At 38.3% G+C, this 72,089-nt stretch overlaps 2 protein-coding genes across 13 annotated transcripts in view; one reads left to right on the forward strand and one right to left on the reverse strand.

Moving 5' to 3' along the window:
• The first annotated feature begins 9,865 nt into the window (after positions 1-9,865).
• PAXIP1 (PAX interacting protein 1) lies at positions 9,866-41,252 on the forward strand. Of its 6 annotated transcripts, none has more exons than XR_005557321.1 (22): positions 9,866-10,120; positions 12,773-12,907; positions 13,743-13,786; positions 15,420-15,483; positions 15,567-15,680; positions 16,914-17,549; positions 18,504-19,179; positions 20,425-20,519; positions 20,817-20,912; positions 22,495-22,632; positions 23,985-24,106; positions 24,580-24,764; positions 25,653-25,696; positions 27,398-27,465; positions 27,845-27,947; positions 28,201-28,369; positions 29,794-29,894; positions 32,386-32,520; positions 32,602-32,677; positions 35,713-35,880; positions 36,633-36,734; positions 38,593-38,656. XR_005557321.1 is itself a non-coding variant. In XM_039348633.1 (21 exons), exons 1-21 carry the CDS (start codon positions 10,028-10,030, stop codon positions 40,342-40,344), a joined length of 3,159 nt encoding a protein of 1,052 aa, XP_039204567.1. In that variant the 5' UTR covers positions 9,874-10,027; the 3' UTR covers positions 40,345-41,252. The 6 variants fall into 6 exon arrangements, 2 of the variants coding, with proteins under 2 accessions (XP_039204567.1, XP_039204566.1); XR_005557320.1 differs by lacking the exon at positions 36,633-36,734 and adding an exon at positions 40,329-41,252 and having other exon boundaries at positions 9,867-10,120; positions 38,593-38,653; XR_005557323.1 differs by lacking the exons at positions 9,866-10,120; positions 36,633-36,734 and adding exons at positions 10,211-10,462; positions 40,329-41,252 and having other exon boundaries at positions 38,593-38,653.
• Positions 41,253-63,702: 22,450 nt separating this feature from the next.
• DPP6 (dipeptidyl peptidase like 6) overlaps positions 63,703-72,089 on the reverse strand; it is a 570,597-nt gene continuing 562,210 nt past the window's right edge. For 6 of the 7 annotated variants that reach the window (XM_039348637.1, XM_039348639.1, XM_039348635.1 and 3 more), the window contains exons 20-26: positions 71,583-71,777; positions 71,250-71,304; positions 69,983-70,094; positions 68,483-68,544; positions 66,947-67,019; positions 66,720-66,793; positions 63,703-65,963 (exon numbers count right to left, since the gene is read on the reverse strand). In XM_039348637.1, the coding sequence (XP_039204571.1) occupies positions 65,817-65,963; positions 66,720-66,793; positions 66,947-67,019; positions 68,483-68,544; positions 69,983-70,094; positions 71,250-71,304; positions 71,583-71,777 (718 nt within the window). In that variant the 3' untranslated portion in view covers positions 63,703-65,816. Of the gene's footprint in view, positions 65,964-66,719; positions 66,794-66,946; positions 67,020-68,482; positions 68,545-69,982; positions 70,095-71,249; positions 71,305-71,582; positions 71,778-72,089 lie in introns of those variants that run through there. The other variant, XR_005557324.1, reaches the window with a different exon arrangement.

A 72,089-nucleotide genomic window follows, 5' to 3' on the forward strand; every position in this document is an offset into this window, starting at 1 on the left:
TCATTGTAACTGAGTCCACCCACCTTGCTGCTGGTTGTCCTCTTCTTCTTTCCATCCATCTTTCCCAACATTAGAGCCTTTTCCAGAAAGCTGAGTCTTCACAAAGAATCATAAGGCTGGGAGGGACCTCAGAGATCTTCTGGTCCAACTTTCTGCTCAAATGGTTGTCAAGTTTATTTTTGAAAATCTCCAATGATGGAAAACGCATAACCTCAGGAGACAAACTATTTTACTGATTAATAGTTCTCACTGTGATAATGATGAGCAAGTGACACATAATGAGTCAAAAGTAGGACAATTTGAGCCTTATTATTTATACTTTGACTTTGGACTGATTTGTTTGACAATCCATTGGTTTGGTTTCTTGGCTGTCTACATTATTCTCAAGTGTCTTCTCCCACTCCAAAGTTCAAAAGTGTCAATTCCCATCCTACCCGGCTTCTTAAAATCTAATTTCCACTTCTGTAGTATATCAGAATTGCAGAATTCTGATCTTTTCAGGTATTTGCTGATCTTATGGTATTTGAAGATCTTTTCCAAGGCCTTCATGGCTGTTCTACCAAGTCCGCAGTGCATTTCATAACTTATTCATTTTCCTCACCATGTATACAGTATGTATACATCCGAACTAGACTATGTTGTTTCTCTGGGTCATATATGTGTATGAATCATCATCATTGTTAGATTATTATGATTATGATTATTATGATTGTCATGTTTATGCAGTGTTTATTGGAAATGGTTGTCCTTTGAGAGCTGTATGCAACGAAATCCCATTTTAATGTATGCTGATTAATGTACATTTAAAGTGACAATAAAGTTATTAAGTAATTATTTTATTCTATATTATTCTATTTTTGTTCCTTTACAGGTGATGGTTGATCAAACAGAGCACGTTCCTTTTTATTGTTACATGTTTTGAGAGTTTGCATGAACAGAGACGGAGAAGGAAGGATAAAAGTATTTTTTAAAAGATGGATTTTCATAATTTTCCTACATTGGTATTAATGTATTTGCAGAATTATGCCTGAATTGAGTTCTGACTGCCTCACATCCCCAGGACTTTTGATTAATTCCTGATTCAAACATTCTACTGAAATACAAATAGATTGCCCTTGACTTATAACAGCACAGAAATAACCTGTCCTCACACTTAACGACTATTACAACCACCCTCAAAGTCACATGATCAAAATACAGGCATTTGGCTTTTTTTTTTCCTAAGGAAAAGAGGAAAAAAATGGCGGACTGCGTTGTTTGGCGACCCCCGTGAAATGGTCGTTCGACCCCAAATGGGGTCGCGACCCACAGGTTGAGAACCGCTGGTTTAAAGGGAGTTAAGGGTTAAGTATGAATTTGGTTACTGTATAATTTGTTAAATTTAATTAGATTTTGTTTAATATGTTTGTAATAACCCTGTACTCGGCTCTGGGAAGTGGGGGGGATAGGGGGGTGCGGGGGGTTGGGGGTTAAAAAATTTTTTTTTGTTAATTGTTAATAAAACTTTTTCAATGAAAAAAAAAATACGGCATCTGCTTACAACAATTGCAGCATCACAGGGTCATGTGACCTCTCTGTGTGACCTTCTCAGCTGGCTTCCAACCAGCAAACTTACTGGGGAAAGTTGGATTTGCTTAACAGCTGCCTGATTCATTGAACAAATGCAGTGATTCGCTTAGCAACCATGGCAAAAAAGTCATAAAATGGGTGCAAATCACTTTGCAACCACTTTGCTTAGCAACAGAAATTCTGGCCCAACTGTGGTCATAAGATGAGAATTACCTGTACTCCAGGTCTTTTTTTTTTTCATTCAGCTGTTTTTCACATTCAAATTCACGATGGGAAACTTTCTACTTGCAAAGCTGCTTTTCCCAGAATTTTAAAAAAGCAATTTATAATCAGGAGCAAGCATATGAAGAATCAATATATTTATTGCAGATTAATCTACATATTTGGCCAGGCTTGGCCACACAGGGCACGAAGGGAAAAAATAAATTCAAAGTAATAAATTCACCTTTACATTTTTCTTTCTTCTTTGTATGAGGAATATCCTGGAGTTACCTTTCTGAAAAGTCAGCTTGGTGGTTTCCCATAGGAGCTGGAAACAGACTGAAATTTCTAAATATACTTGCGCAATGTGTAATAAGTGGCCCTCAGCAGTGAAATGATGTTGATGGTACCATCTGTGGCTGAGATTATTTATTATGAACACAGATCAAGTCAAAGGTTATGCTCACCAGACCAAAACAAACAACTGAAATCTAAAATCTAGTTAAGCCACAAAGGGAAATGATGAATAACAAATAATCTGTCAAATATAGCAGGCTGTATGGTGATTTACTGTAGTGGACAGTAGTCCTTGACCATTGAAAGTTACGGTAGCACTGAAAAAAAGTGATTTATGGCTATTTTCCCACAAAACTGTTGCAGCATCCCCATGTCATTTGATCAGAATTTAGACATTTACCAATTGGTTCATAATTATGATGACAGTGGCAGTGTCCCAAGGGGTCATGTGATATCTTTGTGACCTTCTGACAAGCAAACTCAATGGGGAAGCCAGATTCACTTAACAACTGGGTTACTAAGCAACTGCAGTGATTCACTTAACAACTGTAGCAAGAAAGGCCGTAAAATGGGGCCAAATTCACTTAACACAGTGGTTCCCAACCCTTTCTATACCTCTGCACCCCTAGAACGCTTCTGATATATTCTCGCACCCCTTACAAAAGTTTGAAATAATGGCAGCAAATTAAGCATATACACTATAATTTTGAAAACCCAAATTTTAGCAACCCCCCCCCCTGGAATATCGTCTCGCACCCCTGGTTGGGAACCCATGACTTAACAATTGTCTCACTTAGCAACAGAAATTTTGGAGTCAATTGCAATCATAACTGATAGCATAGGGCAGTGATGGCGAACCTTTGAGAGACCGAGTGCCCAAACTGCAACCCAAAACCCACTGATGCATCTTCGGATGCCGGCTGGGTGTGGCCCATTGGCTGGGTGTGGCCCATTGGCTGGGTGTGGCTACAGTGGTAACGGCAGACTGGGTGGGACTAAAAAGTTCAGTCAATCAATTCCAACTTTGCAAGATCTTTTTTTCCCCCGCGAGAAGTTGAAATTGACTGATTGATTGGACCTTTTTTTTTTTTTTTGCACACGGTGGCAGAGGCCTAAAGCGAAAAGGTTTTATAAAACCCAGCTGAAGGCCTAGGACTGGGGCAATGGTGCGTGTGCCCACAGAGAGGGCTCTGAGTGCTGCCTCTGGCACCCATGCCATAAGTTCGCCACCACGGGCATAGGGTATCAGTTATCTTCACTTTGGGTGGAAAGGAATTGGAGATTCTGGGGAAGAGATCTGGAAGTTAGAAGGAAAAATGATCCTTGGAAGGTTTTAAAAGCAATAAGCAATTCTTACATACCACTTTATTTTGAAATGTGAATCTGAAAAGATTAAAACGGATGCATGACTTGCACTTGCCTGCTTATTATGTTTTCTGATTTTAACTTTTGGTTTCAGTTGCTTTAGTTGGGCTTTAATTGGTTTTTAAAAGGGTTATAGGTGTTTATTGACCTTTGTATTTTATATAGCAACTATGCTGCCTGGATGATTAATTGTAATTATGTGAATTGCCCAGAGTCAGGAATATGAAATGGGTAGCTTTACAAATTGAATGATTGAATGAATGACTGAATGACTGACATTAGCAGCAGATGCTATAATGGAAAAGATCTTAGAACACATACGGATTTTTATAATGGCCAATGTTCCTCTGTTATTTTACTTGGGACACAAGCAAAAACCTTAATTAATCATTTGGTAGTAGTCTTCTTGATTCATTTTTTAATCTTACAAAATAATATTCTGAACATGTTTTAAAAGAGTATTTACTCCCATTTTTTTCTGTGTTACGAGAGAAAAGAACGCATTTATCCTCTAATCATCTCATGAATTTATTTAATTTAATTAAATTTATTTAAATTTAAACTTAAATAAATTAAATTTATTTAAATTTAATTGAAAATTTGAACACATTTAAAAAGAAATCTCTCCACAGAAGAGTAAATAAAGATTACACATTTAAAAAACAACCTGAAATTCATGTTCTCTTTATTTAAAATAAATTCCTCTTTGAAATGAATACAGTAATGTAAATCTGAGTTTTATTTGTGGGTTTTTCTTCTCTCTTTTTTGGCTCATTAAATACCCATGCTGAGGATATTTCCTTCTGAGTTCTTTATTATAATTGGCCAAGCAGTGAAGTGATTGACATCTTATTAATAGAATTTTACCTTGCTGCATACTGACATGTAGACGTTTCTCCATGATTTGAACAAGTGCTGTGCCTTGACCTAGCATAGTTAGCATTTGATATTTTAAAGATGGATGTCAGCTTGATGGAATTTTAAATATCAGATGGATGTTTTCTCCTGTTTTTCCCTCTGATGTGTAAATATTGGAAGACTAAAGGGTTTATTATGGCTTTAGCATTATCACAATCAAGCAGAAACATATGAAAACTTTTTGGATACAAGGAAAATTGAAATAACTCTATTATGTCTAAGGGAAATAAGAGCTAAATTAGAGTTAGTGAGTGAGTGCTTTGGATTTCAGAGCTGTGTACTTTACCTGACAATACCTGTAGTGAGGGTAGTGGGATCTGAGTCTTCTGGTAAGCACAAGTTCCTATTTACAGGTAGTTCTCGGCTTACAGCAGTTCATTTAGTGACCGTTCAAAGTTACAATGGCACTGACTTATGACTGTTTTTCACAGTTATGACTGTTCCTGAAGTCATGTGATCACCATTGGTAGTCTTCCCAGAAGTCAATGGGGGATGCCAGATTCACTTAATGAATAAATGACTCACTTAACAACTGCAGTGATTTGCTTAACAACTGTGGCAAAAAAGGTTGTAAAATGGGGCAAAACTCACTTAACAACTGTCTTACTTACTTCCTTAGAAATTTGGACTTGTAAGTCGAGGCCTATGTGTATCTGAATCGTGTGAGATTATAATTCTGTTTTAGCCATACAGGTAATTCTCGAGTCACAACACTAAAAAAAATAAAATACATTCAAGCCACTTGGGAGAATAAAAGATCAACCACAATGGTGTACAAAAGACTGAAACTGGACACCCTTATGTGAGGGGACAGTTTGGATACCAATGCAATCTGAAACTTTCCTTGGTGCTATAAAATGGCTCTTTAGGGTTTTTGTAGTAACCTGACTAGATTTTTACCGTTTATGAGTGGATAACAAGATGACTAATAAAGATTCCATATTCCTCAGACAAGTAATATATTTGCTTCTGGGTACAGTTCAAAGTGCTGGTTGTCTCTTTTAAAACTCTCCATGGCCTGCGGCCAGGCTATTTGAAGGACCGTCTCTTCATGGTTACATCTACCGGACCCACCAGAACAGGGAAGCAAGGGAATATTATGGGTCTCCTTTCCTAAGGAGGTACATCTGGGTGGGATACAAAAGAAAGACCTTCTCCATTGGGCTCCCTCCCTCTGGAATACCCGCCCTGCAGAGATTAGGCTGGCCTCCACTTTGACATTCTTCAGCAAGGCCCTGAAGACCAACTCACTAGATGCACAACCTGTGCCTTGCAAATACTTCCAGTGCAAGGCCACAAGTTGTGCATAGAAACTCAGCAGGGATGCATAAATGGGTGGTTCGCTATAGTGAAGTTATGCAAATAATCCTTTGCACATCCATAAATGGATTTTTTTTTTAACCTGCACGTGGGGTTTAGTGTACTCGTTCTTTTTTTTTTTTATCATTTTTTAAATATTTATTTCAATATTGAATTTCCTGCCAATCTATCTTGAAAAACAATCTATCAGAACTCAGGAAATGCAAACTGGGAACTTTCCATTATTTCACTGTTTTGTTTTTAACCTTTTTTTTTATTGAAAATTTTTTAAAAGTTTTACAAATAAACAACCAAAAACAAATCAACCCTCACCCAATCCCTCCCAAACCCACCCCTCCCTCCCCCCTCCCCGAACTTCCCAGAACTGAATATAGGCTTATTTAAAATTTTAAAAAATCTAAACAAATTTTTACAACTTATAAAATAATTAATAATAAGATATATGTGACATAAGCATTAAAAAGAAAAATACTTAAAAAAGAAAGAAAAAAGAGAGGAAAGAGAGAGAGAAAGAAAAAGAAAAAGAAAGATAAAAAAATAAAAGAAAAAAAGAAGGGAGAAAGCAAAAGACGGGAAAAGAAAAAAAACAATCTATACAAGTTATGAAAAAGCTAAATGATATTTTTCCATATCCAAATTATATTGTATAAAATTTATCCATTTTTCCCATACATCAAAAAATTTCTCTTGAGATTGCTCCTTTAAGAAAGCCGAAATCTTTGCCATTTCCGCCAAGTAAGAAACTTTATAAAACCACTCTTGTAAAGTAGGCAAAGATTCCTTCTTCCAATATTGTCCTACTAACAGCCTTGAGGCTGTAATCAAATCTAACATCAAATTTAACTTCCTTAGCATCACAATCAATAACAATACCTAATAAAAATAATTGCGGGGTAAATTTTACCCTCCTTCTAAAGATTCTTTGAATATTCCACCATATCTTAATCCAAAAAGCTTTTATATTTTTACACGACCACCAAATATGATAATAAGTAGCGTCCAAACAACCACATCTCCAACATTTAGGCTGTAGATCAGGGTACATAATAGACATTTTTTGTGGGTCAAGGTGCCATCTATAAAACATTTTATAAAAATTCTCTCTTAAGTTCTGCGCTTGTGTAAATTTAACATTCCTCACCCAGATAAGTTCCCAAGTATCCAATGGGATTGGTTCACCAATATTTTGTGCCCATTTAATCATACAATCTTTGATTAATTCAGATTCTGAGTCCATTTCCACTAAAACCCCATAAACCCTCTTAATATGAGTTTCACTGTTTTAAGCTATAAGCTATGTGCAATTAATTATAGGCAGTCCTCAACTTGCGATCATAATGAAGCCTGCCCATTATAGTCGTAAGTCATGACAATTGTAAAGCAGGTTATCCATAAAACAGATTTGTAATCTCTTTTGCCACAATTATTAAGCGAACCCGTCAGTTATAAAGTCATAAAGCAGACACCATGGTTGTTAAACCAACCCGTTGTTCGGCATTTTTGCTGAAAACTGAAACAAAAAAAAAACCATTGTAAATTGCAGTCACATCATTGTGGATGCTGTAAAAGGCTGCAAATGGAGCTGATTGCCAAGCACCTGAAATATGGTAATGTAACAACGGGGCAGTCATTAAAACTTTAGAATTGAGCATATTGGAGGGGCGGTCTGTCATAACTTTGAACAGTCACTAAGTAATCAGTTGTAAATTGAGGACTACCTACCTATAGTAAACTAATTTGCTGCAGGCCTAATGAGTTCAATTTCTGATAGGAGTCCTATGCACAGAACAGAATAACATCTGGCTATCTACTTCTGACAAATCCCAAATAGGATGAAACTAGGCCCATAGTGCCTCCTGCTGGTCAATGACATTGAATTTACCCGTGTGAATGTGATACACAACACATGAATAATCTGGAGATGAATGTAAAGAGGTTGGCAAACTCAGGGAACAAGAATGGCTTGGATTTCTGGAAAGATCTTTATTGCTAAGTAGAGTAACGTCACTTGAAAGCCCTCTAAACTAATTTTGCACTACTTATCTTAATTAAATCTAGACCTTGAGTTCTTTTCAGTGCCCTTCACATATTTTTCCCATTCCCAGGTTCAAGGATGTCTTTTGGGAAGGCTTTGGTTCCGCCCTTAAATGTCTTGCAGCCTTCTCTGTGTTCCCAAGTTCTGTTTGACATTTTGTCCCACATTTTGACATTTTCTGTTCGACATTCTGTTATCAATGTTTGCAGCCATTTACTAAATAAATACATAATAAATGTTTGCAGAGAACTCTGAAAGCTATATATCCCAGCAAAAAGCCTTGCCTGCAGGCAGTCCTCTAGTTATGATCATAATGAACTGACTGTCCATTACAGGGAGAAGTCAGAAGGGCTGCTAAATGAACAGTCTCACTTAATGACCCTCCCATCCCTGCTTTCCCAATGCACTAATTAAACAAACATTGTTTGTTAATGAATGATTGTTAAGTGGATCATGGGATATCTCAGGTGTGGGGAGACCCTGGGAAGCCTAGTGCAGGCACAAGCCCACCTTTCTTGGGCCTCCACTCTCTGACACAGCCCATGCTCCACTTCCCACCCCATGGGATCCCCACAGTAATTTAGCTATTGCTAGCCATAGCTCTGCCAGTGTTAGCCAGAAAAAATAAATTCTCATGGTTTCCTTTTTTCTTGCTAAAGCTAGCCTAAGGTCTGCCAGGCCAAGATTGTTTTTCACTCAGCAATGGAGCAGCTTGTCCCTCATTCTCTATCCTTTTCTCCTGAGCTCCAGAGACTTTTGAAAAGTAAGTGAGTGGTCAGTGATGGGGGCAGGGAAGAGTGTGTGGAACAAGGAGGAAACAATCCCAGTGCCTGGGGGGACTTGATGGAACAGGATGGGAGGAGAGGAATAGAGGGTGGGGGGGGGGGAACTGTCTTGTCTCTGCAGTTGATAATCAGGTCTTAAATGACCACAGGGGTCCTGCAGCAGAGCTAACTGTGGAACTAGATCATAAATACCTTTTGTAATTTAGAATGGTTGTCAGTTGAGGACTTCCTGCAATTTGAAAATAGAAAGGATACAAATGGGGTTCCTAATAATCAATATATGCAGACTACAGTACAAATAATCTCAATTTAGGGCCAGAATTAGGAGCAGATTCCTGGCCATAAGGTGTTATCATTATAAACTGAGGCACCCAGGGGATCAGACTCAATTATATAATTTTTGCGATGGCCACTAAGCAATTATTAAGTGCAAATCCATTATTGCGAATGGGCATTATTGTCAGAAACTAGCAGAAAGCCACAAATCATGGTTATGTGGCTGCAGGATGCTACAACTGATCATAAAAATGAGCCAATTGCCAATTGCTGAAAAAGAGACCTGGAGTCTCTCTCTCTCTCTCTCTCTGGTGTGTGTGTGTGTGTGTGTGTGTGTGTGTGTGTGTGTGTGTGTGTACAATGCGCACGTGGGCGTGTGGCATATTTTATAATGGCCAGAAGTGCTTTACAGCCATTAAGGATCCATTCTGGGGTCCTTCAGAATTTCAAAGAGCCATTAAATGACCATTAAATCGAGTATTTGGATTCAGCATCTTGCTGGCAAAAATTACTTTCTTGGAACTGGAAAGTCAAGTAGGAGCAGATTTGGGGATGATTAAATTGCAGAGCCCACTCACAATGACCATCTTCAATCCTAATTATACAAATTAGGAAAAATGCATGAAGGTTTTATTCCCACTCCATCCTTTTTAATAGACTTCCAGTTATATTATAATTCTCCAGGAAGGATCGCATTAAGTCTTCACTGCACTCAATATTTTATTTCGGTTTCTTTTAAAACTTTTGATTCATGCCCGTGATTTAAGATTGCAAAAAAGTATCAATAACTCTCCGCCGGCGGGAGAAAAATGGTAGGCGGAGCTAAAAACAGACGGCGAGGTAACAGTAGGCGGAGCCTGCAACTTGGCATTCCTACCGCTTGTTTGTTAGTAGGCGGAGATTGGGGTGAGCCCATTATGTCGATCCCTAAGGGGAGGACGGGTGCCTCTCGATTGGCAAACCAAACCTGCCTTTAGCGGATCTTCAAGTTTATCAATACAGACTCTGTCACATTCAGAGTAGAGATAGGAAGCGGCTTGCGAGACGCCCCAAGCGGACGGAAGCTCCCGCTCCCCACCCTCCTGCTTCCCCGTCCCCCCCTTGCCAGAGATGGTCTATTCGAAAGCGCGCGCTCCACTACCACGGTTCGGCGGCTGCCTGGGCGCCGAGTGGGGCAGCACACAGGGAGATCCCGGGCTTGACGGGGGTTCTTGAATCATCGCGCTGGGAAGCCGAAGCGGCTGCATCGCTGGACGGGATCATGTCGAAGGAGGAAGACCAGGAGGTGCTGAAAGTCCCCGAGGAGATGTTCAAAGATGTCAAGTTCTTCGTGGTGGGAGACATCGACCCCAAGGTACCTGCGGGGACGTTTCCGCGGAGGGAGGCGCGCTCTTCCGCCTTTGGGTTCCTGGGGTCGTTCTGCCGATCGTCCTCCCCCCCCCCACTCAAGTCGGTTAGGATGACAGCGGCTCGTGCGGCTGGGGTTGGCGCATGCGCCCTTGCGAGGCCTCTCAGGAGAGCGGGACAGGGGATCATTGTAGCCCCTCGCGGGAGGGGGAGGGGGAGGGGCAGGGAGATCTCCGTCGACGGCCGTTAACTGCGTTCGCCGCGTCCGGTGTGGGTGACCCGACCTCCTCCTCTTGTCAGTCAAGTCCTGTCTGAAAGCGGGGAGGCCTCTGCCACGGCCTGGACTGAGGTGGGGAAAGCAGGGCTAGGGGCAGCTTTTGCCGTCAGCTGAGGGTCGGGTGGTCTTTCCTTCCCGGCGGCGACGGCGCTGTTTTCAGTCCCCGCGCGGGAGCGGCCCCGACTAGGCCTCTGGCGCTCCCCTTCTCTCTTGCCGTTTCCTCCCCTCTCTCACCCGCTCGCGAATGAGCCTTTAACAACTGGCTTCCCTCTCTCTCTCTCCTCCCCGGAGTGCGGGAGTGGGTGGGGAGGGGGGAGCGCAGACCTCTCTCAAGGGGCTGCTTTAAGATTATATCTGAGGGAGGAAAAGGCTCCTTCCACCCAGGGTGGACAAAAAGGGACCTCCCCCTCATTTTTCCTCTTCTAAGGAAACAGCTCCTACCTGTTAAGCATAAGGAAAACATAGCGTCGAATCTTCGTTTCCTGAGTTGATCGTTTTCTGCGTGCAGGGAAGTCTCCTTCTGTCAGTGGGGAGAGCCGTTAGGCACATCAAGCCATCCAACCCGACAAGACTAACGGCCTCCTCTTGATGTGGAAGATGGCCCTGTGGCAGTTAGCTGATGTTGATTGGGAAGGAGGACATGGTTAGCTTTTAGATGAGAGACCACTAGGCGATCACAGGCTGTAGGCAAGATTATAAAAGCTTTAAAAACATCCCGGAAGAGATGCTCTGCCTAAAATGCTTCTCTGTAATGATACCTACGGACTCATCAAATCACCTGTATGTGGCACCAATAGCAGAGAATATTTGTAGCTTAGGGTTGAAGTGGGGGAGAGTCCTTGGTGCTCTCTGAACCTGGTTCTTTTCTTGCAGACATTTCGTTACCCATTTTCAGGAAAACAACCAAACACAATGGAGCACCATGGACCCCACACATACTAAATCAGTTTTGCTTTTTGTGTTCTGAAACTTCTATTTTTTTAAATCATTCCAATGTTATGAATGTGGATCTGAGAAATAAAATGATTGCAATTTAACACTTCATTCAGGATACTTACTCTTTTCCTCCTCCCCTAATGAAATATCATTTTTGAAGTAAACATAATTTTCTGTGATGTCCAGACTTGGAAAAACAAGATCTTGCTGAAACCAAGGTCAAAAATAATAGTTTCCTAAGCTTTGAAATAACAATGAATTATGAGTAGTTTTGCACTAAAACTCTTTATATAAATGAAATAAAATAAAATGAGCTAGGGAACATGTGTAATTTAAGATTGTTTTTATAATAAAATGCTTTGCAAGAATTGAGCTAACTTAGGAGTTTTTCTGGCTTTTCATTTTATTTCAAAATTTCTGCCTTTCAACATGTAAATGATGTGTTCAGAGGCAATTTACTTGATGAAAAATAAAATGAGTTTAGTGCAACAAAGAATTATATTCTTTTCCTAGCATTTTTTCAACAGATGACCAAATTATCTTATACAATTCTATGTGGCATAAGCAGAAGGAGGGAAGTTCTTAGAGAACTAGGAACGTTTATAGAATATTGGATGTATTGAATACATAATTGTTTTTAATGGAATAAATGTGGAATTCAAGCATCTTTCATGCAATACTTACATCCAGGGGAAAGATGGTAAAAGTAAAACTTTCTTATTGTGCTACATTTCATTTTTTATTATCTTACATTTTATTTATTGCTGCCTTGGCCAACTATGTGTTTATTATGCCTAGAGAGCAAGAACTGAATTTTTCAAGGAAAGCTTCAGGTAGCCCAGTTTTAATGAAATGAGTGGTATTTATACAACATGCTTAAATATATTGGGGGGAAACCAGCAGGTCAGCAGTGTGATTGGACACTTAAATGTTATCCCAAAGAGCCCTAGAGGTCTTCAAGGATTAAACTTCCCTGATCAATCATGTCATGAACTATCGGTAATGAGAGAAGTTTTTTTATTCAGTTTCTGGCAATAAGACCCCCCAATTGGTTTCAAGAGCTCTCATTTATTTCTGTTTTAATTCCCTTCCACATGATCACATGAGAAGGAATAGAGTTGATAGGATAGATTAGTGGCTTTCTTCCCCTTCCTGTTCCCCACCAACAAACTTAAAAAACAAAGACCTAGGAAGTGATAGCCTTTTTCTGCAGCAACTAGGGGAACAGCTCATTGGTTCAGCCATGAACACAAACTAGATGTCTTCTGTCGCTCACTGATGTCCAGAAACAACTTTATAATTTGTCTTTATTGTAATTGGTGCCTTCTCTGGGAAAGGATAATGTTAGTATGAATGTATGTACTGTATGTCTGGGAAAATGTAATTTGTTGTACACCAGCATTTTTCTGAAATTGAAAAGAATAACATTTCACTTTCATGTTATAGGTTATTCAGCTTCTGAAAGATGGGAAGGCAAAGGAAGTTTCCTATAATGCTCTAGCATCACACATCATTTCAGAAGATGGGGATAATCCAGAAGTTGGTGAATCTCGTGAAGTGTTTGATCTTCCAGTAGTAAAAGTAAATATTTAGAGCATAATAACTATTGCTTTTAGTACAATTAACATTTTGATACAGAACTTAATGTTTCTAGCGTTGCATGCAAAGAAATGCTTTTTGTGTGTGTTGGGAAGGAAGAAAAGACCTAAGTCCATCACTTTGGGCGCTGTGTTGTGTGCATTATGAGCATACTGGTAAACAGCAAATTAATGCCTCAGCTCAAATTACTGACACCAACAAAACCTAGATTATTGGAATCAGAATTACCGTAATCTCTGTTATCTGGCTGGCTAAGGAGGGTATAAATGTTTGATGAAAGTATTTGTAAAAGAAATGTCCTTACTGTTGCCTTGTACAAGTTATCATACGTTTCAATAACAACAAATTCTATCAATATTTGGAACCTTAACAATACATCAATTTTATTATAATCATAGATCAGCATAGTTCAGAATACTAATATGAAGGTAAAAGCCACAGATTATTAATTTTATATATGTAGAGGATTCCTATTCGATATTTTTTATCTACAGATAGGCCTGGGAGAAATTGTCTGAAAACACATAGAGCTGTTGCCAAATGACAAGTCATAGACAGTACAGAAATACATGATCCTTTTGCTTGATAAGGTAGTTTAATAGCAATAGCCTTATACACCCCTTCACATTGCTTTATAGTCCTCTCTAAGCGATTTACAGAGTCAGCATATTACCCCCAACAATTATATCTGATGAATGAAGGATAACCAGATGAGTGTGTATGCTTACCATATGTTTATAATTCAAAGGCTATTCTCAGATATATAAATATTTATTCATTGACACTTATTAGATTATTTTTTAAAAACCTATTCTAGCCTTCCTGGGTGACTTTGTCAGTTCAGTGTGGAGCTCTTCTGCCGTATCCTTTCCAGTGAAACTGTTAACAGAATTATATAATACTTATTTGATTTTTTTAAATATAACTTGCTTTTTAGCTAGACATGAAATTGTTTCAGAGAATTAATTAAAGGAAGGTCATCCTACATTTTAATGCTCTTGCAAGGTCCACTTAATTGGAATAATTCTTTTTTCTTTCTTTGCTAGTCCTTTAAAATATTTGAGAGAAAGTATTTTGAAATTACATTGTCCTATTAGTCTGATCTACTGTAAGTAAATTGTATATATGTGAAACAAATTGTATTGGATTGTTGTTCCTTATTAATTTTTGTCTAACTTGTCTTATGACATTTTCTTTTCAGAATTAATTAATTTCTCTAATCTTGTAGAGATTATACATTACGAATTTGCTAAATTATAATTTACAGTCTCATGTACATCTCTAATAATTATTCTATAACTATGTTTTTCAGACTTCTTACCTATTATATGTTTATTTCCCCCTAATATTATTAATATGAATCTTTTTATGCTCATAGTAAAAAAGGAATATATTTCCTTCTTTTTCTGGAAAAATCAAATGTTTAATAGCTTTAATAAATATTTTAATTATTGATTAAGGTCTATGTGTCAGTAGGGACGACATCTGGCCAACCTTGTTTGGATTTGGAAAGGAAACATTTTAAGTCTAGTTGGTAGTTAGATAGGATATTTCCAGGAAATACAAAGGCTATTTAGTAGAAAAACCATTTTAGTAATACTGCCAAGAATAATGTGTCCATGAAGTTAATTTCAAGGACATGTTTTAGGACGCCTAATACAAATATGTTACGGTTGAAATTGAGCATTGTTTCCCTTTTGATATCTTCTATTTGCACCAATTCTGTCCCCAATGGCCACTTTTTCTCCTTTTCTCTACAAAGCTATATTTAATGTTTCAAAGAAAATGTGATGTTAACTGCATAGCTTAAGATTACCATTTTCTCTCTATAGACGTAGATATTTTTTATATCCCTCAAATTTAACATTTTGCATAAATACAAGTTTATATATGTTAACAATACAGTTCTTAAAACCATGATTTTGTGAGATAGTTTGAACCTGATACTTAAAATAATTGGAAACAAAGGCTGCAAAACATATATATTATGGGTTCTGTGGGATACACTTTCAAAAAGCATCCTGTTTATTTATAAGACAAAGTATTCACTCAGATATATCTGATAATTTTGTAGCAGAATAAGGATTGTAATATCAATTTACTGAGTTCATTTATATATTACTTATATATAAGGGTGTAAGTCTATACATATGTTGTATATAGTATGTTTTAAATGTGTTATGTATATATACACTTTGAGAGGAAGCAACTAAATGTCATTTTTAATATGTGACATTGTGCCCACAGGGGAAAAAAATGACAATAAAGATCACCTGTCTGTTTGTCTGTCTGTCTGTCTATCTATCAATCATTTCCTCTGTTGATTGCATAATGCTAGATTTTATTTCTGATCTCTCTTTTTAGAAAACATGGTATGCACAAAATTATCCATAGTTTCTTGTGAAGTTTGGGGAATATTTTCATTTGTATATTTTTATTTGTAAAATATATTTTACATTTTATTTATGTTATTTCCTTGACTTAATTTTCTCAGAGTAAATGGCTTTTCCCCAGAATCCTGTCAGATCTTTTTTGGAGTTGTTGCTTGTCTGTCTCAGGTAAAATATTTTCCAAAATGGCTAAATGATATAATATACAATTCAAAATATTTTCTACTAAAGGACCTTACCTTTTTTGGTAGGTTTCCTCTGAAGACCGGAATATGTTGTGGGCCTTGATTACATTTTATGGTGGGGATTGCCGTTTGATCCTCAATAAAAAATGTACTCATTTGATTGTGCCTGAAGCAAAAGGGGTAAGAATTTTAATGCATTTTAATGTTGTTTTAGTATACGGAATACAGGTCAATATAATTTGAGTCTTGTAAGTGTGTTACCAAGTAGATTAATATGGAAGTCATTTCATACTTTTGAGGAAATCAAAAGAAATTTGACTGAGATGTTACTAGGCAAAAATAGTGTTTTGGGGACTGATAGAATATTCTGATGAATGATTATGAATTATGCTAATATTATGTTTATGCTTATGTTATTTTCAAATAATTGGTGTTACAGCTAAAATAGGTGTTACCGATAGAAGAGAATCAGTTAGAATACCTCAGGATTGAACTGCTTTTTGTGCTTTTGTGCTTTCTGAGCTTGGTTGTTTTCTTGCAGACATTTCATTACCCAGCTGGGTAACACCATCAGTGCTAGAAGGGTATGAGGTTTGCTCTATGTGGAAAAGGAGAGATGAAGGAGGTGAAAACAGTAACAGGACTGGATTTCCTGTTATTTTCTAAAGAAGGACTCAATGTTGCATAATTCAAATGCCACAGATTTTACCATCTATTTATTTATTTTTGTTAATTAATTACCACACAGTTCCATTTCAATTATGTCTCCTACTCCAAAGTAGGAGTAGGTGTAGGCTTTGGGTAATTATTTATAAAGTAAAAACATCTGCATAAATCAAGGCATTCCCCCAGATCATAACTCCCATTAAAGTAGCATTAAAAAAAACCTAATTAGCCACTAGTAATAACCAGATTAGCAATTGATTGGCCGTTGAAAAATAAGTATTTTTAACACTCCTTGGAATGTCAGAAGCGAGCAAACTGGACACAATTATGATGTCAATTTATTCCATAACATTAGGCCCTAGATGTTAAACTTAATTGCATCACATGACATATTGGGATGTTTATTGCCTTTGCGGAACCAGGGTGGGCATGGCTTGCGCATGATGCATCCGGCCCACAGGCCACCAGTTTGACACCCCTGCATTAGGCCTTTGACCAAGGACATCTCGTTTCTCATACATGTTCCTCTCACCTTTTGAGAAGGTGACATTCTAAACAGGTCCTCTCTAGATTACATCATAGGATGGACAGGAAAGGGTTCCCTGATATAGTTTGATGCTGTGCCTTGTAGGGCTTGGTAAGTAATAACCAGCATTATGAATTCAGCTGAGATACCTAGGAGCAGCCAGTTGAGCAACTACAGAGTAAGTAAGTTTCACCTATCAACAACATTTTTGTCCTTTCCAGGAAAAATACGAATGTGCCAGTAAACGAGAGAACATTAAAATTGTGACACCTGACTGGATTCTAGATTCTATATCTGATAAAACCAAAAAAGATGAGGTTCCCTATCACCCTCGCTTAATAATATATGAAGAAGAAGAGGAAGAGGAGGAGGAGGAAGAAGAAAATGAAGAACAGGATTCCCAAAATGAAGGGAGCACTGATGAAAAGTTATCAAGTCCATCATCTTCTCGAGAAGGGTCTCCTTTGGGCAATCGAACTTTTTCTCCTAAGTCTGTTGATGCTGACAAAAACAAAGGGGAACTTATGTTTGATGATTCATCAGATTCCTCTCCTGAAAAGCATGAAAGAAATTTGAACTGGACCACGGCTGAAGTTCCACAGACTGTTGCCAGAAAACACACATTGACTCCAGGCAAGGACTCTGGATTGATTAATTTGTGTGCCAATGTCCCACCTGTCCCAGGCAATATTTTGTCCCCTGATATCAGAAGTAATATAATGGCTTCAGTACAAACTCCCCAAAGTTCTGGACATCCAGAAATGATGGCAACATGGAGTCCTGCAGTCCGGACACTAAGAAATATTACCAATAATGCTGATATTCAGCAGGTTAATAGACAATCAAATGTAGCACATGTAAGTACTTTTAATATATAAGTTGATAAAATATTATTTGAAAATGAGCACTTTTGAACTTAATTCTAATTCAGTAGTTGTGACTTCCCTAAAGTAATGCATGCAGAACTGCAAACACATTTGTCACCTGTCATATTGAAAATTTTGTTGTTGGTTATTTTCTATTTGGAGCTCTTAGACCTTGATCATCCTGTATTTTTTGAATACATAAGGATCCTAACTTGTCTATGAACTTCAGAAATAAAAGGAACATTTTGAAGAGGAAAATATGTTTGTTTTGTTATTAAAATATAGGATGTTTTCTGAAAGTCAGGTAATATAAGATTGCATTTTTCTTCTCTACCCAGTCTTGGATTTTTACATGGTAGTTCTAGGAAGAATTGTATTTGCATATCTGTGTTTTAGTGAACTGTTTGTAACATTTTTGAAGTCTGAGTTAACTGGAAGCAATTATCTACAGCCTAATTAAGGCACCTCTTTAAGAGCCTTCAGACTTAAAGCCATGCGGTTAACTAAGGGATGGTATCAAGAAAACATTTCTACAGCAATATTGCAGGTCTCACTGGTACAAATTACTTTTCAGATTAAACTCCAAATATTGGTCTATCTCAATATCTAATAAACTAAGGAAATGTTTATTTCATTACATGTCTAGTTGTTTACTAAGATCTTAAGGAAAGTCCTCTGGACAGTAATATGACTTTGTCAAACTTATGGGAGTGATGCGCTTTGTTTATAATGTTCCCCATGCTCAGCTTTTGAAAACATGCTACAGTGTTTTGCTTTCATTTTGCCTTTAATGTACTTTAAATATTTTTAACACAGGCTAACTTTTAGTTTTTATATTTTTTATTATTTGATTCATTCAGAATAGTCTTGATAGCTTTTACCCAGAAGAAGCGTTAGGGGGGAAAAATAGAACAACTATAATAAAGTGTCCATTTTCTTTTCTAGATCTTGCAGTCACTTTCAGCACCTACAAAAACTTTGGAGCCACAGATAAACCATAGCCAACAGGGACACTCCAGTGCGGTCCTGCTTAGCCAGGTCAAGCTGACTCCGGAGCCACGCCTAGTGCAGCCACCTCCGCAGCAGCATCACCATCTCTTGCATCTCCAAACCCAGCAGCTCCTGCAGTTGCAGCAGCAGTCCCAGCCACCACAGGCTCAGATTCCCCAATCGCCTTTCTCACAGCAGCCTCATCAGTTTGCCCCTCAGCAACAAGTCCATCAGCACCAGTTTCCGCAACAGCAGCAGCAGCAGCAGCTCCCCTTTCCTTCCCAACTGGTACATTCCCAGCAACAAATGCATCGCCCTCCACAACCAATGCCGTTTCAGCAGCAGCAGTTGCATCGATTGCAACAGCAGCACTTGCAGCAGCAGCAATTGCAGCTTCAGCAGCAAAACCTTCAGCACCTGCAGCAACAGCAACTTCAGCAGCAACAACTTCAGCAGCAGCACTTACAACGAATGCAGCAGCAGCAGCAGCAAATGCAAAATCAGACATCACAACACTTGACTCCAACATCTCAGACGCTACACCATCAAGTTTCAATTCAGGCACCACACAATCCCCAGCAGCAACAATTGCAGCAATATCAACTGTTTGGGCATGACCCATCTGTAGAAGGTAGGTTAATTAGTTATATGCATCCTGACTTAATACAGCGTTTCAAGGTGGCATACTTAATGTTTCCTCCCATGTTTTCCCAAAGATCAACCCTGTGAGATAGATTAGTGATTGATCTACTTTGTTCTTGCACATCGAAGAAAAATTGTTTAAAATGAGAAAAAAATATTTCTGGTTGTTAAATTATTGGTTATTAGTAAATCATCTAGAGTTGATACAAATATATTAGTATGCACAGTATTCGTAGCCAGTACAAACAGCTGTCAGCAAGGCAAGCCCTTTCCCATTCAGTGGATTTCTGAAAGAAGGAAGTCATGTTAGTAGATAAGCAGGAGTTTTAAAAAGAGTGTGCTATGTAAGCCATTATAAATGAGATACCAAAGAAATCAAGGATATCTCCTACCCTGAGGAAGTTTTTGCACATAGATAAAATGTTTAAAAGACTGCTTTGAAGATTATGGACTTCTGTTCAGTTCTTTAAGTGTCACCAATTGGATTGACCTAGAAATGAATTTCTAACCTACCTAACTTCATACTAGACCACTAGAAAAAAACCAAAATACTCAGTTGCATGGTTAAATTTTGAATACAATTAGCATTTGAATTCAATATGTTTCCCTCTGTCAGTTTTTTTTTAATATGGGGTATATTTGTCAGATCGTGTCCTCTCAAAGCATTCAGTCCACACATTCACATGGATTGCAACTTTCTTTTATAGCAGTACCAGATTGGTAGATATGCTTAACCTCTGCCTCATGGGACTCCTTTCTCAACAATCCATTCCCACATTTTCCGTTTCATTCTAAACTAACAGCTATAAGGACACAACTGGTTTCTGCTGCTGTCTGCTAAGCTAGTGGATGACGGGATGCAGTGTGCAAATCACAAAGCAGCAGACTAATGGCTGTTGGAACTTTGGGAACTTTGGGATAATATTGGTCAAAATATAGAGCAAGACAATGTAATTTGTTCTTATCTTGAAACAAAATTCTCAAGGTTGAACTTTCTTTCAGTCTTGGAATCTTTGAAATGACTATTTGGGAATTGAAATGCTTTGCATACACTTAGCAAGAAGCTTGTGAAAGACAAGTAAAGACCAGGGATCTGCATCTCAGTATTGATCAGTTTGATTGGTTTGGAAGGAGCCAAGTCTTACATGTACATACCATTGAAGATGATTGCATTAATTACAATTTAAGAGAAAAAAGTATTTTAGATTAATTTCAACTGCATTATTTTTTTCAGTTCCTGAAGAATATTTCTTACTGGGTTGCGTCTTTGCAATTGCTGATTACCCTGAACACATGTCTGATAAACAACTGTTGGCAACTTGGAAAAGGGTGAATATAAGTTCTATTTGTGAATATTTTTCTAATCAGAATTTCTAAGTACATTTTTAATGAAAAATCAAATTAACCTATTTTTAAAAATAAATTTACAATAGTTTCTTTGTAACAAATGAATTCTAATAAAATATGTTTATCAATATCCAAGATATACTTGTTTTCACCAAAAGATGCAGTATTTCATCTTATTGCTTTAGGGTTTTTTTCCTACTGACTGGGTAGCTTCAAACATTTCTATATTTATTATGTTAGACTGACATGTCTTTTAAATTTTCTTAATTTTTATTTTAGGTAATCCAGACTCATGGTGGTACAGTTGATCCTACACTTACAAGCCGATGTACACATCTTCTTTGTGAAAGTCAACTTAGTAATATGTATGCACAGGTATGACAAAATACCATATATAATTTCTAGTCAAGGTAAAAATCTTTCTACATTTTTAAAATATAGTATATATAGTCTTTTATTATCAGTAGCAGAGAGTCTATACAATTAATATGTAACTCTCCAAACCATGAGATCTTGAAGTTTGAAGCTTAATATATTGCCCTTTTCTTCCAGAAAGTTTAACTAGGAAGTTGTTCATTGGCTCAAAAACAAAACAAATCAGGGTCTCATTGGTTCAAGAGCAAAATAAACCAAATTAAAATAAATCCAAATTAAATCTAGGAATTTTTTTCTGCTGCTTGTATTAGTATTTGATGTCTGCCAATGTTAGGAAAAAAATGTGGCTTGAATTACTGGCTAATCATGTGTGATTACTGTATAGCAGAGAGAACTTTACATTGTTTGCTGGTTGTTCCAAGACACCCTTCTCCTCCACTCTCCTCCTGCACCTGTTTCAGGCTTGCAGCTTTATTGGTAACTCTGCTATGCTAACTCTGGAGAGAAGGCTCAGATATGAGGGGAATAAGGCATGATATGTGCCTGCAATTTTTCTAAACAACATATTTTCCCACAATGCATGGGAATCAGTATGGTCTAGAGTTAAGGTACTAGGCTAGAAACTAGGAGACCCAAGAGTTCTAGTCCTGTCTTACCTATGAAAGCTATAAAGGCGGGATCCAAGTAAATAAAATGAATCACTTGAAGACAAATGTGCTGAGTGCAGACTTAAGTACTCTTGAAATAAAGAAGAAAAATGAAAAGCAGTTAACAAAAAAAAAGTAGTGGGTTTCTCTCTTTCTCTATATTATTTCACAATACAAAACAATAATAATGGAGGTGTTTTTGAACTGAATTTTTATTCATTCAACTTCTACAAGGCTTACAATTAAAAAAAATGTACAGTTAAAACAATAAAAATATTTTAAAATAATAAGTAAAAATATTTATCAAAAATAAATAGGTATAGCAATTGAGATATTTGGCTAGTTAACAATAAAGGCAGGAAATTGAGCTCTAATGCATTCAGCGTCCCAGGCTCGGGAGCACAGCCAGATTTTTAGAGCTTTATTATGAAATTCTAGAAAGAGTCTGCAGCCCATGAAAGCTAATGTGATAATGTGTTCTTATATCATGTTTGTGAGGCAAGTGCCTTCACTTTTCATTTTCAAATGAAGTTGAAAATGACCTGAAGCAAAAAGAAAAAAAGGCCACAACAGTGTAATGTTTAAGGTGATGAATGAATTTACTGATAGCACTAGATGAAGAAGGCATTTGCTTTTTTGTAAATCAGTTTATCTACTGGTTATTAATATGAAGGAAAAAATGGAAGAAATCATACTACATATGTCAAGAGATAAGTTTAAGAAATAAATTCCATATAGCATTTGGTATTATGTACTACAGCGTACATATCTGAACTTTCAGACCTAGTGTTAATTCAGAAGTTGTAACAGAAAACTTAATGCACCAAGAATGCATTTTGTTCATCTTTTAAAAAAATATTGTATGTATTTATTATAAAATGTGGTAAATTAAGACCTATAGTAACAATGTTCTGCCGTGCATGTGAATATTATAGGCTTTGAAAGAAAGGAAAAGATGCATCACTGCCCACTGGCTGAATTCTATGTTAAAAAAGAAGAAAATGGTACCACCCCATCGAGCTCGTCATTTTCCAGTAGCATTTCCACCCGGAGGAAAACCATGTTCTCAGCATGTAAGAAGCTTAATCTAAGTTTTTGTTTCGAAATTACTGCTGATATTATATAGAGTTCAAAAATACATAGCGATCCATTTTTAGACAATATAATTTTGCAGGTTTGCCTTCTACGCTTCTCCCACTGCTATTCACAGCTTTAAAACTGTGGGAAAATGTCCCTCCCCAAAAGTCACAAATCTGACTGGAAAAGGGCAATTCGGGAGAATTTGAGAAAAGTTAGGTGGTTAAGAGATGGTGAGGAACCGCTGTTAATATTTGGGGGGAAATGTTAAAATTTGGCCATTTTCACCCACGTAATAGTCGCAGCTAATCCTTGCTTAGGAATAGTAATTGGAACTGGGAACTTCCATCACTAAGTGATGTTATAAAATACAATGTCACATGATTGCATTGATTTACACCAACAATTGTGGCAAGTGCTGTTGTTAGATGAACTCCATGTGATCACAGCATTCCACAGTCACAGAATTGCCCTTTGTGAACCTGCCAGCTTTCCCATTGACTTTACTTGTCAGAAACGGGCAGTGAATGTGGCAAATGCCATCACGTAGTTGTGAGATACTGCAGTCATTATAATTGTGAACCGGTTGCCAAGTGCCCGAATCCCAATCATGTAACCACAGAGATGCTGCAATGGTCGCAATTGCAAGAATCTGTTGTAACTCTGCATTCAGCACTGTAACTTTGGATGTTGGCTGAATGAGTGCTTGTTTAACTAGGACTACCTGCACCATGTTGTATTTCATTTAGAAACAAATTGCCAGTCAGTGTTAATGCTTTTAGCACAGATACAGTGTCATCTCTCTGACTTCTGTATTTTGTCCTAGTGAACTTTCTTTACTAATTGTAAAGGCTATCTCATGTGAAGCATATTGTAGTATTTACCCCTGGAGCCCAAACCCTACAGTAGTTTTCTTCCAGAAGGGATACAATTAGAGAATCAGAGTTGTTAAAAGGAACTCCTAGCTCTTGTCTCAATCCAGGAAACCAGAGGGAGATTTCAACTCAGAAAGGCCTGTGTTTTGACCCAATATCAGTAAAGAGAAAAGTGTGGTTGCCTCTCTGCCTTGAAACTTCTGCAGGAGATAATGCAATCCTCTAGTATTGAGGCATAGAGGTTTAACTTTTTTTCTCATCTTTTGGAGTTAACTCACTAAGACACGCTTCCTCTTGAAGAAGATGCATTTGTGCAGTCTTGTATTCTTGCCCATATACAGGAACTTGTATTTGTTCTGGGAGTTGTGATTCCATCTTATTTTGAGAAATACTGAATTAGTTAAAGGTTAATGTCACTTAAAAAAAATAAAATAACCAACATGTTTATAGTCATTTCATTTGTTTCTGTCCAGATAATTGCTGTAACAGGTTTTGTGGATAATGACAGAGTCGATCTCAAGTTGATGGCCTACCTAGCAGGAGCAAAATATACAGGCTATCTTTGTCGCAGTAACACCATTCTTATATGTAAAGCGTAAGTGCTGTTTAGAATAATAATGTGAATAACACTGATGGATCCCATTTTATGTCTGCTTTTTTACAGCCGTTTTTCAGAATACAAGCATTTAGTTTTCCTGGCTGTGTTATGCTGTGTTACATTAAAAATGTTGGTGTACGTTCTTCCTCATTTACAGTGTTACGTCTTACTGTCTATTCTATAAAAAACTAGCACAGAGGCCCTCAAAATGGTTTGTTCCAATGGTTCCAAAGTGATTTTTCATTTTTATAAAAAAATAGTATATTATAGAATTTATAATAAGTACTATTTGATGTGAAGTTTTAACAAATTAGCAATATTGACATCTTCTGCACTCTGGGGTGCTTATTGAAAGCTGACTGAGTTGAACGGTATCTCCAAATACAGTCCCAGTGTATTTGGAGAACATCATGTAGGGAAAGTGTTCTGACTTGCTTCCTTATCATTGACTCTTTTTTTACTATTTCAAGGCCAACTGGCATAAAGTATGAAAAGGCCAAAGAGTGGAGGATACCTTGTGTCAATACACAATGGCTCTGTGATATCTTACTTGGAAATTTTGAAGCTTTGCGGCAAATGCAGCACAATCGATACACAGTTTTCAGTCTTCAGGAACCCTTTGCTCCTAATCAGCATCTAGTTCTAAATCTTCTTGGTAAGAAGACTTGCAAAAGTTTACAACCATTGCATTTCAGTGTAAAATAATAATTTGTTGCTTCTTTTGGACATACCATTATATGCACTATGTGTGCTCCTTTTGATAGCATGAACTAAGCATGTTGACACAAATAAGGATCTTAAAGTTTAATGAGATTTATTCGTAATATGCATAAAAATAATTTTAAAACCAAATTAACCATTGATTATCTTTGGTTTCAAATCCAAGTTTATTTTTTTAAGTATGTATCTTTCTCTTTAAAAACAGGTGATAAAGTAATATTTGATTAGTGATAGTCATGCTAACCTTATTAATCTGTAAACTGAATAAATGAAACCCTTTAAATCATTTATCAGATACAAATAAACATGTCCATCTGAAGAAAAAAAATTCTAGTCTAGCAATATTTTATTTCATAGGCATTTCATTTTTCAGTACTTTCTGCAGAAGTATAACCCCGCCAGAAAAAGGAGATATGGAAGATTCAGTTCAAAGGGAAGATTCCATGAAACATCCTTTAATATAAATTATATCTTAAAATGGCATCATCTAGCTTTATAGATGATTATTTGGTTATTATGATGATTTTCCTGTGATATAATTAATTGCTTTGAGTTGTCTTGTATCAACTTAATCCGTTGAGATACCCAGTTTAATGGAGAGGGAGAAATGATAGGAAGAACTACATGAAACAGTATTATATTCATAATCTTAAACCTAGGGTAATTGCATCATGTGTGGATTTTCTATGGGCTTTTAAATTGTGTGTCCTAATTGGCTAAAAAGGGTAGATGTACAAAACGGACATTGACCGAAGTACTGGAGCCTCACAGAAACCAGGCCTTGGTGTAAGAGTTTCTTGCTGTTTCTATTCATTAATTCCAGATGCTTGGAGGGTTCCTTTAAAGGTGTCACCTGAACTTCAAATGGTACGTAGTGTTACTTTAAACGCCTTTACACGTGGGGGAAACGGAAAAAGAATGCATGTGAAAAAGTGATGAGATTATAGATTATACAACATTTATATTGTTTAAAATATTTTTATATTACTTTTTATTTAAAATTTCTCAGATGCTATACCTGAGGATTACATTTCCTTCCTTCCTTGGAAATCACATGCAGTGTCTGCATAAGAACTTCCACAGCTGACAGGGAATTTCCAGCTTGGTTATGATCAGTAATTAGGACAAAAGACTGCCAGTAAGAATGGGCTTCCATAAAGTGCCAGGCTCTGCTTGCTGCTTCCTCCTATAGAAAAATGAATAAAACTGAATTGAGTTTCACCCAATCAGAACACTATTTATTGCATGCAGAGCTTTAACTACCGTAGTTTTTTAATCAGAGTGGACAGTCTTATCCAGTTCCTGGACTCTGTTGTACGCTCTTTTGCATTAATGTTGCACCCCCATTCCCCCCATTTAAATCTATGATTCTCTTTGCATGAAACTTAGTTCTACTTTATTCTTCCTCCTATACAATGATGGAGCAAATCCAGGGGCGGTTTTCTGAGGAGGGAAAGGATACCAGCATCAGTTCCTCCTGAAATGAGGCGTTGATCATCTCTCAATCCAGTCTATTTCACGATCTCAGTCTTAAGAGGAATATGTATCCAGCTTACAAGGAGCAAACGAGTATCCTGTCCAAGAGTCCACAGGCCATGAAATGTCCCAAATAACAGGGCAAGGTGCAACCCCAGTAACCACATCAGACTCACCCAGGAAGAATTGGCAACTCAGAGCAACTTTATCAACAAAGTGCTGCGCAAACTGGTTGCAACAACCAAATAGACAATCTAAGATCTAATTCATTCCCAAGAAGTGAATTGCTCACCCTGAACAACACCAACAGCTGTTAGCCGATAGCACAATTTGGGAGAACAACTACACTTTACATTGCCTTTCACTATGGTGTAGTTTTGAGCTTGTATTTGTAGAATCCCTTTTGGCCTTCCTGCACCATTGCTTCTGCAACTACATCTCCCAGAGATCAGTAAACAAGGAAGACACCATGGATCTCTCAGCATAGAGAGAGAGAAGAGCAACTTGGGAGCTGCTTGAGCTCAGCATTTCAATAGGCATAGTCCTACTTGTGTGCATAATATCAAATCCTGAACTTGCAATATATATGAATGTGGATCACTGTGTTCTTCGTGGCCTGAATTCTCTACTATGAATGTTTTAGATCAGGGGTGTCAAACTGCCGGCCCACGGGCCAAATGCGTCATCTGGAAGCCGCGACCATCCCATTGCTGGCAATGGCAAAACTGTCCTGATATGTTGCGCAACATCGCATGACGTCGCAAGTTTGACATGTCTTAGATGCTTATGTAATAATTGATGAATTATGCTATATAACGTACTTAAAAGAAAATTGTTTGGAAAACATCACAACACTTTTAAGTACATAATACATGTATCTTTTTCTCCTGCAGCATTATGACTATAATACAGTTATTTTCCTGGAATTTATTTCCATTTAATTTTATGAGTTGGCAGGAGCAGGGTTATGCTGTGCACATATGTGATTTTAATACAGTGTATGTTTTTATATATATTTAAAGATATTGGTACAAAACTAAAAAAAAAAAAAGGTCCTTATGAAAGCCAATTCTATACCTTGTCTAATTGTAGAACATGAGATTACCACTTAAACCAAAGCAGAATGAAACCGTAATTCAACCTTCAACCAAAAGGCCGAGGTAAGAGAATGACAATGCTTAAGCAGCTCAATAGTTGCTTGGAAGTGGTGTTACTGAAATGAAATTATTTTTAGATTTTAAACATCATATGTTTTTGAGTTGTACATATCTGGAAAAAAGCTATAACGAAGGGGTCAAATCAAGGAGCAAACATTTGAAAGTGAGAGACATGTCAAAGGAACATGAAATATCACAGCAAAAGCAGACGTGTTCCTTTTATTTTATAATCTACTAAATGGTAAAAATTCTTTAATTTATAGATATTTAGCTTTGCAGAGCACTATACAGTGTTGCCCTAGTTTTGGATTTAGAAAGTAATTATTAAGTTACTTGATTTAAACAAGTTAAAAATAATATTAAGTTAACTTTGTATTTCTAGAATTGAAGACTTGCCAGCACCCACAAAAAAACTGCCACCAGAATTGACTCCAATGGTTCTTTTTACAGGATTTGAGCCTGCTCAAGCACATCAATACATTAAGGTAAATTCTTTCTTGAATTAAAAGATTTCATATGATTTTAGGATTGATTTTACAACATGCTGGCTATCTCCACTGACAAATTGAATGTGTAACTGCATCAAAACGCCACTTCGTAATAATTGAGCATTATTTTTCAAAAGTATTTTTTCTCATACATGGTTGTCCATTGAGTGTATAATCATGATTCATTCTCTAGTCTGTTGTTTTATTATGACTAAAAGTTCTAAAACGCTTTTTTTCCCTTCCATTTTAGAAAGTCTATGTTCTTGGGGGTGACATAGCAGAGACTGCACAGAAGTGTACTCACGTGATAGCTAGTAAAGTGACCCGCACTGTAAAATTCCTGACAGCAGTTTCAATTGCAAAACATATTGTAACACCGGAATGGTTGGAAGAATGTTTCAAATGTCAGAAATTTATAGGTTAGTAAATGGCCATGTTGAACAAAGTAAGAGTCGTGTTGTGGAGTCCTTCCTTCAAATGCGACAGTGAAACTTTCATTGGAATGGGTGTCTTTTTTGTTTATAAGTAAATCAACTTCACTGAAGTAATTTGAATAGATGTTTTTTTTCCTCTAAAATACTATTTTTTTTAATGTGCTTGACTAGAATAGAATAAGCTGGTGTGTCATTTTGAAACAGGTCTCCTACTAGTCAATTCATCCAAAAGTCCATTTCTGATTCTACCTCTAACCTCTCTGTGTTAGTAGTCTAAAGAATGTGATACAACAGAAAACAGGTGGAAGGGACTTTGGAGATCTTCTAAGCCGGAAACCCTATACTATTTCAGAGAAATGGTTGTCCAGTCTCTTCTTAAAAACGTCCAATGTTGGAGTATTCATCGCTTCCACTGGTTTATTGTTCTCACAGTCAGGAAATTTTTATTAGTTCTAGATTGCTTCTCTTTTTGGTTAGTTTCCATCCATTGCTTCTTGTCTTGCCTTCAGGTGCTTTGAAGAACAGCTTGACTCCGTCTTCATTGTGCCTCCTCCCCCTCCTCTTCCTCCTCCTCCTTGTTTTTCATCTTCTGTGTGAGTCCTTGGCTTACGTTCATTTGTCAGTGACTATTCAGGGTTATGGCAGTGCTTAAAAAAATGGATGTATGATCGAAGTTCTGGCCATTGCAGCATTTCCACAGTCACATGATTGCAATCAAGGTCAAGGCACTTGGGTGCCCTGCTTGCAGTGAGCCACAGCCATGGATTTGCCATTTATGACCTTTCCTGTCAGCTTCTCACAGGAAAAAGCTGGAAGGGAAGGTCAAAAGTTCCTCTGGTAAATTGTTCCCAGGGATCTTGTGCTCTGTATATCACCCACCCCAGTGCCTGCCCATCCATAGCAGCCTCCCATTCACCCACAGCTTCTGCCAGCCCATCTGCACTTTATGTGCACTTGATCACAGCCCTCTCCCTCCCTCCCAAAGGATCTCCCACACCTTGTCTGAACTCTTAACAACTAGCATGATCCTGAGTTTACTATGGCAATTCGTATTGGCCGTTACTAAGCAGTGCAATCAAGTTATGTTGCACTTAATGACTGCATTGCTTAGTGATGGTATTCCTGGTCCCAATTGCTATCGTAAACTAAGAACTTCTTGTATTGCAGTGTTTACATGCATTCTTTAAAGGCATTAATACAGCTTTATTATTTAATTGGTGGTTTTCCACTCTGTAAACCTAGTGAACTCCAATGAAGTATTTAACTTTTTGATTGCTAGTGGTGAGGTAACTCAAGGTAAGGTAAGCATCTCAAACTTTCTCAGAATAATTTTTAAGAATGAGTAAATGCTTTCACCATCTTATGTTTTGAAAAATTAAAGTTATGTCCCTACTCCCCTTTTTTTATAGAAGAACAAAACTACATGCTCCGAGATGCAGAGGCTGAAGTCCTTTTCTCTTTCAGTTTGGAAGAATCTCTAAAAAGAGCGCAAGCGGCACCACTCTTTAAGGTATAATTGTATTTGTTTACTGAGAGCTGCAGATTCATATGTCGTCACATATTAGAGGATAAGATCAGCAACATGGACAAAAGAACATATCTTTAAGGAGAATTCCAGGGGAGAAATCTGTGTCATTCAATTTAAAAAGAAAAAGCCACAGGAGACTAACCTGAGAGAAATTGGGAACCAGAAAAACAACTTGGAAAGGAAATGGAATTTTACCATTTGCTTTAAAAGTGAACATACATATGTCTAAACACAACTATCTAATAGACCAACATTAGTTGTAGGAATTCATGATTTTGGTTTCTAAAAACAGTGTGGATTACAACTGCATTAGTGTTTTTATTTTGGGTCCGTTTCGTGAGTTAATTCATGGCAATCTCTAAATAGAGCAGAAATTATGACTAGTTTGCTGAATTAATATTAACATAAATCCTGGTTGACTTTGACTTAAAAAAATTAACTCTGTTGATGTTATCACTGGCACTGATGATATTACCTAATTTCAGGAATGAAACATCTACAAAAAAACCTTACCAAGCTCAGAAAGCTCCAAGGACCCCTCATTTCAATCATGAGCTACAAATGTTGTCCTTTATTGATGAACTCTGTTTACCAGCCAGTCACAAGTCACTATCTTAGCTTGACATATGTGAGTTGACTATTGTGCTTAGGAAGTCAAAATGGAATCAAGACTTCTATAGGAAAACTCTTTAGGTGCAGATAATTTCAGAAAAATCTATACTACAGTTTTATGCATTATGTATGGTAGTTTTATATGTTGACTCTTGATGGCAGTGTGAATTTTGTTTAAAGTTTATGATGGAAAATTAACTGAAAACAAGACCTACTAGAAAATGGCTGGTATAAGCAATTTCTCATATATAATGCAACTTTTAAAGAACTATTGCCATTTTGATTTGTGGATGATTCCATTATCTTTAAAGGAACTTGTTAACCAGTCCTAACCAGTAGGATGGTGCCTCAAAATTGGATTTGTAGGAGAAAAGGTGAGGCAGGGCGTTGTTTGCATCTCACCTACGGTCACATTTCTAATTCAAACAAATTTTTCCTGGGTGTTTTGAAGGAGTTGTATGGTTCCAACTTCAGAGCTTCCAGGCAGATTAACTTTGTGAGGGCGCTTGCTATATCTTGTAACAAATGCTTTTAGGCGGCATGGTGATGTAATAAAATCAGAGAGGAAAAAGAAACCTGTTTGGGTCAGTCACTCATTCTCTTCCCAGCTTCCTTCACAAGGAAGGGTACTTTAGGGGAGAATGATCCCTGGTAAACCATTGTAAATTTCTGGAGAAATATAAATTACCTTGCTGTTGTTGTTAGTTGCGAAGTCGTGTCCGACCTATTGTGACCCCATGGACAACGTTCCTCCAAGCCTTCCTATCCTCTACCATCTTCTGGAATCCATTTAAGCTCACACCTACTGCTTCAGTGACTCCATCCAGCCACCTCATTCATAAATTATCTAGTGGGATATAAACCAAATAACTTCAAATAAATAAACCAATTGTATTTTATTTACTAATCCCACCGATCTGCCTGAAATGTTCCTTGTCTTTCAGTTGCAAATGAGAGAACAAGATTCATTTAGAGTTTCCACAAAATATTGGACAGGGAAGTAATTTTAAAAATTTTTTCCTGAAAGTTAAAGTGTACAGGATGCATTATTTTATGTTAGGCAAAAAAGTTGCAAACATTGCACCCCCATATAGACCTCCCTACACACAAAAGCTAATACAAATTATTATAGAATAAGGAAGAAAAAATAGAAATCAAACAGAAGGCTAAAAGTGGAAAGAAGAAAGTAAAAGTAGAAGAAAAAAGATACAAAAAGCGACTTCTGATCTTTATAACAGTTATAAGTACAATTATAATTTATCTCTCTCTTCTTTCTATAATCTATGCTGTCTGGCCTTCAAAACCATAAATCATAAGTTTAACTTTTTCTGTTTTTTGCAAAAATCCACATGGGTTTCCAGTCAGAAGTAAATATAAATATTGTCTTGTCTGTTCTTCTTTTGTATCCAGATCAAACAAATGAAGCCATTTTCTTGGCTTTGTTCTTGGCCAAAAAGAAGTCATTATTGGTACATATTTCTGGTAGTAGCCAACATAACAGCAGATGGGCCAGGCTCTGCCATTCTCTACATCCACACAGCGTGTTTTTATCTGCTAAGGTCCACTTGAGCATATTGGTTCTACATTAAGGCAGTGCAACTCTCAGCCTATTCAGGGTCCTCCAAGTAGTATAAGGGATGTCAGATCCTTCAGCAACATCCTGCTTTAATGTTATTCCTTGCTTGATTGTCTCCTTCGATTTTGTTCCTTGTGTACCCTCAAGAATGTTTATTCTTGCCAAAAACCTTATTTTTGACAAAGGCTTTTGTGCCTCGAAAAAAGTAGAAACATATAAATACCTTCAAATATACACATAGAAATGGGTAAAATATAAATGTGCTTTACACTTTTCTTGTTTTAGGGGAAATATTTCTATATTACTCCGGGAATTTGTCCTAGTCTGTATACTATGAAATCGATTGTGGAATCTGCAGGTGGGAAGTTATTATCTAAACAACCTTCTTTCAGAACAGTTATGGAACACAAACAAAATAAGGTGGGTGTTACTTCTGTTTTTTTTATGGAATATTTTGCTGTAAACTATATTAATTAATTCGGTTCTTTTTTTTTAATTTAGAGCTTGTCAGAGATTATCCTTATCTCTTGTGAAAATGATCTACACTTATGTCGAGAATACTTTACCAGGAAAATAGGTAGGTGCTTAATATCCTTGGGGGTGACACTTACATGTTTAAAGATGCAATTTGATATATAATACATGAGTATTTTGGGATTTATTTATGTATTGCATATTGCCTCATGCTCTCTCAGACTCCAGAGCTTCACCATAATGCTAAAATTATGCATAGGATTTTCTTACAATTGTTTCTGTTTTGCTGTTTGTTTATTAAGCTTGCAATACAGCAGCGTAACATGGGCCACCTACAGAGCCCAAGAATTGCCAGCACAGCTGCATTCTGCAACGGCAGAAGCTTCTGATACTATTCAAGGGTAGCCCCGTGTAGAGCACATTGTAATAGTCCAGCTGTAAGATGTCCAGGGCTTGAGAGTGACTGAATCCAGGAAAGGGTGCAACTGGCGCAAAACACAAAGTTGTGCAAAAGCCCTCCTAGATACTACCATCACTTGTTGATTGAGTAGGAGTTGCAAGTTCAGGAGAACCGCCAGATCGTGCACTGGTCTGTCTGTGGTAGAGCAAATACCACCCAGAACTAAATATGTGAAATCCTGGAGCTGGAAGCTCTAATGTATCCAAAGCCGCTTGGTCTTAGCAGGTTTGAGCTGACATCTGCTATCCTCCATCCACACCCACTCAGCCTCAAGGCATCACTTGGGTCACCTGGGATGGAGAGGTAAATTTGAACATCATCAGCATAGTGTTAGTACCTCATCCCTTGGTGGTGAAAGATCTGAGCTAGGGGCTTCGTGTAGATGTTAAAAAGGAGTGGAGAGAGTACTGAGCCCTATGGCGCACCATAAAGGAGCAGCCGTGGACTGGATCTCTCATTCCCTCTCAACACCAATTGGGAATGGCCTTGGAGGAAGGAGTCAGACCAATGAAAACTGTGCTGCCCAACCCCAAACCCCACAGCTGGCCCCAAAGGATACTGTGCTCAATGGTATTGAAAGTTATTAAGAGGTCAAGGAGAAGAACAATGAATGTACTATATACCCATCCTGCTCTTGCCAGAGATCATTCGTAAGTATGGCAGTGCTGTTCCTGTCCCATAACCAGGCCTGAAATCTAACTGGAAGGGGTCCAGATAATTAATTTCATCCAGGACCCTCTGAAGCTGCCAAGTAACCACCTTTTCTACCACCTTCCCTAAAAGGGAGAGTGGGAAACTATATGAAAATTGTCTAAACAAGTAGGATCAATCAGTGATTTTTTTTTAAGGAGGGGGCAAACCAAGACCTTCAAAGGTCCTGGACACGTGCCCTCCTTTATCATTGCCTGAACTTACCTGGCTGTCACTGTCCTGGAGGCTTTCACCAGTCAGGAGGGACAGGGATCTAATTGGCAGATAGTGGCACTGAGAGCATTGAGGAACTTGTCCACTTTATCAGGTTCAACAGGATCAAATTGTTCCCAGATAACCAGGTAAGACCTTTCCCCAGGCATCTCACATGGACCTGCACCACACGTAGGTTCCAACTGGGAACGAATCTGAGCAACCTATCTATCAGGTGTTCCACAAATTCCTCTATGTCACTCTGAAGATGATCACCTGAACCTTCCTGTTCCAGGAAGGACCGGGTGATCCTGAACAGGACTACTGAGTGGCACTGTATGGACATAATAAGGGCAGATAAATAATGGTGTTTTGCTGCTGTTACTGCCAAGAGGTAGCAGCTCTGAGGTGTGTCTGGTTGGCTTCATCTCTCTTTTTTTCTCCAGCAGGGCTCTAAGCATCTCTTAGTCCTTTTCAGAACCTGCATCTCCTGTGTGAACCACAGGGAATGTGTGGTCATGAGAAGCCACACAAGCACAAATCTGTCCAAAGCCTCAGCTGTCCTTTGGTTTCAGGGCATGACCAGAGCTTTGACAGGAACACGCAACAAATTTTGTTTGCTATTAATGTAAGCTGTCAGAGTCACTTCTGAGTCAGGTAGCATCTAAATTTCATAAATAAAGGTATACTTAGTGGTTGCTTTGTGGATATATTGCTTATCACACAGTTTTTAATTTTTTTACAGTTGCCCCAAACCATATGCTACAGTGAGGGAGAAAATTATTTGATCCCCTGCTGATTTTGTAGGTTTACCCACTGACAAAGAAATGATCAGTCTATAATTTTAATGGTAGGTTTATTTTAACAGTGAGAGACAGAATAGCAACAACAAAAAAAAAAAATCCAGAAAAACGCATTTCAAAAAAGTTATAAATTGATTTGCGTTTCAATGAGTGAAATAAGCATTTGACCCCTTCACAAAACAAGACTTAGTACTTGGTGGCAAAACCCTTGTTGACAATCACAGAGGTCAGACGTTTCTTGTAGCTGGCCACCAGGTTTACACACATCTCAGGAGGGATTTTGTCCCATTCCTCTTCGCAGATCCTCTCCAAGTCATTAAGGTTTCGAGGCTGACGTTTGGCAGCTCGAACCTTCAGCTCCCTCCACAGATTTTCTATGGGATTAAGGTCTGGAGACTGGCTAGGCCACTCCAGGACCTTAATGTGCTTCTTCTTGACAACTCCTTTGGTGCCTTGGCCATGTGTTTTGGGTCATTGCCATGCTGGAATACCCATCCATGACCCATTTTCTTTTTTCTTTTTTTTTTTTTGACAATATTTTATTAAGTTTTATAAAGGTAGGGGAAAGACAGGGTTGATATGGGTAGTGGTATTCAGGGTGGGGTTGGGATAGGGGTGGGCCATGACCCATTTTCTATGCCCTGGCTGAGGGAAGGAGGTTGTCACCCAAGATTTGATGGTACATGGCCCCGTCCATTGTCCCTTTGATGCGGTGAAGTTGTCCTGTCCCCTTAGCAGAAAAGCACCCCAAAAGCATAATGTTTCCACCTCCATGTTTGACGGTGGGGATGGTGTTCTTGGGGTCACAAGGAGCATTCCTCCTCCTCCTCCAAACACGGCGAGTTGAATTGATGCCAAAGAGCTCGATTTTAGTCTCATCTGACCACAACACTTTCAACCAGTTCTCCTCTGAATCATTCAGATGTTCACTGGCAAACATTGACAGGCTTGTACATGTGTTTTCTTGAGCAGGAGGAACCTTGTGGGCACTGCAGGATTTCAGTCCTTCACAGCGTAGTGTGTTACCAATCGTTTTCTTGGTGATTATGGTTCCAGCTGTCTTGAGATCATTGACAAGATCCTCCTGTGTAGTTCTGGGCTGATTCCTCAGTGTTCTCATGATCATTGAAACCCCACAAGGTGAGATCTTGAATGGAGCCCCAGACCGAGGGAGATTGACAGTTATGTTGTGTTTCTTCCATTTGCGAATAATCATACCAACGGTTGTCACCTTCTCACCAAACTGCTTGGCGATAGTCTTGTAGCCCATTCCAGCCTTGTATAGGTCTACAATCTTGTCCCTGACATCTTGGACAGCTCCTTGGTCTTGGCCATGGTGCAGAGTTTGGAATCTGATTGATTGATTGCTTCTGTGGACAGGTGTCTTTTATACGGGTAACGTGCTGAGATTAGGAGCACTTCCTTTAAGAGAGTGCTCCTAATCTCAGCTCATTACCTGTATAAAAGACAACTGGGAGCCAGAAGTCTTGCTGATGGATAGGGGATCAAATACTTATTTCACTCATTAAAATGCAAATCTATAACTTTTTTGAAATGTCTTTTTCTGGATTTTTTTTGGGGTTATTCTGTTTCTCATTTTAAAATCAATCTACCATTAAAATTATAGACTGATCATTTCTTTGTCAATGGGCAAACGTACAAAATCAGCAGGGGATCATATAATTTTTTACCTTATTGTACTTCCTGAATTTACATGAATCTGTTCTTAATTTCTATTATTTATTTTCAAAAGCTGTTTCAGTATAAATACATCTAAATATTGATGCAGTAATCAATATGAACAACCAAAATATCTTTACAAAATGGGTTAGACAATAATTATGCCTTAATCTTTTTGTAATATTACCTATTTATTTGTGTTTTATTTCAAGCCTGAATGCAGTTTCATTTGAACATTACAAATGTGATCCAAAAGGACAATTCTGGGATAAATTGAATGTTCTAGAAAACAGTGGATGCTTGGAACAATTTTGGTATTGCTATTTTTCATTTCAGGACAGCCTGCATAAAAATTTACCATTAGGATGCTTTTAAAAATCTTGCTGAAAAAAATCCTTATAGGAAGAAAGAAAATAACAGTACATGCTGACAGTATTTGCATTTCAATCTTACTTTGGCCAGATAATGTACAGGTAGTCTTAAACTTCCAACATTCATTTAGTGACTGTTTTAAGTTACAATCACACTGGAAAAAACTTACGACCATTGTTAACTCTTATGACACTTGCAGCATCCCCATGGCCATGTGATTAAAAATTTGGATACTTGGAAACTGACTCATATTTATGATGGCTGCAGTGTCCTGGGATCATGTGATCCCCTTTTATGACCTGACAAGCAAAATCTATTGGGAAGCAAGATTCATCTACGTTACTAAGTATAGTTATTCACTTAACAGCTGTTGCAGGAAAAGTTGTAAAATGGGGCAAAATTCACTAAACAACTACCTTGCTTAGTAATGGAAATTTTGGGCTTCCTTGTCCTTGTAAGTCAAGGACTATATCCTATTTTTGTGCATTCTGTAATGAAATGTATTTTTTCTTTTTTCTTTTTTTTTGTCGTTTTCTTACTCTCTCAAAATGTTGAGAATTACTTAATGAAATAACAGAATGGTCAAATATATTTTCTTGGCAATAATTAGAAATAACAAGCATCTTTGAATATTAAAGATGCTTATGATTATTAAATTTATATGCTGCCTGATTCCCAGCAACTCTAGACAGTTACTGAGTTTATCAGATATAGGAAGTACTATTTTGTTCCAAGTTGAATTTATACATAGTGTGAAAGAGAGATGGATTAGTGTAACAGAATAGAAAATAAAAGTAGAAATGAGTTGCCAAAGATGCCGACATTGACAATTATGTGGAGGTTTAACAGCTGCCATTTGAAACCTACTGTTGGGAAAGACTAACACTATTGTTAGTCATTAAATGTAATTATTATCACTGTTAATGGATAGATTTTTTTGCATTTATTCCCTTTACTGGTTTAAATTCTCCATTCAACATTATTAGCTATTTAAGAATGCAATCTGAATCTTTGTCAATAAAAACTAAAATATATTTTTAATTATATTTGCGGACTCCAAAAGAGCATTCTATATTTTCAGTAACATACCCCTGCAAGTAATCTCTGGAAATGATGGTTTTTAAATGTTTATCAGGATGACTTTTTATTAAGCAGCACCCAGACAGTACTATCCCTTCCTGTTTCTTTTCTCAAGCTTTTGTGCATCCCATCTCCTTTTGTTGTCGCTGGTAAAGATATCTTTCATTATGCCATCAAGTAAGATATTAAAATAGTCTAAATAGGACTTGTGAACTCTCAAACCTCCTCCTTCCATTATATATTCAAGATAGACAGTATTTAATATTTATTTGTTATGTATATGTAGGGGTGTGAGTCTATACATATGTTGTACATAGTATGTTTAGGTACGTGTCATGTATGTATTTCTCTTTGAGAGCAGGCAACTAAATTTCATTTTTGATGTGTGCCATTGTGCCCACAACAATAACAATAAAGCTTATCTTATCTTATCTTATCTTAAAGGCATTTGATTTTTGTGCCTGATCATTTCATGACTGAAACCAAGAGAATTCTTGGGTGTGGTGTATTTATCTCTTAGCTGGGGCACTGTTTAGATTACAGTTGTGTTTGGCAGATGCCCATTATATGACTTGCCACTGATTTATCTGGTCAAACAGACCATCTGCATTTTAGCCATCTTTTATTGAGATCCAGTTGCTAGGTTTCCCTAATGAAGAAGCTGGTTAAATTTTTGTATTAATATCCTTCATATTTGTATGTTCTTTTAATATTTTGCAGATGTTCACAGCGCAGAATTTGTTCTGACAGGAGTTCTTACTCAAACACTGGATTATGATTCATATCCTTTCATAAGATACCTTCCTCCTTAAATATTATACTGATTCTATAAGAACCCCAAGCTCGTTGAAATTGACTTTGTTGGCTGTCATATGGATATTGTGTAAAATAGATATATACAGACTGAAAATTATAATGCATTACAGGTATTCCTTGAGATGTGACCATAATAAAGCTTGTCTATTAGAGTCTCATACCTCAAAGGACATTAAGCAAAATCACTCCATCCTTGCTCTCTCTGATGCAGCTGTTACTGCTCTGAACGTGCAGGTTGTTAAATGGGGCATAGGATGCCTTGGGTGGAGGAAGTCCTTGGAGGCCTAGCACAGGCCCAGGAATCCCAAGGTCTACATAGTATTCTTTCCCCCATAATAATAACCCTGTGAGTTGGGTTGGGCTAAGATGGGATTAGAACCCACCGCCTCCTGGGGATTGGCCAAAAGTCACCCTGCCAGCTTTGATGGGTAAGGCAGGACTAGAACTCACAGTCTTCTGGTTTCTAGCCTGGTATCAACCACTAGACCAAACTGGTTTATGTTATTACGTAACATAATGGCATATGTAATGAAGCATGATAATATCAAAATAATGATATGGCATGGTGATGTCATGAGACAAATGCTGAAATGATGTACTTCTATCCATGACTTGCTGTTGCCACAAGTAAGTTATTTGCCTCATTTATTTTACCTAGCTGAGGCTTCTTTAAAGAAGTTGATTAAAGCAGGGTTGATTTCAACCAGTGGTACGCGACTATCCTAGAAAAGTGGTAGCGGGGGAGGGAAAGAGCTGAACCGGTGACAGCATTGCATAAGTCTGAGCGAGAGATGGCTGGAGCTACAGGGCTGTTAGGGCTCAGCGGAAGCGCCAGGAAGAGTGCCAGGCTCCAGCTAAAGCTCGGCGCTGATCCTGGTGCTTCTGCTGAGCCCTGAAGAAGCACCAATCAGCTGGAAAACAGCACTGATCCTGGCACTTCTGCTGAGCCCAGAAGAAGCGCCAATCAACTGGAATGTTGCAGCATCTCCAGGATTTTGTGATTTACATTCAGATGCTTGGCAATTGATTCATATTTGTGACGGTCACAGTGTCCCATGGCCATGTGAAGTGAACAAAACCTGCTGCAACCACCTAGTAGACGGGGGAAATAAAAACCAAACAACCCCCCTACCCCTGCTCACAACTGAAAACCTCGGACAGGAGGAAGAGCACGGCCAGGTGGGCAGGCAGGTGTCTTGCTCGGCTGTGGCTTTGGGGGCCCCTTTTTCAGTGCCATTGTAACTTCAAATAGTCCCTAAGCAAACTGTTGTAAGTTGAGGACTGCCTGTACTTTATCGCTTTTTTTTTTTTTGGTCATCAAGTTTTTGACTCCTTGCTAGGCGACTAGTGTTACTCAGATGTTGCCTTATTCTAAAAGTGGTACAATGGGTGAAAATTTTGAAAAGCCCTGGATTAAAGAAGTGCTTGCACCCCCTGGGGGTGCGAGATGATATTTCAGGGGATACAAAAACTTGGGTTTTCAAAATTATAGTGTATATGCATAATTTATTGCCATTATTTCAAATTTTTGTAAGGGGTGCGAGAATATATCAAAAGCATTCTAGGGGTGCAGGGTATTGTCTGTCTATCTATATCTATCATCTATTTTGACAGTGATTTTTTTCCTTAACTAAATCTACATATAAATTTACTTGACTGTAAGGAAAATGCCTTATTTTGCTTCAAATTTTTTGAAGCCTTCCTCTGAGCTTTTCCAGCCTATGGATTATTTAATCAGGACTTTGTTGAATTCTTGTTCTCTTATTTTGCTGAAGAGCAAAGAACAGTTGAAGTAGGAAAGCAAAAGTTTACTGCATCGGTTTAGGATGTGTAACTTTTTAATATTAAACTAACTATGTTTTTATACTATACTGTAGACCAGAGAGATTACTTTTTATATTGCAAAATAGTTTCCTGATTTTTTTAAGTTTTAATAATCAGCAGTATTCAACCAAAATGAAAATGTAAAGGAAAAAGGGCTTGTGGTGTGTTTAAATTAAGGAAGTAAATATTTTGTACTTTATTTTATTATGCTTATATTAATACTATCCCGTGTTTTAAATAAACGTAGTTTTAAATAATGTTTCCTTAAAATTTAGTGGTCTTCGTTTTTAAATGTTGTGCAATTATAGCACTTTCTGGTAAAAGTAAACTACTGTGTTTTCTCAAATGATGTAAGATATTTCATTTATTTTACCAGATGTGTTTGAATATTAAAATCCAAGTATTTTAAGCAGAGTTTATTAATGATATGTGTGTTCCTGCTGCAATTAGATTGAATTCATTCATATTCTGCAGTGATATATTTTATCTGTAATTTTTATGAAATAAATATGCAAAATGGAATTTATGGATGCAGTTATTTCATCCAAGTTGAATTGGACTTTAAAATGTTATTGTTAATCTATTGTTAATTTAATCCATTTAATTTTAATTTGGATATTCATCATTTTAACAGTAATTCAGATATAACTATTTCAGCAGCGTTGCATAAATTCCAGTTAGCTGGCAATTTTATATAGTTCTAAAAACTTTTATTGAATTGATAAAATGTAAAAATCATTTCTCTGTGTGTTTGGTTTTCTTTTTAAAATACATTTTTCATGTTTGCAACTACGATAACACATGAGTCTCTATTGGCTGTCTCCGAATTGACAACAGATTTTCCATAGTTCTAAGAAATTCTGTAACTTGGGTTTAAAAGTACTAAAAATGTACTAGCAGTTTACATAGGCTGAAATAATTGATATCTACTTTGTATATTTCTGAATGTGGCTCTTATAAAAGAGCCATGTCTCCACATAGGAAACCTACTAAAACATCTGAAGGGTGACTGGTTGAACCTGATAGGAATGATTTAACAGTTTAGCATTGTCTACTGAAAACTGCTGTATAGTTTGAAGACAGTGCATTAATTTCCATCAGTTAAGTTAGGTAACCATACAAGTTTTCAAGGAACTGAAACTATCAAGTTACATCAATATCTTTGGTCATGTGTGCTTTTAAAAAAAATAATTGTTGACCCATGGCAGCAAAATGAATGAGACTTTAAAGAGTTGGTGGGCTTTACAGCTCTTTAGATTGTAATGAATGGGCAAACCTTATTCACTCACCCCGTCAAGAATGGCAGCTGATTTGCAAACTAAAAGTAAAATTTACTTTAGTTTTTTTTTCTTTTTTCTCATTTTAAAATCTTCACACTCATTATATTTTGTTTCTTTGAAAGGAAACAAAACTGCTATTCTCTGCCCACATGCCTCCAGGTTTCTGTGATATCAGTTGTTGCTATTAGAGTTGGTTTGCTTTTCTGTTCTTTTCGTCATCATCGCCTTTATTACTATGCCCAAATTGCAGGAGAGTATGTTGCATAGGCTGAGAACTCTCTCTGTGTAGATGGGTACCCTGGCCCAGTGTTTCCTACCTCTAGAAAGACAGGCAATGGGAGTAGCACCTAACTCTAAACCAGTGTTTCTCAACCTTGACAATTTTAAGGCCTGTGGATTTCAATTCCCAGAATTCCACAGCCAGCAATGCTGGCTGTGGAATTCTGGGAGTTGAAGTCCACAGGCCTTAAAATTGTCAAGGTTGAGAAACACTGCTCTAAACAGAGACAGAGCCTTATCCCAGGCAGAAGAGAGATAGCCTGCAAAGCCAGGCCTCCTCAATCACTAGCCAATATTGTGTCCTTCCTCTGGTTTACACCACAAAAATGTTTTTATTTTTTGCTCATGCTGAAAAATCAGCAGCTGCCCCCAAAAAGAACCAGTTAGCCAACGTACTGTATACTTTTCCATTAGGAACTTCCCAGCAACCTTAGTCAAGTTCTGAAGCAAAGAAGGACATTGCCGTATCAGGGAGTTTTACGTAGGAAGGGGAAGACTGAGGGTGAAGACTGGAGAAAGAAAGAGAGGAGCAAGGTGTGTCTTTGCTGATTGCTTCCCATGGGCTAAAGATGGAATGTGGAATTGCTGTCACACACATTTAGAACCACTTAAGAATCTTGGGCAAACATGTTGACGTGGTTGATGTCATGTACCTTATGCATAATTGGATAAGAATTGGGAGGGGGCCTTGTTATTGCCTACCCAGGATTTTCTGAGCTCAGGTAAGATTTTGGAGATGGCCAGAAATGCAGAGAAGCTAAACTCTCCCTGGATCAAGGTCCCTTTGTGTGTCTATCTGAACAATGATGTCCAGGAGGAATGATAACTACTCTCCCACCAATCTATCTTGGAGCTGGTCCATTGGAAAGTGCTTTGTGTACTCTTTGACTGTTACAGGGCAACAATGAATAGATTGGAGTGGAAGAAGGGGAGATTTATTAATCTTTTGGAATTGCCCAATAAATTAAGTTCTGCCTGTGATGAAAAAAAAGCATGGAAATTGGGTAGACAGAAAAGAAGGATATATCTTAAGCTGTCTTCTCATTAAAAGTAAAGATCTTGGGAAGCTGTCTTTACAGTATATGAAAACCATTATCTACCAGAATTCCTGAGCCAGCCATGCTGAGGTGAAAGGGAGAGTTTCCAAGCTGAGCCATGCTGGCTCAGGAATTCTGGGAGTTGAAGTCCACAAATTATGAAGGGGCCAAGATTGCCTACCCCTGATCTAGCCCAATATTTTTGACAGTCATCAGAAGTGACTGCATGGTTTGAGTCAGTCTTAGAATATGAGTCTCCTGGATGAGGAATCTGCCCTGTTTTTGTTCCTGTTCTTGTCATTTAATAAAGATTACAGGTAGTCCTCGATTTAGAGACACTTGTTATATACAAATGTTGATACCTCATTTAGAAACCAAATGGCACTGGAAAAAGCAGCTTAATGACCATTTTTCACACAACTTGCAGAATGCCCATAGTCACATGATCAAAATTTGGATCAACTTTTGCGACCTTCTGACAAAGTCAATGAGGAAGCCTGATTCATTTAACAACTGTTATTAATGTAACAACTGCAGGGATCCATTTAAAGACGGGGGGGGCAAAGAAGGTTGTAAAATGTGCCAAAACATACTTAACAATTGTCTTGCTTACTAATGGAAATTACTTTCTTTTAGCAGGACACAGGGACACACCAAAGGGGCATGGGACTATTTACTTAAAATCTATATTGATGAAATATCTATCTGCAAGACTGTAAGGGTTCTCCATTCATGATTCTGGCTGGTTATTTAGATCAATGTGTAACCCTTTTGAAGGAACTAGACTCTGTAGTAGGGTCATTTCCTCATCTGCCTCCTCAACTGTGAAAGAGTCTTAATTTTAAGTATACTGATTTTAAATTGGACTTTATTTTAATAGTCTTTTTTATTATTTTTTGTATTAAAAATGGCATTGCTTGAATGTCAGTAGACAAGTGGATAAAAATCCAGAAATAACAAATGATACTAGAGGAATGATTTTCAGGCTTTTTGACCTGTCAGGAAAGTGGTTTGCTCACAGTGGCTTCTTAAAATGTTGGCTCCCAAATGCTGCTGTTAATTTTGACAGAAGCGCAACTGATAGACTATCTTGAAGCAGGAGAAGATATTGAAATGGATATATTGCTTTTAGGATCAGAGGCCACTGCGTTATGGTGTGGGTTTGCAGGATTACTACTTCAGCTTGTAAAAAATCCAGTTGCTGAAGGTTGTTAATAGAAATAAACGTATACCTTTTGCTCTTGGGCACTTTACTGGCCCTGTTGGATTGCTAGTCACAAAACAGCATGCTTAATGCTTAGGTTTAAATGAAACTGGCAGCAGGCAGTTTATTTTCCATAATTCTGAAGAACACGAGCCTAAATCATTGCTGCCCACGCAGATACTATGCATGACGGCGGCACCATATGCTATGTTCATTTACTGCAACAGCCGGTTTGCTATAGGCTTCTGAAGTAAGATGTGTGATGACTTTTTTAAAGGGAACATATTTAATCTGACAATTAAGGTTACAATGGATCATAAGACATTTTCTAACCGCTGACAGTTTTCTGTGTGTTTATAAATACAAAATGGACTATTTCAGCATTGCATTTTAAAAAATGGCAATACAGGTAATGGTCCTTGACTTACGCCCACTGTTGTTGTTGTTAATTGCGAAGTCATGTCCGACCCATCGTGACCCCATGGACAGCGTTCCTCCAGGTCTTCCTGTCCTCTACCATCTTCTGGAGTCCATTTAAGTTCACACCTACTGCTTCAGTGACTCCATCCAGCCATCTCATTCTCTGTCGTCCCCTTCTTCTATTGCCCTCAATCTTTCCCAGCATTAGGCCCTTCTCCAGTGAGTCCTTCCTTCTCATTAGATGGCCAAAGTATTTGAGTTTCAACTTCAGGATCTGGCCTTCTAAAGAGCAGTCGGGGTTGATCTCTTCTAGGACTGACCGGTTTGAACGCCTTGCAGTCCAAGGGACTCGCAGGAGTCTTCTCCAGCACCATAGTTCAAAGGCCTCAATTCTTTGGCGCTCAGCCTTTCTTATGGTCCAACTTTCACAGCCATACATTGCAACTGGGAAAACCATGGCCTGGACTATACGCACTTTTGTTGGCAGGGTGATGTCTCTGCTTTTTAGTATGCTGTCTAGATTTGCCATAGCTTTCCTCCCCAGGAGCAAGCGTCTTTTAATTTCTTGGCTGCAGTCCCCATCTGAGGTGATCTTGAGCCCAGAAAAATAAAATCTGTCATTACCTCCATTTCTTCCCCATCTATTTGCCAGGAATTGAGAGGGCCGGATGCCATGATTTTGGTTTTCTTAATGTTGAGTTTCATGCCTACTTTTGCACTCTCCTTCTTCACCCGCATCAAGAGGCTCTTTAGTTCCTCTTCACTTTCTGCCATTAGAGTGGTATCATCTGCATATCTTAGGTTGTTGATATTTCTCCCGGCAATCTTAATTCCAATTTTTGATTCATCTAGCCCTGTCTTTCTCATGATGTGCTCTGCATATAAGTTAAATAGGCAGGGCGACAGTATACAGCCTTGCCGGACTCCTTTTCCAATTTTGAACCAATCAGTGGTTCCGTGTCCAGTTCTCACTGTTGCTTCTTGACCCGCATATAGGTTTCTCAAGAGACAAATGAGATGGTCTGGTACTCCCATCTCTTTAAGAACTTGCCACAATTTGTTGTGATCCACACAATCAAAGGCTTTTGCATAGTCAATGAAGCAGAAGTAGATGTTTTTCTGGAACTCCCTAGCTTTCTCCATGATCCAGCGTATGTTGGCAATTTGATCTCTAGTTCCTCTGCCTCTTCGAAATCCTGCCTGTACTTCTGGTAGTTCTCGATCCACATACTGCTGGAGTCTAGCTTGTAGGATTTTAAGCATAACTTTACTAGCATGTGAAATGAGTGCAATGGTGCGATAGTTTGAACATTCTTTGGCATTGCCTTTCTTTGGAATTGGAATGTAAACTGACCTTTTCCAATCCTGTGGCCACTGTTGAGTTTTCCAAATTTGCTGGCAAATTGAGTGTAGCACTTTTACTGCATCATCTTTTAAGATTTTGAATAGCTCAGCTGGAATACTGTCACCTCCACTAGCTTTGTTGTTGCTCAGATTTTCTAAGGCCCATTTCACTTCACATTCTAGGATGTCTGGTTCGAGGTCAGTGACCATCTCATTGTGGTTATCTGGGATGTTAAGCTCATTCTTGTATAGTTCTTCTGTGTAGTTTTGCCATCTCTTCTTAATCTCTTCTGCCTCTGTTAGGTCTCTGCCATTTTGGTCCTTTATCATGCCCATCTTTGCATGAAACGTTCCCTTCATATCTCCAATTTTCTTGAAGAGATCTCTGGTCCTCCCTATTCTGTTGTTTTCTTCTATTTCTTTGCACTGTTCATTTAAGAAGGCATTCTTATCTCTTCTAGCTACTCTCTGGAATTCTGCATTCAATTGGGTGTATCTTTCTTTCTCCTTTGCCTTTCGCTTCCCTTCTTTCCTCAGCTATTTGCAAAGCTTCCTCAGACAGCCATTTTGCTTTCTTGCATTTCTTTTTCTTTGGGATGGTTTTAGTTGCTACCTCTTGTACAATGTTGCGAACTTCCATCCATAGTTCTTCAGGCACTCTGTCTATCAGATCTAATTCCTTAAATCTATTTGTCACCTCTACTGTATATTCATCAGGAATATGATTTAGTTCATACCTGAGTGGCCTAGTGCTTTTCCCTACTTTTTTCAATTTAAGCCTAAATTTTGCAACAGAAGCTCATGATCTGAGCCACAGTCAGCTCCTGGTCTTGTTTTTACTGACTGTATAGAGCTTCTCCATCTTTGGCTGCAGAGCACATAGTCAATCTGATTTCTATGTTGACCGTCTGGTGATGTCCATGTGTAGAGCCGTCTCTTGGGTTGTTGGAAAAGAGTGTTTGTTATGACCATCGTATTCTCTTGACAAAATTCTATTAGCCTGTGCCCTGCTTCATTTTGTACTCCAAGGCCAAACTTGCCTGTTATTCCGGTTATCTTTTGGCTTCCTACCTTAGCATTCCAATCCCCCATGATGATAAGGACATCATTTTTTGGTGTTAATTCTATAAGGTGCTGTAGGGCTTCATAGAAACTGGTCAATTTCATCCTCTTCAGCACCAGTGGTTGGGGCATAGATTTGGACTATGTGATATTGAATGGTTTGCCTTGGATTCGAATTGAGATCATTCTGTCATTTTGGGGATTGTATCCCAGTATTGCTTTTCCTATTCTTTTATTGACTATGAAGGCTACTCCATTTCTTCTGAGGGATTCTTGCCCACAGTAGTATACCTGATGGTCATCTGAGTTAAATTCACCCATTCCTGTCCATTTTAGTTCGCTGATTCCTAAGATGTCGATGTTCAGTCTTGTCATCTCTTTTTTGACTACGTCTAGCTTGCCTTGATTCATGGATCTTACATTCCAGGTTCCTATGGAGAAAAAATCTTTACAGCATCGGACTTTCCTTTCACCACCAGATATATCCACAGCTGAGCATCCTTTCAGCTTTGGCCCAGTCGCTTCATTCTTTCTGGCGCTACTAGTACTAGCCCTCTGCTCTTCCCCAGTAGCATATTGGACACCTTCCGACCTGAGGGGCTCATCTTCCAGCGTCATATCTTTTTGCCTTTTAGTATTGTCCATGGGGTTTTCATGGCAAAGATACTGGAGTGGTTTGCCATTTCCTTCTCCAGTGGATCACATTTTGTCAGAACTCTTTGCTATAACCTGTCCGTCTTGGGTGGCCCTGCACGGCATAGCTTATAGCTTCATTGAGTTACGCAAGCCCCTTCGCCACGACAAGGCAGTAATCCATAAAGGGGTTACGCCCACTATTGGGACCCAAATTTTGTTACAACCAATTTTACGACCATTTTTGCCACATGTTTAAGTGAATCATGTGGTCTTTAAGCGAATTCAGTTTCCCTTATTGATTTCGCTTGTTGGAAGCTGGCTGGGAAGGTCACAAATGGCGATCACAGACCCTGGGATGTTACAACCATTATAAATACATGCCAGTTGCTAAATGCCCAAATTTTGATCATGTGATGTGGGAATGCTACAAAGGTTGTGAGTGTGAGGGCTGGTTGTAAGTCACTTTTTTCAGTGCCTTTGCAATTTTGAATGATCATTAAATTAATGGTGGTAAGTCAAGGATTACCTTATTGCAATTTTTTCGCAATTGCAATGAACATGTACATTGTCATAACATTCAGTTTTGCCTGCTTTAGAAGTAGAAGACTAGAAAACAAAAGCTACAAATCCTAATTCTATTCTGATTATTGTGTCAATCCGTGTCATATGGACATCAAGTTGTCTCATTTCAGAAAGACAGAAGGAGCACACTTGGGAGACAATTTGGGTTAGAAATATAAAATTTACTCAAGCTGAAAATTTAAGAAAAAATTTTTATAAGTTGTTTTATAGGTGGCATTTGGATCCTCAAAAGCTGTCTTGTATGTATCCTAATTTACAGCCCAAATGTTGGAGATGTGGAAGCTTAGACGCAACCTATTTTCATATTTGGTGTAAAGATATAAAAGCTTTTTGGATTAAGATTTGGTGGAATATTCAAAAGATTTTTAAGAGAAAGATAAAGTTCACGCTGCAATTATTTTTGTTGGGTATTATTGTAGATTTTGATGTTAAAGAAATTAATTTGATGTTGAATCTTATAACAGCTGCAAGACTACTGGTGGAGCAATATTGGAAGAAAAATATTTTGCCTACTATGGAAGAATGGATACTTAAGGTTAGCAGAAATGGCAAAAATCTCTGCTTATTTAAAGGACTATTCACAAAAAAAAAATATTTTGGTTTGGAGAAGATGAATTGATTATATTCAAAAGAAATATCAGACTGAAAAATATTATCTTGCTTATGAGTAATTTTTAGATTATTGTTAATAGTTTAATATGATTGGATATATTATTTTATTTTATATAATATTTTATATTATTTTAGTATTATGGTTTAATTATATAATTATAGAATCATATAATTATTTTTGTTTTCAATTTGTTAATATTCATTTTGAAGACGAGTTAAAGTAGGGTATGGATTTGATTAATAGTATAGTTGGGTAGTGTTATTTAGATTATGTTTGTTTATTTGTAACCCTGTAATCAGCTCTGGGAAGTGGAGGAGGGGGGAGGGATTGGGGATATATATTGTGTGAAATTTTTAAAACTTTTAATAAAAAAAAAGAAGAAAGACAGAAGGAGCAAAAATGTTCTACTGACAATGAATCTTGTATTACGTAGAAATGCTGAAACCTGCAAACTTTTCCCTATGCTCTATATGCAAATGTTTAAAATGACAAGGAACTGAACACTAAAACAAAATGTCTCCCACCACTGTTTTTGCTAACGTCTCTGTAGCTTAAAGACTATAATACCAATGACAGTCTAGTGCAGGGGTAGGTAACCTTGGCTCTTTTATGATTGGTGGACTTCAACTCCCAGAATTCCTGAGCCAGCCATGTTGAGGGGAACGGGAGAGTTTCCAAGCCGAGCCATGCTGGCTCAGGAATTATGGGAGTTGAAGTTCCTGAGTCATAAAAGAGCCAAGGTTGACTACCCCTGGCCTAGTCTGGGAAAAATGATTGGGTGATTCAAATAGTCACAAAGACCTGACAGTTAAAGTAAATCCTGTAAGGCTAGGCTGTGTTTAGACAGCAGGATCTGCCATCAGTTACACCAAATCAGATTAGATCATGGTTTTTAAACTTTGGCCACTTGAAGGCCACTAGAGATTCTGGTGCAGCAATGCTAGCTGTGGAATTCTGGGAGTCCACACATCTTGAAGTAGCCAAACAGTAGATTAATCTATTTTCTTGCTACTGACTGACACTTCATTATTGTCTCACTATATCTAAGGAATGATCTGAGTTGAGTTAATCCTTAGTTTTCAGGAATTCATTAATTCAGGTAAAGACAAGTCTTAAAGAAATTGTTTCAGACTTGTGAGAAGACCTAAAAAAAAGGGCTGTTTTTGATTAATAGTTGAGAACTACTCTGCTCATATGAGGAACAAATAATGTCCAGTAGTAATAAAAAAATGTTGTGTGTGTGTGTGTGTGTGTGTGTGTGTGTGTGTGTGTGTGTATACACAGTGAACAGATGGGAGACCTACAGGAAGCTAAATTCCTATCAGGAAAAGTTGTGGAGATGTCACAAATAATTTCTTTTTCTTTCTGAAAAAAAAAAAATCTCTGCTCGTGTGCTAGGAAAACATCTATAATAATGTAAATTAAGAAAATGAGTGTGCAAAGAATATCATAATAGAAAAATAAAAATGTGGAATATTCATGGAAAAAAATCAACTTAAACATTTTTTAGTCATTTTAATAGGTTGAAGTTAAAGACACCCAATTTGGCCTTTGCTGCCATCTTGTGTTTAAAATTATTTTGTTTGAAAAATTGAATTTACTGATTCATTGGCTATTGACACTGGTATTTTATTCTGAAATATAATGTTCTATTGCTTAACATGTAATATTCATTTTTATTACACCAACCCCCTTTTCTATACAAATAATCTGTATTAAATAATTGAATTTTGGAATTGTGGTACTGTCCTTTTCACTTTGATTTTAGTTAGCAAAATCTTAATGTGTCAGTATTTAAATAGAAATTATTGTTACTGTGTGCCAAATATGAAAAGTGACTGTTAGTCATTCACTTAGTTCAGTTAGCTGTCAGCATTAAAGAGAGCTTGGTTGCTCTCGGAAGGCTAAAAGTCAAGACTATTATCTGCTTGGGGTAAAACCTTTATATTCAACTTCATATTTAGAGATTTGCTTTTCACGGATTTCATTATGCAAACTCCTAGCTCTGTGAAGTTCTTGGAAAGATAGAAGGGAAGAGAAGAAGAGGATGACCAGCAGCAAGGTGGATAGATTCAATTACAATGACGATGGGCACACCGTTGGAAGAACTGAAGAACCAAGTTGGGGCTCAAACTGCTTTGCCAAATTCTTACCATTGAAAGTGAGACAAAAGAAGACACTAGACAATCACTTGTCTGAAATGCTATTGTCAGAAGTAAATCTTCATCCTGGTTCATCCAAGCCGGGAATAAATAAGCAATATGGAGACTGCTTTGGGAAGAAGGTTATAGTTTATTGAAGAAGCAGAAAGATGGTCCTTGCAAGAAGGAGCAAAGGAGAGGAAAGAGAGAGAGAGCACATGGGCAGTAGGTTTTTTTTATACCCTCTCTAGCCGTGTTTGGAATAGTTTCCTGTTCCTGTGGCATGAACCTTGAGGCTGTTTCTGAGTGTTTTTCTAGGCCAGCGATTCTCAATCTTCGTGTGACGGCGACCCCGTCACATGAACACGCCGCGCATGCGCGGGGCCGCCCCCATGCGCAGCGGCATGCGCGGCGTTGCCCCCTGGGGGGAAAATGGCGGATCGCGTTGTTTCGCGACCCCTGTAAAATGGTCGATTGACCCCAAATGGGGTCGCGACCCATAGGTTGAGAACCGCTGTTCTAGGCCTTGATATCTGTGGTTTAATCCTATTATCATATCCTGCTTCCCAGGTGATGGGGCTAATGACTTCTAAAGTTTGGGTGGGGTATGCAGATTTTCTCTTTGTCTTCTTGAGTGCTCTGGCTTCTACTTTCTGATGGGTTTACATCTGCATTTGTATGGGGCTAGCTCTTGCTTGGGGCAGGGAGATAGATTTGGGGCCAGGTTTGGTTTTAAAGTCCTTCTGAGGAAAAATATATTTTTCTGCCCTTTTAATATTTCCTTCTCTGGGCTAACTTCCCTCACTATAGATTTTCCTGCTTGAGCAGGGGGCTGGACTAGAAGACCTCCAAGATCCCTTCTAGCTCTATTCTATTCTACAACCCCTCCTGGTGATTTCTTTTTGCCTTCGTTTGAAAATAGAGATTTTCCCTCCCATTGTCAAGAATATATCTGTATCAGTTAGTTTGAGGACAAGGCAGGGCAGGGCAAGGCAAGGCAGAAAGAGATGCAACTTTTCTGCCTACCAGATTCTCCTTCGTAACTTCTCTAAATTGGATTTTCCTGGCTTTGGGGTGATATGGCCTAAGAGGGTGGCATAGTTCTAGGGAAAAGTTTTCAGTGACCAAGTGTCCTCTCCTTAAACCTGCCTCCAGTGATAATATAGCACCAGATTTAAAGAATTTGGCAAAATTACTGCTGTGATGGTTGTGTGGGAAGTCAGCCCCCCCCCAGAGAAGGAAATATTAAAAGGGCAGAAAAATATATTTCCTCAAAGGATCATAAAGAAGCAGAAAAGCATGCCCAGTTTTTCTTTTTTTTTATAAACAATTTTTATTATTTTTCCATTTTACACCAACAGAGGCTTAAGAACCAGAGTGGAGATATGGTGGTCAATTACAAAAAGAAAACAATAACATTATATGTATACAATTCACACAGTATTTCTTAAAACTTCTCTCTCTATCTATGTAGAATATTATAATCAATTAAATTCAAATAAATTCATTCATTAATATATCTAAATATAAATTTCCTTAATAAAAACTTTCAATCACTCAATATCGATATAATAATCAAATCAGTACAATCCTATAAGCAATTCATTCATTAATATATCGCTATATATAAATTAAATGCTTGAATTAAAACCAACGCTCTCTATCTATTTAAATTATTGGAATCTCATTAGTATATTTCTAACACAGATTTTTATTAAGTATATTGCCAGATATAAATTTCATTAGTCAATAATCTATTACGAAAGCTCCTTATCTATCCCAAAGATCCTGTTTTAGACTTTATTATTTTTTTCAAATATTTGACTTTAGGCTAACCTAATTATTTAACTATTTCAGGGCCCCCAAATTTCTCTTATTTAAACATATTATCTCCAAAACTAAATTCCTACATTTCTCAACTATATTTCTATTCTTTTTCAATAATTCTCCAATTATTAATTCCATCTCATTCCAAAACAAAAACCAGAAATAGGAAAGGAAAAAAAGAAAAACATACACACACACAAAAGAAAACATATTCTTGCTATACTTCAATGTTAAATTATAAATCATTTCATAATAGCCTCCCATTTAACACAAACCAAATCCAAGACAGTCCAAATCACTATAAAACCTTTACCATCCATAATTATCATCTCAAATTTAATATTTATATCTTATTCTGGGTTTCCTTCTATTCCAAATAGGTTTCCATAGTCGAGTCTCTAGTTCCGCAAATAGCTCTCCCATTGTCTCCTGCCACACTGTGCATAGGAGCAAGAGATCTGCCATTATCCATTTTCTTAGGCTGGTATAAGAGTTATAGTAATTCTGAAAAGCTCGTGCCAAAATGTCATTTCCCATCTTTTTCAAGGTTGCATAAACTTTAGTTGAAATCCTTTTTTTGGTATAGTCCTTTTTAATCAAGTTTTGCTCTTCTTCCAATAGTTTTTCCTCTCTTAGACAGTCAAATGGTATCTGCAAATCAGCTTGACCTTCTGAAATAAGCTCCTCCATTTCCATATCATAGATCATCTGACCATTTATATTAAGGCTTGTTCCCGGTATCGATTGCAAATCCAACTGTACATTTGCTTCTTCCGTCTCAGTAAGCTGAGAGCAAGTTTTTTGAATACAAACTATAGTTTCACTTAAAGCTTGTGCTTGACTTTGTCGATGTAAAGAAATCTCCTTTTTACAAGCAATTATCATCTCTGTGTTTTCTAAGATTTTATCCAAAATATATTTATAAATAGAGTCTGAACGGGTTTCCTCCATTTTTATCTTATTTGAAGACATTATCTTTTGGGGGGAGACTATATTTAAACACAGTCACTTAATATCCATCTCCTCCCAAGTTTCTTAGTCTATTTCCTTTATGCAAATTCCAAGAGAAAAGAAAAAAATAGCAAGAACGATACGTAGTTTTATCAGAAGATGTCCCCCAACGAGTAATCAAAGTTAATCAAATAATCAGTCTTTTCAGAAAACATAAAAAGTAAGAAAAAATAATACTCTCCAGATGCATAGCCTCTTAAGTCTCTCTAAAAGAAAATTTTGGGGGGCTCCAAAGTATTCAAAAATAGAATCAGCCATTAGAAAAAAGATAGATTTCGTCCTTTTCTTAAGCTTCTCCTCCCCCCATTTAAAATGCTGCTTCAACAAAAATGGGAATAATTCCAGAAAAAAAAACTTTTCACAGGAAAAAAGAAAGAAAATAGAGGTAAAAAAAATCTCACCAAATCTTCCACGGTGGGTCTGCTTGCTTAGATGATCTTATGACTTACGGTTGGCGCAGCTAAATGATCAGCCATTTTACTGGCCGATCTTTACCCTGTCGGCCCAAAGGAGATATTCGGTGCACAGAGGACGTCGCCACTCCTCTGCAACTATCTGAGAAGCCTCCTCAATGGTAGACGCTCTTCCAGAGCGTCTTTTCTACCCTCTAAGGGGTCTACTGGCAGGGGAAACTCGATCAGCAAAGGGACAACGCCCTTTGCTCAACCACACCGCTGCGAACCGGACCCCAGTTTTTCTTAATAGTCCCAAGTCTTCCTCTCCCAAGTAGAAAACAGCTCTGTAGAAATGCAGATGTAAACAATCCAGGAAGGTTGGAGGCCCCCAGCTAGAAGCTTAGGAAGACAAAGACACGTAAAATCTACATGCCCCACCCAAACTCTAAGATAGGACAATAGGATTAATCCACAGATGCCAAAGGGCACACTCAGACTCAGGTCAAAACACATGACACAGGAAATACAAAGCCTCAAATAGGAACAGGAAACAACTCCAAACAAAAGCCCCAGAGGGTATAAAACTCACTCCGTACATGTGCTCTCCTTTTTTCTTCCAGAGCCATCTTTCTGTCTGGCTCTCCTCTTCAATAAACTGCAGTCTTTCTAAAGCAGTCGCCATGTTGTTTATTCCCTGCTTGGACTGAACCATGATGAATAGTTTTCCTTCAACATTTGTTTTTGCTGTTTCTAATTTTAAAACTTGTAATTTGAACCTTCCAGATATTGGTTGACATATGGAATTCTGTTTATTGGGGTGTCTCCTCTCAAGATGTCTTGGAAAAAAAACATTTTATGTAGGCACAAGTTGCTTATTTTTAAATAATGTCTTTTTAAAAAATATTTTGTACTGTGCTGGGTTTCTGCTGTCTGCAGAATTGGGGTGTCAGGGAATTCATCTATCAACTCTTCAATCTTCTCCCTGTACCCGCATTTGTGACTGACCTTTACTTAGTCATCTTTTTGAAATATGTGTCAGTTTTTTTCAAGACAGTCTGTTGGGGAAAAATATATTTATGAAATGCTCTTTATCAATTGCCACTCACTTGGGACAGTGTTTTTCAAATTTGTGTGGATTTTAAGTCTCAGAATTGCTCAGCTGGCATTCAATTCTGGGGGTTGAAGTCTACATATTTTCAGGTGGCCAAATTGGAAAAAATACTTAATGGGAGAGGTTCCCTTTTTGAACTAACAATCTGGGAACCATCTTGGCACTATGTACAATTTTTTTGCAGGATCTTCTTGTTTTAATTTTATAGTTAATGGCTCTTTTCCTAGTTCAAAGGCTTGTTTCAACATGGATCCAGTGGCATTAATCACTGAACTCCAATTCGTGGTGTACTACCAGGCTGTTTGTAGTTGTGGTTGTTGAGATGTCAATAGTATGCAGGGTCCAACCTTTGCAATATTTCAGCTTTTGTATTTCATCTGTCATGATGTTTTGGCATCCTGCTTTCCAAATTCCACACGATGGCAAAACAGGAACTCCAGAACCTCACAAGATATTGTGATCTCACGATTTGTTGGCATTTGGGTACACAGGAAAACATAATATAATGTATAAAAATATTGGCATAGTCTGTAGAAGAATGGGTTCATGTGTATCCACTAAAAGAACATTGAAAGATGGGTGAACTTCAACTCCCAAAAATCCTCAACCAGCATAGTGTCTGGGGAATTCTGGGGGTTGAAGTTCTCCCTTTTAGAGTTGTTGAGGTTGCAAAAATATATATAGGTTACTTCAATAAAGGACAGTTCTAGTCTTCCTTGTCAAAGAACTGACAATTATGGCAATTTAAACTGAAGCTTTCCTCTGTATTTTTCTGGCGTGTCAGCCTCCCAAAGTCATATATTTAAGATGGGAGGTGGCCACAACAATGTACCTAAGCACAAAAGGAACCTTTGTTTAGAAAAGAAATATGTAGTGAGTGATTTTGAACACTAGGAGGAGCCATGTCTATGTTCAGGTTATATTGGCCCCCCCAAAAAAGAGGAAAAAGCATTCCTATTTGCTTTATATCCTTAGATGCTTGGCTGGGCATCTAAGATGGAATGAAGAAAAAAAAAAGCTGTCTCACTATGAAAGGCCTTATTATTTCAACCCTTAAGTCACTCCTGATGGCTGTAGCCAGAAAACTAGTCTATCATCATCATAAGCACATTGATGTATTGCTCTCCCTGTGGACTTTGTAGAGCATTCAGTGCAGAAACATCCAAAAAGTCAGTAGCAGGGACAACAGAGGACAGAGCAGAGAGTTTATATGCCCTATGTGTAAGGGTATGGGGGAATGACAGGGGCAGATATACGTAAGAAGGGCTAGAAGAGATGGTTCTTCTGTGTAAACATCTCAAAAGGACCCTTTCTAGTTCCCCAGCCTGTAAAGGCGAGATGGAAGAAGTGTATTTTCAGATTTGCAAGATTTTCTAAATGTTACCTTAGAATAAAATTACAGCTAATACTCCTGGGTGTGCTTCTTGTTTGGAGTACCTGGCAAGGCTGACAACAAGCCTGGAGCATTTGCAAGCAAAGGGGTCAAACAGGCAAAATGGCAGCTGTGCAATCCTAATTAAAGCCCTCCCTCTCTTACACAGGGTGTGTGGGCTTCCTCTGCTGTGCTGTAAGGGCCGTCTGGCCTGATTTGACCTCCCTTCAGATGCCACTGCTGGAGATACTTGGCAGTATGAGGCAATGATTGAAATAAGGGTAGTCCTGAACATCTGTTCATAACGTGAGGCTTATACCCGACTGATCTGATTTTACAAGCTTGTTCTGCGGTGGTTATTAACTGAATGCTTTGGTTGTAAAGTGAATCTATGCATTCCTATGGGTACTTTTGCTTGAAACAGGCTGGAAAGGCCAGAAAGTGGCAAAAAAAAAAAGATTACCAAACGAGATCACATGATCACAGAACGCTGCCACTGGCCATAAAAATGAGATGGTTGCCAAGTGCCCAAAATGCGATCATGTGACCAGTATGGGGTGTGTATGTGTGCTGTTGGAACCAGATCTGATGAGTTTGTTGAAACCTCAAACAGTTGTTAGATGGTTAAATGACGACTGCCAGTACCGAAAATACATCAGAGAAACTTGAATTCCAGTTCTTTTTCATCTTTACTGAGTGAATTGAGTGGGAGTCAAGCTATTCTCCAAGGCAGGACAAGAAGCAACGGATGGAAACTAACCAAGGAGAGAAGCAGCCTAGAACTAAGGAGAAACTTCCTGACAGTAAGAACAATTAACCAGTGGAACAACCTGCCTCCAGAAGCAGTGAATGCTCCAACACTGGAAGTTTTTAAGAAGAGACTGGAAGCCATTTGTCCGAAATGGTGTAGGGTTTCCTGCCTGAGCAGGGGGTTGGACTAGATGACCTCTCAAGGTCCCTTCCAACTGTGTTATTCTGTTATTGTTATTCATCCTCCTTCAGTCACATTATTTTACAGATTTAGTAGGTGGGACTGAGAAACTACCAAGTCTACCAAGTTCTTCTGGGCAAAAGTTGAGATTAAAACAAAAATGGCTACTATAGGTAATCCTTGTTCGTAGTCCAGCCTTAAAGTTCATTTAGTTACAATGGTACTCAAAAAAGTGATTTATGACCGCTTTTCACATTTACAGCTGTACAGTATCCCCACGATTGTATGATCAAAATTCGGATGTTTGGTAACTGGCATGTATTTATGACGGCTACAGTGTCTCTGAGTCATGTGATTGCTTTTTGCGACTTTCTGACAAGCAAAGTCAATGGGGAAGCCAGATTCACTTAATGACCATGTTAATAACTTAACAACTGCAGTGATTCATTTAACAACTGTGGGAAAAAAGGTCATAAAATAGGGCAAAACTGACTTAACAGCTGTCTTACTTAGCAATGGAAATTTTGAGCTCAGCTGCAGTGGTAGGTTGAAGATTATCTGTACCCATTCTCTTGTTTTCAACCCTACATCTATAAGAAAGGGACCCGAAGGTGCTTTTTCAGGAGGCATCTGGACTTCCTTGTTTTTCTTTGAAGACTTTTCGCTTCTCATCCAAGAAGCTTCTTCAGTTCTGACTGAATGGTAGGGAATGGAAGGATTTATGCTGTCTGCAAGGAGTATAAATCCTTCCATTCCCCACCCTCCACTCAGAGTTTAAGAAGCTTCTTGGATGAGAAGTGAAACATCTTCAAAGAAAAATAAGGAAGTCCAAAGGCCTTCTGAAAAAGCACCTTTGGGACAACCATGACCTGGGTGACTGAGAATCTCCACAGACATAAAAAAGGGACCCAGCCATTCTGACTCTCACTGATATGCTCCTTGTAGGCTCCGGGGTGCTAAATTACCTCAACAAAATGAAGATAGAGGTGAAGGATATCAGGAAGCACAGAAAGTGACAGGCCCCAGCTGATGCCCTCACAGAACAGGCCAGATAAGCTCCATTGCCAGCAAATTCTCCATTCCTACACGAGACAGTATTTCTCAACCTTGACAACTCTAAGATGTGTGGGCTTTAACTCCCACAATTCTCCAGCTAGCTACTGATTCTGGAAGTCCCCACATCTTAAAGTCATGGAGATTGAAAAACTCTGATGTAGATGACGTAGATTTTTCAAAATCTCTGATTGACCAAAAAAGGGCTTTCTTCTTCTAAGACAGTGGTTCTCAATCTTTTTAATGCCGCGACCCCCCCCCCAACCGGTTGTAAGTCAAGGACTACTCAACCGATCGTAAGTCGACGACTACTCAACTGGTGCAGCACCGTTCGCAGAATGGGACTTTTGGCAGGCTCAGCAGGGCAGAGACAGCCTGGACAATTCCTATTGGCTTTTGAAAGCCAATAGAATTAGACTCTATTCAAGTAGAGTAGCACAGCTAAGGAAAGGGGGGAAAATGGTGGACAGCCTTGTTTGACGACCCCCGTGAAATGGTCGTTCGACCCCAAATGGGCTCCCGACCCACAGGTTGAGAACCACTGCTTTATGTTCAAGTGGGGATTGTACAGGGTGTGTTACGGAATCTTATGTTGCGTCCTCCACAGAACAGGAGTTTGGCTTCAAATAGCTTTTCCAACTTAGAGATACTGCAGTCTAATATAAATAAATTTTAATATAGTCTGGTGGTCCGCACCAGAAGAAAGGACCAACAACTCCATGTTAATATCATGTTAATGTCCAAAGAATGGACAATTAATTATTGCCCTGTTTATCTAGTATGTACAGCTGAAAGCAGCCCTTTAATTTCCATGAGGGTTTTCTTTTCTCTAAATTAGTGTTTTTCTAACAGGACATAGAAATGCAGTCAAAAGTCACTGTCAGATTCTTGATCCACAATTGAAACCTTCCTGGCAAGCCTGATTAAGTCCGACAGTGGGCTCTTGTTGTTCCTGACAAAACAGCAGGAATAAAATTAAATGAACGGGAGCTTTTTGTGGCTAGAACGGTGATATTAATAAGTGTCACGCTGAGCTCGGTGCCCAGGCAGATGCATAATTTATCGAGCTTTATAAATATCAAAACATGCCACAGCTGTTAGGAATTTTCAGTGCAAAACCCACAAATATTGCTTTAATTATTCAGCAGCTCAACTTAGTGGAACAACTTAAAATATTTGAAGTATTATCACTGAGGGAGAAAAGCAAACATTTCTAGTGCAGTTAAATCCAATATTCAATAAAGGTCCTTGACTTATGACTGATTGCTTAGTTACGGTGAACCTTCCTGGTTCTGAAGTTCTATGGTGCTTTGCAGCTAACCAATATTTACAGTCATTTGCAGCGTCCTGCATTCGCATAACTGCTGTTAATAATGGTTTCCTGAAACCTGGTTTTTATTTCTAGTTTTCAGCAAAATTCACCCATCCTGGTTCTCTTATCTTAATCATTGATTCACAACAACTACAGCGGGCACTTAATGACTGTGGTGGTTGCTTTATAACTGCCACATCTGCTTAATGACCTCCTCAGAAAAGGTAGTAAAATTCAGTGGGTCATGTGGGTGAACCGATGTACGACTCTCATGACTTATGACTGTGATGGGCAGATTCCATTTACTGTTGTAAATTGAGGACTACTTGTAACTAGAATTCTTAAACTTCAACTGTCCACAATATTTACTTTTCTAGATCTACAGAATTTCAGAATTCTGAGGAATCCCACTTAGTAAACATTGGAGATCAATCCGTAGGTGTTTTTTAGAAGAGGTAACTGGACTTCCTTGTTTTTCTTTGAAGACGTTTCACTTCTCATCCAAGAAGCTTCTTCAGTTTGAAGCGAAACATCTTCAAAGAAAAACAAGAAAATCCAGTTGCCTCTTTTAAAAAGCATCTTTGAGACAACTGTGACCTGGATGACTGAGAATCACCACAGATGTTGGAGTTCAGCCACACTTTCTAAACAAGAAACTTGCATGACAATATTTGTTTTGAAATCATGGTTTACAAATGTGAAAAATAGATTCTTCACCGTGCCCCATAATGTCCTTTATTCTTCCTGCTCATCACTTCCCTAAAAAAACGAGAGGTACTGCTTCAAATGTATTCAGTTTTCTTTAGTATAAATCCAATCAAATTTAAAGAATATTTGCATCTCAGAGTTGAAATCAGGGGTCCTTGGTGCTCTCCGAGTTTGGATGTTTTCTTTCTTTTCTTTAGAGAGAAGAGTTTGCAAGAAAACAACCAAACTCAGAGAGCACCAAGGACTTCCTACAGATTTTCTGTTATGTTGCCTCATCTTTTCCCAATTAACCATGCATCACACAACTCTTGTTAGCCATTCTTATCCAGCTGTTCCTTAACTCAGGGCTTTTCAACCTTTTCACCCATTGTACCACTTTTAGGATATGGAAACATCCGAGTACCACCAGTCGCCTAGCAAGGTGTCAAAAACTTGATGACCCAAAAAAAAAAGGAAAAAAGTGATAAAGTACAGGTAGTCCTCGACTTACAACAGTTCGCTTAGTGACTGTTCGAAGTTACAATGGCACTGAAAAAAGTGCCCCCCAAGCCACAGCCGAGCAAGACACCTGCCTGCCCACCCGACGGTGCTCTTCCTCCTGTCCAAGTTTTCATTGTTGTGAACGTTTCTGTTGAGGATTGGCAGTGGGGGTGGGGTGGGGGTGTTTGGTTTTTATTCCCCCCATCTGCTGGGTGGTTGCAGCAGGTTTTGGTCACTTCACAAGACCCTGGGACACTGTGACCGTCAACTGCCAAGCATCTGAATGTAAATCACAAGACCCTGGAGATGCTGCAACATTCCAGCTGATTGGTGCTTCTTCTGGGCTCAGCAGAAGCACCAGGATCAGCGCTGAGCTCCAGCTGGAGCCTGGCACTGATCCTGGCGCTTCTGCTGAGCTCTGACAGCCCTGCAGCTCCAGCCATCTCTTGCTCAGGCTTGTACGGTGCTGCCACCGGTTCAGCTCATTCCCCTCCCCCGCTACTTTTCTAGGATGGTCGCGTACTACCTGCCAGGGGCCAATGTACCAGAGGTGGCATCCCGTACCACTGGTGGTACCCGTACCACTGGTTGAAAAGCCCTGCCTTAACTCACTACTCTGTGTTGTTTTTAAATTGAAACAGACCTGGAACAAAAGCCATGAAATGAATAGACTAGGTTGGCATATTCAGTATGAAACATAGCTTAAGATAACTGGCTAACCTTTGGCTCTATAAGCTCAGCCTGGAAAAGGATCATGAACTCTTAGCCTTTAAAGGATATTAAGATAATCTATGTGGAATTTAAAAAGAGACACAATATCACTGCAGCAGACGTGGAGAAAGATTGTTGTTTATTCTCACCAGGGCAGAAGAACGTCTCATTCATGTCAATGTAGATCAAGGGATGGTGGTAGAAGGCAGAGATTGGCCACGACAGACCCTGTTCAAGGGCAGCCAATCTGTCTTCATGGCTTTCTGACTGTAGAAACAGAGACCCTGAAGGCAGTAAGGATGTTGGGAGGGGGGCCCCAATGTCAGATGCTGATCAGAGTTTGACTTTGGAGAGTGAAATCCAATTAACCTTCTTGAAATTGTAATGTGTGCTGTGAGTAAGTCCCTAAAGAGCCAGTAGGGAATATTATGAATGAAGGGAAAAGGGATATGATCACGTGGCATGGGTGAAAATGCAAATGACATGTGCAAATTGGAACAAAGAGAACATATATGGGAGATGGAGAAAAGTAACGAGAAATAAATGCCTGAAAAAGAATATCTATTTTTAGGAAGACTTTCTTAGGCTTATATCATGGGAGAAAGACTGAAGGACAGAGCTAAGCTCCAGAGGGTAGAGTGGAAAATGGATTGAGGGAAATAAATTCTTGAATATTGACAAGTGGGATGAAGGACATCTAGAGATGGGTTGTGAAGCATTCCTTTGCTGTTATGTAGTGTCTAATTTGGGACCACTCAGCTGCTGTTGCCTTCTTGGTTTGGTTAATAGGAACTGTAGTTTCTCATAATTCATAGATGTTACATTTAGGGAGACAGTTAAGATTGTAGGATAGTCCAAGTATTTCAGGCCAGATATTAATCATCATATAAGTCAGCTCATAATTCTGGACTGCCTTGAACCTGATCCCTCTCATCTCTATTTACTTCCTTATGTTTTCATTGAGGTTTCTTCTCAAACATTGCATACAAAACTGTAAAGTCCTTGATGCTCTCTGAGCTTGATCATTTCTTGTAGACATTTCATTACCCAACTATGTATTATCATCACTGCTACTAGTTGGGTAATGAAAGGTCTGAAAGAAAACAGCCAAGTTCAGAAAGCATTGAGGAATCACAGAATGATGATGTAATTGGCTTTGCATTTTGCCAATTCTGTATTTAAGCAAAAGCAAAACTGAAACAGATCAAATATGGAATCTAATCCATGAAGAACTGCCATCTATTCAGTGCCATGTATATAATCTGTCTGTCTGTCTGTCTATCTATTTCTATGTCAGTCTGTCTATCTATCATCTATCTTAAAGAATAACTCTTTTTAAGCATGCTTTGGGTCATTTACAAATTCAAATCCATATGTATCTCAGTCTTTCTCAATCTTTGGAATGGCCAATTCATTTTCTTTGGGAACATGGATCTAGTTCCCGAATTGGGAGATCAGTTGAAAAAACATCTGCCTTTGAAAGAGACATCTCCCTCTTAGATGTCAAGTGGAGATGGCTTGACTCCTTTCAGTCAATGATTAAAGGCTCATCCCTTGCTGGACAGAGCAACCTTCCTTACAGAGAATCTTCTGAAGCTCACAATGAAGTTCAGAGGCATGCATTAGTTTATGTCAACTTGTGTAGTCATGCAATTGTTAAGAAAGAGTAACCACAACAACCTAGATGGTAAAATAATGCTTTATTTCATGGATGAACAAACACTATTGTGCCACACCAGGCTTCTTCTTTACAAAATTTTATAAACAGAGCAAGGGATCGCCTCCTCTGGAGCAAAATCAGCTCAGGCATTCTGGCCTATAAGGTTATCGAAACCTGGACCCGTACCATTCACATGGTCTATTTGGCATTTGGCTGAAGGAATGGATTATTCTGCAATAGCTTTCTATATGACTCTTGATGCAGAGTAAACTATGAAAAGGGGAAAAAAAATCAGTGAGATTCCTGATTCCCCCCCCCCCCTTGCCTTGGGGTTTGGTTTACTAATGTATCTCCCACGAGGATCTAATTGCCACCAACAGCTAACAATCTCAACCTAAAATAAAGCAGAGACAGAAAAAAAAAATCTGGATGAAGTATATCACAAATTCTCCTGCGGTCTTGGATTTGTGTTCTCTTAATAATACATGTAAAAATGCAGAGACCTGCACTGACATTCAAGCTGTCAAACACAGTAAAAAAGGAGCCACGAAGTTAATTTAGTCTGAATGAACACCTCTAAGGGGCCTTAATAAGCAAATAAGAGTTCTCACATGCACGCAGAACACAACACGTAAGAAGAGTAAGAATAATCTAAGAGGCCGGAGCAGAAGGGAACTTGACAAATCTTTGACTTACATTCCTTTTATACATTACAAAATGAAGTACACAATATTCATATATTAGTTGTACATTGGGTCAGAATAATTTACAGGGAGGAACAGTAGCAAAGCAAAAGAAAAGAGAAGAAGGAGAAAAAGAGGAATTCAAGGAATCAAAATATAGATTGGGGGTAGTTTTGAACTATTTTAATCTTGTCTCCTCTGAACTCTAAGAAAGAAATGATAGGTCTGTCTTCAAAATTCCAGGAAAAAAAAAATCAAAGAAAAAAAAGGCAAATTTGCAATGTCCCAACCCAGATTTTTATCATTACATTAACACAATGTATAGATAAGGCAGTGTGTTATGACTAATTAAAAGCTGTGCAATATTATGAAGGTAACAGTAGAAATGACAGAAGCTATAGCTGTGGTAAAAGCAAGAGAAGCAATTCAAGAGAATATTCCCATTTCCAGGAAAGCTACTCATTTGCTATACAAGACACTCCAAGCATGATTAAGACATGATCTTTTGAGAGTAATTTCTCACATTTTCCCAATCTGCCAATCCGCAACAGTAAGGACTAGCAACTTGGGGATATTGTAAGATGACATCGTCATGCAGCTATTCCTGTCCCTCTAAAAAAGGACTTTTTTAAAAAAAGCATGACAAAATATTGGTTAATACTGGACAATTCAAATCCATAAAGCTAAAGGAACAGACAGAAAGAGTTCCAGAATATCTAAACAATTCTTAAGCCAGAATTCCTGTGGCTCTCTAAGCTTTAAAGGGGTTTTCTTAAAGCCAGGGTACGTTGCAGCAACAAAGATTTAGTAGTCCAAGGCTGAAGTAAAAGGGGGGGGGGAACAGCTAAAAACTATATACAGAAATGTCTGTACAGTCAAGCTACAACAGTGCTTTATACAAAAGAAAATGCTTGTATAACTGAGCAGTTCTGCAGCAAAGCCTAATTTCTTGGAAATGCAGAAGACAACAGGTAAACAACACACAATTCGGTACCCTCGAAAAATAATTGTGCTATAATCTTTATTCGGTGGATGGTTCACTTTATAGGAAACAATGAGATGCTAAATAAGAGACCCCTAACATAGACAGAGGGTGGGTTTTACTCATATCTTGGACTTGCACTTGAGGGTTGCTGTGGGCATCTTGGCAAATTTGCCTTTCGGGTTCTGTTTCCCAGTCGAGGATCTTTAATCAGAAATCACGCGGCGGCCATTTTTGTTCATAGGGATTGGTCTTCAACATCAGTGTCTGCTGAGTTCCTCATGCTTAAATATTCTTCCGTTCGAGAAGGCAGGAGTTCCAATTCCAGCACCAGGACTGCTTTTCCATTTCACTTTTCTTAAATACATGCTCACATAACACTCTTTTCGTCAGGGAAGGGAAATCGGGAGGGTTTAGTTGCATATCTTTTTGAAAAGTCGCCTTGTGCTTCTTAGCACAAGCCCAGAAAGTTAATCTTCATCCTCGTCTTCTTTTGTGGAAACCACTGGGACTTTGTCCGGGACATTGAAACATTCCACAAAGAAATTGACTATGGACTTGTACAAGTGCTGCTCCAGGGTTGGGCTGTTGAAGTAGTGACCTTCGTCAGGGTAGATCTGCCAAGGAAAGAGTTGTGGTTGAGATGAGTCTCAATCTTTGGGAGGGGGGTGTCTTCTCCAAAAAACCAAAAAGGCTCCCCTTGTTTACATGTCAAATGCATAATAAAAAGGGGGTGGGATTTCAATTAAACAGTTGAGGCCCTCAACTTGATTTTTTGGATTTTCATCCAAAAGTCCCTGTTCAAAGTCTAAGGATGATCAATTACTCACAATTATGAGCTGGGATGGGATATATAGTGCAAGGAAGGTTTATATATAAGTAGTCCTTAAAATTTAACATGTTAAAATCTTTTTATGTTGTTGTCTACTAATGTGATAAAAGCAAATGATGAAATTCCCAAGATTATAACTTGTAACAGTAGTTTGGGCGAATTCTCTAAAACAATTAGAGAAAACGAAGATCCATGGGAGGAGCAATGTGTGATTGTAGCTGTTTCTTCCTTTTTGAAGAAACAGCTACGATCACACATTGCTCCTAGAAGCACGAAGCCGAAAACACCAGCCTGAAGATGACGAATGAGACTTCATTGAAACGTCGCCAAGACACTTCCAATTTGACACGGGAGAAAACCCGAATAACCAAAGACCTACATACAAACACCCGTGAAAACCTCAGAATACACACACACACACACACACACACACACACAAACATACACACACATACACACATACAGAGGGAGGAAGGGAGGGAGAGAGAGAGAGAGAGAGACTACACTTGTTTAAAAAAGTGATTGTGTGATAGCATAATACCTGCAAACTGTAATTAGCTTTTGTCCTAATTAGATGAGTGATGAACTCTGCAGTGTGCTGGAAGTGAATTTTCTCTGTAAAATTAGATTAAAATAATTAAGTTCCAGGAAGTGAAGAATTGAATTACCAAAAAAACAAAATAAAATATTTATTGGGAGTAAACTAAAGCTTTTCTTTTGCTTTATTTAAGTGGGGAGTATCTATTGGCTTGGTTCACATAATCTTACCATCAGCTGTTGCATGGATGATCAAAAAATTTTGGTCTTTCACTGATGTTACTCGGTGAGAGAGTTTAGTGAGCTGAGAAGAGTGAAAGAAGTATTTTCAATATTATAGACACTTTAAAAATCACCATAATTAATATAGCATTTAACATTTTATTTATTTATTTACCAAATTTGTATGCTATCCCTCTTACTGTCCTGAGTAGGAATTAGCTTTAACAGAATATTATTGTGCATATTATTTTGTGTACTACCTCCTTTTTTCTGATCTGTATACACCTTTCTGATATTTATAGAAAGCAGGATATATTTTATGAAAATGTTAAATTGTTATTTCCATGGAAAATATTAGTGGTTGATACAATTCTATAAAGGAATTGTTGAATCTGTCATCTGTACTTTGATATCTGTCTGGTTTGGTACAGTAACTAAACAGGACTGGTACAAACTTCAATGGATATTTAGGACTGCAGAAAAAATAATTACAACCAGCCTGCCTTTTATGGAAGATCTGTATACTACACGAGCCAGAAAGAGGGCTGAGAAAATATCTACAGAAACCTCACTTCCTGGGCATAAATTGTTTCAACCCCTTAGGATGGTGTTGTAGAACATTGCATGCCAAAACAACTAGATATAGGGACAGTTTCCCCTCCCCATGCCATCACTCTGCTAAATGCCTAATTCCCATATATTGTCTTACGCCTAAAGATATTTACCCTTGTAGTATAACTGTAGTATTATTATTATCCTTATCTTCTTTACTACCCCCTCTTATTGGTATCATTATTATGATTATTATTACTCTGTTGAGAGCTTCTGAACTGGGAACAAATTCCTTGTGTGTCTAATCACACTTGGCCAACAAAGTATTATATTGTATTACATTGTATTGTACTGTGCTGTACTGTACTCTACTCTGTTCTATTCTATTCTCTTCTCTTCTGTTCTACTCTGTTCAACTTCTGCTCTATTCTATTCTACTCTGCTGTGTTCTATTCTCTTCCCCCTTTTTATGTTTTTAGTATCTTTTTTATCTTCTTTTATTCTTGTCTTTAAATGAATAAATAAATTATATCAGGAAAAATATTTTTTTTTAAAAAAAGAAATAACATTTGGAAACCCTTTCTTTAATATTACGCTTTCATATTATTTTTTGATGTTGTCACGATTTCAGTATGTTGTGATTTTGCACTTTAGTATGTTGTATCTTAAACAAAGTGGAAGGCAGTTTAAAGCGTTGCTGTTAATGACTGCAATAAACTAACTTACTACAGGTTTTGTCATTTGTTTCTTAATATATATTTTCACTCCTCAAATAATCAAAAATATAAAATACAAGATCCTATTTTGTCTGCAGATCAAATATAGATATTTGGAGAATATATTTGATCTGAAGAGAAGTTTATAAAATAAATAAATAAAGAATGCATTCTAACTACTGCCATCCCCATTGCCTACTCTTAAATAGCATTGTGCTTAATAAATTAATAATTTATTAAATAACTAAGTAAATAAATCACAGTTAACCTGATTTACCTCATATATCTTATTATTGTCGAACCCTTGTAATCCCAAGTATCTTTCTGAAAAGGCTGAAGCTGAGGGAAGAAAAGAAAAAAATATGAAATTTAAATTCAAAGTATTGATACTAAACTTGGATGGCATTTTCTGTTTTTGAATCTTTGTCTTACAGGTTGAAAAACATACATATCTGGACCTATTATAACGCTGAAATATTCCATAGGCAGGATCTTTAAGCAATTTTTGTCAATGGGACAGTTTTCTTAAATATGGCACATGACTAGGGAAGTCTCAGCCCAGGAAGACGATCTGGGCAGTTTTGGCCTCAATCTTTTTCAAGGTTTTCTATTTTTTATTTAGTTATTTTTATTCTTTATTTGCTACATCATCTCAATATCCTGCAGCTATTCCTGCTGGGTGGAGTAAGAGGCTTGGATTCTCAGAATTATTTGGGAAGATTTTGAACAAAAGAATATGGTTAAACAACAAGTAAGAAAGTTGTTGCACAGTTTTAGCATTATTCCTTCCTTCCTTCCTTCCTTCCTTCCTTCCTTCCTTCCTTCCTTCCTTCCTTCCTTCCTTCCACTAATTTCCTTCCTTCCCTCCCTTCCTCTTTCCCATCAGCTTCCTTCATTCTTTTCTTCCTTCCTTCACCCTGTCCTTCCTTTCCTTTTTCTTCCTTCCTTCCTTTGCCCTGTCCTTCCTTTCTTCCTTTTTCTTCCTTTACCCTGTCCTTCCTTCCTTCCTTCCTTCCTTCTTTTGCCCTGTCCTTCCTTTCTTCCTTTTTCTTCCTTCCTTTACCCTGTCCTTCCTTCCTTCCTTCCTTCCTTCCTTCCTTCCTTCCTTCCTTCCTTCCTTCCTTCCTTCCTTCCTTTGCCCTGTCCTACCTTCCTTCCTTCCTTCCTTTGCCCTGTCCTTCCTTCCTTCCTTCCTTCCTTCCTTCCTTCCTTCCTTCCTTCCTTCCTTCCTTCCTTCCTTCCTTCCTTCGCCCTGTCCTCCCTTCCTTCCTCCCTTCCTTCAAGGCATTCTCCTCCAAACCCAACAAAAAGGGGGGCTTCTCATCAGCAAAGCTGGAAAACATGAGCAGTCATTCAGTATCAAAGCAGACTGATCATGAAAAAAGCATGAAGATTTGAGCCATACTTGTCTTCCTAGCACAGGATATTATCTTTTGAAATGTAATAGGTTTGCTTCAGATGGCTCTGTCTTGTACTCAGTTCACCCAGTACTGCAAGTTGTTCAAAGCTAGCCAGATTTCTAAGGCATGCAGATGAATACTTATGGCTTTCTTCTAAAGTTCTAGTCAATTTCCTTATTTAGCCTATGCATCACATCCTTTTCTCAGCCAGAAGCCTCCACCTTGGCATTTCACTGGCCTGGCTTGCATATTTTATTATTAATGTTTGCAACCTTAAGGAGTTGAAACCTGTTTTGAATAGCAGTATACTAAGATTCCTGGCCATGCAATGAAAAACTTGCTTTTATTCCTGTCAGCCCAACGAGATCCCTATTTACCATATAATCTGAAGTCTGACAATGGGGAAAGAGCAGCACCACATAAGAAGCTTGGCTCTTTATTTTCTTCTCCAGAAAAGTGGATGTATGAACTCAAGTAGCCACCATAATCCTGAGAGGCAAAGAAAAAAGGAAAAGAGATGAAAATGTGTGTGGGGGGAGGGGGGGATCAAGCAACTTGACAGGTGACTGTAACAAAGCCTGACCATTAGGGTTGTATGTCAGAATAGCTGGAATTTGAGTCAATCACGCAACTGACCCGCTTTTATGACCTTTTTTTGCAGCAAATTAAATGAATGAGGCAGTTGTAAAATTAATGCTACAGCCATTAAGCGAACTCATTGTTCACTATGACTCGGTTCTGATAAGAATTGGAAATAGGTTCTGGTTTTCAAGAAGAAATGGTCATGTGACTACGGAACGCTGCGAATGGCCACAAACGTGCCCGTGATGCTGAGTGCCTGAAATGATGTGACCCTGGGAATGGGTGGGCCATCGGAACTAGTCGTAACTCTCTTTTTCCAAGTAGGTTGCTTAGCGATTGATTGTAACTCAAGGACCTCCTTTACAGATTTCATCTCCATGTTCTCACTGACTCCTTTTTCATTTTGGGGAGATTCTGTTTCTACCCAATCCAAGAGCACCAGAACTGGGCAGTTTGTTTTTCTCTGAGGGCTGACCCCCCCCATAATTTTGGGAAACTCACCTATAGTAGGATTAATGCTATAAGGGTTTTGTCTCAATGCAGTGAGGCAAAAACTGTATCCTGCCTGCAGTCCACTGGGATCCCTATGGAGCATCTTACAAACATCTGAAGGGGTGTGTCCTTTTTTTTTTTTTTTTTTTTGGTAAATTTGGCATACATCTCCCCATGCGTGTATGTGGATATTTGTGGGCCACAACATTTTTCAGAAGTGGTTTGCCATTCTAGTTAGGTTTGTGCCTAGGGCAGGGGTAGGCAACCTTGGCTCTTCTATGACTCATGGACTTCAACTCCCAGAATTCCTGAGCCAGCATGGCTCAGCTTGGAAACTCTCCCTTTCCCCTCAGCATGGCTGGTTCAGGAATTCTGGGAGTTGAAGTCCATGAGTCATAAAACAGCCAAGGTTGCCTATCCCTGGCCTAGGGTGGGACTAGAATTCATAGCCCCCGCCCCCTTCTATTCAACAGCATCACAATGGCTCTCACAATAAACTTTAGACATAGTCCTGCAAGCTACAGGTCAAAATCCTGGAGAAATAGCAGAAGCTGTTTCAAGGACACTCACCTTCCCAAACACAGCAACTCGAGTCTTATCGATAAATGTCTTTTCCAGCATTGCCCTGGGGAAAAAAAAACAAAAAAGATACATTTGTGTTGAAGCCAACTCCTGTTCACTACAGCAAGGCCCAGCTTTGCCTTGATACATAGAAGTACAAATTGCAAAAGGGAGAAATTACACTTGTACATTTGAGCTCCTTGATAGCCTTTTGGTTCAGTACTCAAACTGCCTCTCTCCAAAATTTAGAAATGATTTAATATTTTGAAATAAATCACTGCAAGTATCACTGAGTATACAATTAGTCACTGATTTCAATTTCAGTGAGTTAAGGTCATTCACCGAACAGCATCTGTTTGATCCTTTTCTTGAGCAGAGCCCAATCTTCTTTTAATGTCATGCAAGAGTTTAGTCCCTTGAAATCCGCTTCCACGCCCATCAAACTTCATCACGATGGCACTGTGGGAGCTGACCATGACACTTTCCCAGTTCACTTCAAACTTTTCTGTTACGCTCTGGGTGCCAGGAGTCCCGTCCCTGAAACAGAAATAGAACAAGAACAACTTAGTTGCCCCTCCAGTTCTCCCACCCCCTACTTCTGCGTACTTTGTGGTTTGTGCATTTTGTTAAGACATTGCTGGGAGGCTGGGAGAATGGACTGGAGGATCAGTTAGGAAAACAAGCAGAAAAAGAAAGGAAAATATGCTAGTGGCAAAAAACAGACTCTGGAGGCAAAGATCCTGATATGTGTGAAAAACATGAGAAAATACTCTGCCGCTTTCAGAGTCAGTTTGTCTAGTAGTTAAGGCACCAGGCTAAAATTGGGAGACTGGGAGTTCCAGTTCCAAC

Source organism: Crotalus tigris, unplaced genomic scaffold, assembly GCF_016545835.1.
Source record: "Crotalus tigris isolate CLP2741 ecotype Arizona unplaced genomic scaffold, ASM1654583v1 scf7180000018165.1400786, whole genome shotgun sequence".
Classification (NCBI taxonomy): domain Eukaryota; kingdom Metazoa; phylum Chordata; class Lepidosauria; order Squamata; family Viperidae; genus Crotalus; species Crotalus tigris.

Excerpts from the sequence above, each read along its gene's own strand:
- PAXIP1 (XM_039348632.1), top strand. The coding sequence starts at position 10,028 with ATGTCGAAGGAGGAAGACCAGGAGGTGCTGAAAGTCCCCGAGGAGATG. Across the intron at positions 24,107-24,579 it reads ACCATTCTTATATGTAAAGC|GCCAACTGGCATAAAGTATG; the intron begins GTAAGTGCTGTT and ends TACTATTTCAAG. Across the intron at positions 25,697-27,397 it reads TGTCACCTGAACTTCAAATG|AACATGAGATTACCACTTAA; the intron begins GTACGTAGTGTT and ends GTCTAATTGTAG.